This window comes from Pseudorca crassidens, chromosome 6 (genome assembly GCF_039906515.1).
Source record: "Pseudorca crassidens isolate mPseCra1 chromosome 6, mPseCra1.hap1, whole genome shotgun sequence".
Taxonomy (NCBI): domain Eukaryota; kingdom Metazoa; phylum Chordata; class Mammalia; order Artiodactyla; family Delphinidae; genus Pseudorca; species Pseudorca crassidens.
In genome coordinates, this window is record NC_090301.1 from 61,333,277 (window position 1) to 61,403,241 (window position 69,965).

Below are 69,965 nucleotides of genomic sequence, written 5' to 3' on the forward strand. Positions count from 1 at the left end.
ATAAGCATTCTTCGGGTTAAGCAAGTGAAATTGAGAGGTTTATCTGTTACAGCAGTTAGCGTTACCCTACCACAGTGCAAATCTGTACATCAGGGTCCCCCTTCCTGACTATGGATTGGCTGCCTGTGGTAGACTATATCACTGTTTAGCAATATCTGGTTTCCTTCCCTAAGGAAGGATTATACTTCCCACCCTCTTGATTCCAGGCTTGGCCATGTGACCTGCTTTGGTCAATGAAATGTGAATAGAACTGATATGCTTAATATCCAGATGGAAACCTTTTTAAGCGTCAAAGCATGATTCATCACCAGAAAGGAAAAGATTAGCAGCTGGCCTGCAACCCATTCTCTTTCTCCTGGGGATACCAACAGGTAGTAGGGGGGATTCAAAGACAGAAACTATTCCTTGTAAATGTGCTAAGCACACCTCCTGATGGCAGATAATGGAGCGTCTTTCCCTATAGAATGTTATTAGCAGGAGGGACTTGGTCTGCTTGGTTGCTTATGGTCAACAAATCGGGAATTTATGCATTCACGGGGCGTGGCCCACTGGGAAACTCTCAGTCAGCTATGTCATGACTAGAGTACAAACTGGAGATATTTCCTAGCTGAAAGCCTCCCTTTTTCCAAGTGATGCCCTTCTTAAAACCTAGATTTAGATTTTAAATCTAAACAAGAATATTTTCTAATCCAGAAAGAAAGGGAGAAATGCAGTGACAGTCCCAAATTTCTCCATGTTCACTTGTAACTTGGAATTGCCTATATCTATTTCTTTTTGAATTTTAGAATTTTATTTTATTTATTTTTTATACAGCAGCTTCTTATTAGTTACCTATTTTACACATATTAGTGTATATATGTCAATCCCAATCTCCCAGTTCATCACACCACCACACCCCGCACCACTTTCCCCCCTTGGTGTCCATACGTTTGGTCTCTACATCTGTGTCTCAATTTCTACCCTGCAAACTGGTTCATCTGTACCAGTTTTCTAGGTTCCACACATATGTGTTAATATACGATACTTGCTTTTCTCTTTCTGACTTACTTCACTCTGTATGACAGTCTCTAGATCCATCCACATCTCTACAAATGACCCAATTTCATTCCTATTTATGGCTGAGTAATATTCCATTGTATATATATACCACATCTTCTTTATCCATTCATCCGTGGATGGGTATTTAGGTTGCTTCCGTGACCTGGCTATTGTAAACAGTGCTGCAATGAACATTGGGGTGCATGTGTCTTTTTGAATTATGGTTTGCGGTACACGGGCCTCTCACTGCTGTGGCCTCTCCCACCGTGGAGCACAGGCTCCAGATGCGCAGGCTCAGTGGCCATGGCTCACGGGCCTAGTCGCTCCGCGGCATGTGGGATCTTCCCGGACCGGGGCACGAACCCATGTCCCCTGCATCGGCAGGCGGACTCTCAACCACTGTGCCACCAGGGAAGCCCTGTTGGAAGATTTTTAATCACAGTTTCTATTTCATTACTTGTGATTGGTCTGTTCATATTTTCTATTTCTTCCTGGTTCAGTCTTGGAAGGTTATACCTTTCTAAGAATTTGTCCATTTCTTCCAGGCTGTCCATTTTATTGGCATAGAGTTGCTTGTAGTAGTCTCTTAGGATGCTTTGTATTTCTGTGGTGTCCGTTGTAACTTCTCCTTTTTCATTTCTAATTTTATTGATTTGAGTCCTCTTCCTCTTTTTCTTGATGAGTCTGGCTAAAGGTTTATCAGTTTTGTTTATCTTCTCAAAGAACCAGCTTTTAGTTTTATTGATCTTTGATATTCTTTTCTTTGTTTCTATTTCATTTATTTCTGCTGTGATCTTTATGATTTCTTTCTTTTACTAACTTTGGGTTTTGTTTGTTCTTCTTTCTCCAGTTTCTTTAGGTGTAAGGTTAGATTGTTTGAGATTTTTCTTGTTTCTTGAGGTAGCTTGTATTGCTATAAAGTTCCCTCTTAGAACTGCTTTTGCTGCATCCCATAGGTTTTGGATCATCGTGTTTTCGTTGTAATTTGTCTCTAGGTATTTTTTGATTTCCTCTTTGATTTCTTCAGTGGTCTCTTGGTTATTTAGTAACGTATTGTTTAGCCTCCATATGTTTGTGTTTTTTATGTGTTTTTTCCCTGTAATTGATTTCTAATCTCATACCACTGTGGTTGGAAAAGATGCTTGATATGATTTCAATTTTCTTAAATTTACTGAGGCTTGATTTGTGACCCAAGATGTGATCTATCCTGCAGAATGTTCTGTGTGCACTTGAGAAGAAAGTATAATCTGCTGTTTTCGGATGGAATGTCCTATAAGTATCAACTAAACCTATCTGGCCTATTGTGTCATTTAGAGCTTGTGTATCCCTATTAATTTTCTGTCTGGATGATCTGTCCATTGGTGTAAGTGAGGTCTTAAAGTCCCCCACTATTATTGTGTTACTGTCGATTTCCTCTTTTACAGCTGTTAGCAGTTGCCTTATGTATTCAGGTGCTCCTATGTTGGGTGCATATATATTTATAATTATTATACCTTCTTCTTGGATTGATCCCTTGATCATTATGTAGTGTCCTTCCTTGTCTCTTGTAACATTCTTTATTTTAAAGTCGATTTTATCTGATATGAGTATTGCTACTCCAGCTTTGATTTCCATTTGCATGGAATTTCTTTTTCCATCCCCTCACTTTCAGTCTCTGTGTGTACCTAGGTCTGAAGTAGGTCTCTTGTAGACAGCATATATATATGTCTTGTTTTTGTATCCATTCAGCGAGCCTGTGTCTTTTGGTTGGAGCATTTAATCCATTCACGTTTAAGGTAATTATTGATATGTGTGTTCCTATTACCATTTTCTTAATTGTTATGGGGTTTTTTTTGTAGGTCCTTTTCTTCTCTTGTGTTTCCCACTTAGAGAAGTGCCTTTAGCATTTGTTGTAGAGCTGGTTTGGTGGTGCTGAATTCTCTTAGCTTTTGCTTATCTGTAAAGCTTTTGATTTCTCTGTCAAATCTGAATGAGATCCTTGCCCGGTAGAGTAATCTTGGTTGTAGGTTCTTCCCTTTCATCACTTTAAATATATCATGCCACTCCCTTCTGGCTTGTAGAGTTTCTGCTGAGAAATCAGCTGTTAATGTTATGGGAGTTCCCTTGTATGTTATTTTTCCCTTGTTGCTTTCAGTAATTTTTGTCTTTAACTTTTGTCAGTTTGATTACTATGTGTCTCAGCGTGTTTCTCCTTGGGTTTATCCTGCCTGGGACTCTCTGCGTTTCCTGGACTTGGGTGGCTGTTTCCTTTCCCATGTTAGGGAAGTTTTCAACTATAATCTCTTCAAATATTTTCTTGGGTCCTGTCTCTCCCTCTTCTCCTTCTGGGAGCCCTATAATACAAATGTTGTTGCGTTTAATGTTGCCCCAGAGGTCTCTTAGGCTGTCTTCATTTCTTTTCATTCTTTTTTCTTTATTCTGTTCTGTGGCGGTGAATTCCACCATTCTGTCTTCCAGGTCACTTATCCGGTCTTCTGCCTCAGTTTTTCGGCTATTGATTCCTTCTACTGTATTTTTCATTTCAGTTATTGTATTGTTCATCTGTTTGTTTGTTCTTTAATTCTTCTAGTTGTTCATTCTTTAATTCTTCTAGGTCTTTGTTAAACATTTCTTGCATCTTCTCGATCTTTGCCTCCATTCCTTTTCCGAGGTCCTGGATCATCTTCACTATCATTATTCTGAATTCTTTTTCTGGAAGGTTGCCTATCTCCACTTCATTTAGTTGTTTTTCTCGGGTTTTATTTTGTTCCTTCATCTGGTACATTGCCCTCTGCCTTTTCATCTTGTCTTTCTGTGAATGTGATTTTTGTTCCACAGGTTGCAGGATTGTAGTTCTTGCTTCTGCTGTCTACCCTCTGGATGAGGCTATCTAAGCGGCTTGTGTAAGCTTCCTGATGGGAGGGACTGGTGGTGGGTAGAGCTGGGTGTTGCTCTGATGGGCAGAGCTCAGTAAGACTTTAATCCGCTTGTCTGCTGATGGGTGGGGCTGGGTTCCCTCCCTGTTGATTGTTTTGCCTGAGGCGACGCAGCACTGGATCCTACCCAGCTCTTTGGTGGGGCTAATGGCGGACTCTGGGAAGGCTCACGCCAGGGAGTACTTCCCAGAACTTCTGCTGCCAGTGTCCTTGCCCCCACGGTGAGCCACAGCCACCCACTGCCTCTGCAGGAGACCCTCCAACACTAGCAGGTAGGCCTGGTTCAGTCTCCTATGGGGTCACTGCTCCTTCCCCCTGAGTCCCGATGTGCACACTACTTTGTATGTGCCCTCCAAGAGTGGATTCTCTGTTTCCCCCAGTCCTGTCAAAGTCCTACAGTCAAATCTCGCTAGCCTTCAAAGTCTGATTCTCTAAGAATTCCTCCTCCCTTTGCCAGACCCCCAGGTTGGGAAGCCTGATGTGGGGCTCAGAACCTTCACTCCAGTGGGTGGACTTCTGTGGTATAAGTGTTCTCCAGATTGTGAATCACCCACCCAGCAGTTACAGGATTTGATTTTATTGTGATTGCGCCCCTCCTACCATCTCACTGTGGCTTCTCCTTTGTCTTTGGACGTGGGGTATCTTTTTTGTTGAGTTCCAGTGTCTTCCTGTTGATGACTGTTCAGCAGTTAGTTGTAATTCCAGTGCTCTCGCAAGAGGGAGTGAGGGCACGTCCTTCTACTCTGCCATCTTGAACCCATCTTGGAATTGCCTATATCTTTTGAATTATTAATACATTTTAGTACCAGGTAGGATCTATAATCCCTGCGTGTTTGGTCTGACAATTCAACCCCTTGTATTATCTCAGCCATTTTCTTGTTTTTGTTTTTTTGGTTTTTGTTTTGTAGTGACCAGCAATGCTCCAGTAGGTGGCTGTCCCTTCAACCTCTCCTGGATTGAGGACAATCTGGAGAGGAACCCCCACCTGACATGTTATGGGCAGGGAGTATGATCCGGAAATAAGCCTATATTCTTCTCCCGTCCCATGTTCTTTTAAGCCACTAATAACATGGGTGTTGTTTCTTAAGGTAGCATAACCTAAACTATCTAGACTGTCCTGGCGTCAAGCACCTGCCCCTGGCCAAGTGCTGGGTTGGAATAACATGCTTAGGCCCATACCTTCATCAAGATTGTCTAGGCAGGACAGTCCCAGAGAAGGGGATGTGGGCAGGTAAGTATAGGTCATGTTTACTGCCTTACTGCCACTTTATTTCTGACCACTGGCACTCTCCAAAGTCTTCTCCAATAGGACTGAGCAGATGTATTAGTCAGAATTTTTTTGATTGTGAGTGTCATAAATTCAATTCAAATGAAACTGGACCACTATCTTACACCATACACAAAAATTAACTCAAAATGGATTAAATACTAATACATTAAATAATGTAAGAAACCATAAAACTCCTGGATGAAAATATGGGTGGTAAGCTCACTGACATTGGTCTTGATGAGGATTTTTCGTATCTGACACCAAAAGCAAAGGCAACAAAAGCAAACATAAACAAATGGGACTATATCAAACTAAAAAGCTTCTGCACAGCAAAGGAAACCATCAACAAAATGAAAAAGCACCCTACTGAGTGGGAGAAAATATTTGCAAATCGTGTATCTGATAGGGAATTAATATCCAAAGAAGTATAAAGAAGGTGTACAACTCAACAGCAGAAAAGCAAGCAATTTGATTAAAAAATGGACAGAAGATCTGAATAGACATTTTTCCAAAGAAGATACACAGATGACTAACAGACACATGAAAAGATGCTCAACAACACTCTTCGTCAGGGAAATGCAAATCAAAACCACAATGAGATATCACCTCATACCTGTGAGAACAGCTTTCATCAAAAAGATAAGAAGTAACAAGTGTTGGTGAGGATATGGCAAAAAGGGAACCTTTGTGCACTGTTGGTGGGAATGTAAATAGGTGCAGTCACTGTGGAGAGCAGTATGGAGGTTCCTCAAAAATTTAAAAATACAACTACCGTATGATCCAGCAATTCCACTTCTGGGTACTTATCTGAAGAAAAGAAAACTAACTCAGAAAGATAAATACTCCCCCATGTTCACTGCAGCATTACAATAGTCAAGACATGGAAGCAACTTATACGTCCACTGATGGATGAATGGATAAAGAAAATGTGATATATATATGACTATTATTTAGCAATAAGAAGGAAGGAAATCTTTACATTTGCAACAAGGATGGACATTATGCAACATGAGGGCATTATGCTAAGTGAAATCAGCCAGAGATAAGTCAGAGAAAGACAAATGCCACAGTATCTCACTTATATGTGGAGTCTCAAAAACAAAAACAAAAAAATCCCTAAGCTCATAGATGCAGAGGACAGATTGGGGGTTGCCAGAGCTGGGGGTTGGGGAGTGGGAAAAATGGGGAAAGGGGGTCAAATGTACAAACTTCTAAAATAAATAAGTCATGTGGATGTAATGTACAACATGGCAACTATAGTTAATACTACTGTATTGCCTATTGGCAAGTTGCTAAGAGAGTAGACCTTAAAAGTCCTCATCACAAGAAAAAACATTTTTTTGTAACTACATATGGTGATGCATGTTAACTAAACTTATTGCACTGATCATTTCACAATATATCCAAATATGGCATCATTACGTCGTACACCTGAAACTAATATGTCAACGATACCTCAGGAAAAAAACACCTCAATTCACACCAGCTGAAACATTCCTTATACCCACACTCCTATGGGCCCCAGAAGTTTTGGCCAGGCCCAGAATGTGCATGCAGTGTATAAAATACAGAACGGGTGAGAGGACTGATGGTCCCTGGCTAGAATGAATATACTGTATTTCTGCTGGCCGGTGCCACTGCCTTGAATACTAATGACCTTCTAAATGTCAGATCTCTGTCTTGAGGACCAATGAGTTCCAACCTGCCTCATCAGGCACCCCAGATTCCAGACCCTCAGCTTGTTGCTGACCACAGCTACGTGTAAGCCCCCGTCAGCCCGCAGCTTCTCTGGTTCCCAGCTCCTGCCCTGAGTCCGGCAGCCGCGGAGTCCCCTTTGTTTACCCCAGCTCTCGGGGCTCTCTGGCTCTCCTGGGCCACTTTCTGCCAGCCCGAATCATCTGCTGCCTCCACTGCAATGTGAGGGGCAGCTTTTGAGAGGCTGAAACACCGTTTACACCCCTGCGTCTGGTAGGTGAAGCAAGGAAATAGGAGATCAAACCTGGGCTGGCCACGGAAGCCGGCTGAGTGTGAGTCCGCCGTTTGCCCACTAGGTGACGTCTATTGAGCCTGAGGAGAGAAGGAGAGCTTTTCTGTTAAAACAGCACAAAGGAAGTGTTCTGCTGCTTTTCTTTTTCTTTTCTATTTTTTTCCACCCACCACCATCGCCACCGCCACCACCTCCAACCCTAAAAATAACATGAAAACAAGGCACCTTTCTACTTCTCCCTCCCGGGAGGATTCCAGCTTCTCTGACTGCCCGGACTAAAGTTAAGGCAAGAAGGCTGTTCTTTTCATCAAGTCCGAAACGACGGCCCAGTGAGTTTCGTGTGCTGTTAGGTTGTAATTGGAGCCCGCTGAGAACCTGTAACCCTCACCCCATTCCATTCCTTCCTTTCACCTGATTTTCTCCAAGGCCCACAACTAAGTTTAGCCACAGGTGTTATTTTTCTTTTCTCTCTTCTCTCCTCTCCGCTCCCCTCCCCACCTCCCCTTCCACTCCTCTTTCTTCTCGTCCCTTCTCTCCAGGTGTTTTGTATTTTGTTGTTTTCCTTCTAGGAAAGGGTAGGGCAGCTTGCCTACTATCAGGAGAAAATAAGATTCTTGGTGCTTATTCTGCCATTACTGTAAATTCGTTGTAAAGATTTCTAATAACCCTAACTCTGGGGGGGGTAAAACATGAACCTGTTCTATTCGTCTTCCAATCTGTAGCCCCAGATGTTGAAACTTTCTTTCTCACTGTGTAGGGGGTCCCTTGGCAATAGCTTAGATTCCATAACTTACTTTTCACTCTTGATTATTAAAAGACAGTCCAGCTTTTCAAAGCTGTCCACTCCCCTATCCGTACAGGCTGGCGGCTCACCGACCTGACTGGGAGGGGCAGGGCCGCGAACTGCTGATCCTTCTTCCTTCTGCCCTCACCTCATCAGGGAAGGGCTTGTATCTCCTCTGGGATGCCGCCCGCCCTTCAACCTCCAGGCTCCAGCTGCTCCAGGGTGTTGGGTCTCAGCTCACAACCCTGACAAATCCCTTCTCTCCTGTCTGGAAAGGTGGTGGGCTTGGAGGGCTGGTCAGCAGCTACGGCTGCTGTTAGAAGGACCAGTTCTACCACCTACCAGTAAGCTCTGGGCAAGGTGAGCGACCTGGCGGTGGTTTAGCAGGTGAAGTACTTACGGCTTTTTATCTCTCCAGTTGGATCCTAAGTACCAATTTTGGGGCAAAGAGAAAAATCCCACTTGTTAACCTGCCACAAAGTACAGAACCATCCTTCACACCCGCTTCCCTCCCCCTTCCACATGCCACGAGGACCAGCAACACAGGCGGACTCTGAAACAGCTCACCAAGCCACATCCTCCTGCCATTTGTTCACGCCCGCTGGAGTGGCCTGAGTAGCGCAATGATGGCCAGGTTGTCCTGGTGTTGGAGCAGAAGCATCCGGAGCCCTGGCAGCAGGATACCTTTGTCCTTTTTCAGCCTTTTCTCGGAGGCCTATGAAATGTACGTATGAGTGGGGAAAGTACCCTCAAAAGTTAACCACTCTGAAGCCATGTCATGGGAGTCTTTGCTCTAGCCAAACTTCATCCAGTAACTTGAGGTCCAGGCAGAAGGCATAGCCCTTCCCACAGAGCCACTGGACTCTAGTCCCCAAACACCCCCATGGGGGTTCCACTCTGTTATGTGGCTCCACAGCTATGCCAGCTTGTGTTCTAAATTTCTCAGTTTGTAGTGAAATGAATTCTTTTCTTACCACCTCCTCTTCACAGATTTCTGGTATCAGTTCTTAGGAATAACGCAAGGTCTCCCTCTCCGAAAAACTAATCTCAGTAAGACATTCCCTGATGAACTTAACAGATTCCTTGTCGCACCAACTCATTGTCCTTGGACCATTAGCTGTCTCTTTTCCTCAGATGAGGATTTTGTCGGGAGGTACCTTGGCCCCAGTGTACATTTAACTCATGGTGGATCTTACCCATAGGCCCCCCCCCAAATCTTCACATCCTTATCCCTGGAATCTATGAATGTGTTACATGGTAAAAGGGAGTTTACAGGTGTGATTAAGTTATGGATCTTACAATAGGGAGATTCCCTTGGATTTTTTAAGTGGTCCCAATATATTCACAAGGGTCCTTATCATGGAAGGAGGGAGGCAGGTGAGTCAAAGACGGAGATGTGAAGTAGAGTCATGAGCCGAGGAACTCAGACAGCCTCTAGAAACTAGAAAAGGCAAGGGAACAGCTTTTCCCCTAGAGCCCCCAGAAAGAATGCAGCTCTACCTTCAGAACTGCAAAAACATTAATTTATGTTGTTTTTTAAGTCACTAAATTTGTGTTAATTAATTACAGTACCAATAGGAAACTAATACAGCCCTCCAGACAAGTTCAGCCATTATTAAAGAATCTTGGATAAACCTAGTCTAGGCTTTCAAGATGGGGCCTCTGTTCCATCTGTTGTGTCAAGGCCAAGATTGCTAAGGCTTCTCCCATGTTGCTTTGCTCATTAAGTCCTTATTGACTAGGGCTTCATCACCTCACCTGTCAGCCTGTCCAGGGTCAAGAGTTCATCCCTGCAGCCCAGGGGATGGAATACCCTGATTGGCCACACTTGAGTCAGATGACCAGCTCTGGAATCAGAGGGTGGGCTCATTCCTCCCATTACATGGAGCAAGAATGAAGAAAGGATATCCTCTCAAAGGCAAATTAGAGTGCTACGATCAGAAAAAAAGAGAATAGATGTCGGGCAGGCATAACACACAGATGTCCACTATGGAGACTGAGGGAATCAGGAGACGGAGTTTTGAAGTGGCTTTACTGGAATATTCAAGCAACCTTGTATTATGAAAAATTCCATTCTTCAACCCAAAATAAAGTGAGATTCCCTTTATTAAACTGCTTTACATCATTTGGTCAGATTAAAGGATTTTAAGATTCTTGCAGGTAAATTTGATGCATGTATCTAGTTTCTTTTATCTGTAACAGATAACAGGATCCTCATAAAGCTTAGAAGCAGGGCCCCTTGATGTGACTGGAACATTTTCTCTTTAACAAAGTCTGCCTTATCTAAGAGTTACCTTTTCCAGCTTGAAGGCAGCAAATCGCCTGACTCCCTATGCTTTCAAACCAGCCTCACAAACGATGCCCAGGAAGCAGTGTTAGAGAGCCCATCCTCAGAGAGGGGTTATTAATAAGCTTCAATAGAGAAAAGTTCAAACACATGCAGATCAAGGAAAAAGAAAATGACCCAAATGGAAGGTCTGAGATGTAAAAAGGAATCATGTACAAGGGAGTGGTAAATATGTGGGTATATCTAAGCAATAATCAATTGAATAAAACTACTAATAATGTATAAATTATAGGGTTAAAAAAGAGATACCTGAAATACTGGATAACAACGGCGTATATATTGGGAGGAGGATGATCAAAGCAAAAGAATTCTAAGGTTCTTTTGTGATTCATGAGGAGAGTAAAATTACCTTTTTTTTGTTTTTTTGCATTACGCGGGCCTCTCACTGTTGTGGCCTCTCCCGTTGCGGAGCACAGGCTCCGGACACGCAGGCTCAGCGGCGATGGCTCACGGGGTCAGCCGCTCCGCGGCATGTGGGATCTTCCCAGACCGGGGCACGAACCCGTGTCCCCTGCATCGGCAGGCGGACTCTCAACCACTGCGCCACCAGGGAAGCCCTAAAATTAACTTTTGAAATGGTAAAGTATTCACGCTAATATCTTTAGGGTAGACATAAAGAGTATCATTTATCAGCAATTATACCCTCATAAGTTAAAACTGAAAAGCAAGAGAAACAAAACACAAACCTCAATTAATCCAGATCTTTTACAAGAAAGAAGGAAAAAAAGAACAGAAAAGGTGGAACAAATGGATAGCACAAAATAAGATGGTAGAATTAAATCCAAATATATCAGTAATCACAATAAACGAAATTCTTCAGTTAAAATACAAAGATGGTGAGACGGAAAAGATGATAAAATCCAGTTATTTATATGTGACACACCTAAAGCATAAGGATACAGAAACATTATAGTTCAAGGAAGAGAAAATATATATTAGGCAAATTATATTTGCCTGTCAGACAAAATAGACAAGAAGGCAAAAAAATGTGGGTCACCACATAATGATAAAAGTTTTAGATCACCAGAAAAATATGACAATTATAAGCTTGTTTATACCCAATAAAGAGCAAAAATTAAACTACAAGGAAAAATGGACAAACATCATATTTAGAATTGAATGATAATAAATTATTGTGTGTCAAAACTTGTAATATACAGCTAAAGGAATGCTTGTAGGGAAATATATATCCTTAGATGCTTCCATTAGAAAAGAAGATAAGTTCAAAATTAATGACCTAAGCACAGAACTTGAGAAGTTAGAAAAAGGATTAGCAGGTAAGCCTCAAAAAATTAGAAGGAAATAATAAACATAGAAGCAGAACTTAATTAGGTAAAAAGCAATCATATGATTGAGATTATTGACCAAGACAAATATTTTCTGAACAGCTTAATGAAACTGACAAACTTCTGCTAAGGTTAATCAATAAAAAAAGAAAGAAGACACAAATTACCTCTATTAGGGGAAAAATGGAGAATATAAGTACAGATGCAACAGATTAAAAAAAAAGAAGATATTGTGGACAACTTCATAATAACCTGAAAACTTCAAAATATGTATACATTCCTGGAAAAGTGCAACTTGCAAAAACAGACTCAAGAAGACATGGAAAACTTAAATTGTTTATGTATAATACAACATTAATTAAACATTCATATATTAGAGACACTCTTAGCAAACTAGGAATAAAAGGAAACTTCTTTAACTCAATAAAGTGTATCTACAAAAAAAAACAAAACCTAAAGGAAACATAAAACTTCATGGTGTCTGGTGAAAACATTCCCTCTAACATCAGAAATAAGGCAAGATGCCTACTACCAACACTTCATTTCCTCATCATACTGGTTATCCTGGCCAGTGCAGTATATCAAGGAAAAGGGGAAAAAAGGTATAAGGAGCACGGAGCAACTAAGCCCGTGCGCCACAACTACTGAGCCCGTGTGCCACAACTACTGAAGCCTGTGGGCCTAGAGCCTGTGCTCTGCAACAAAAGAAGCCACCGCAATGAGAAGCCTGCACTGTAACGAAGAGTAGCCCCTGCTTGCCTCAACTAGAGAACGCCCGCGTGCAGCAACGAAGACCCAACGCTGCCAAAAATAAATAAATAAATCAAATAAATCAATAAATAATAATAAAAATAAAGAGGAAAACAAAACACACACACACACACACACACAGGTATAAGGATCAGAAAGGAATAAACAAAGCTGTCATTATCCATAGACGGTATATTTCTCTATTTGGAAAACACTGAAGAACCGAAATTATTTGAGTTTTAGCAAGTTTTCAGGATACAAAATCATTACTGAAGGAAGGCAGTTACATTTCTATTTATCAGCAACCATCAGTTAGAAAATTTAATTTTAAAAAGATGTCATTTAAAATAACAACAATATAAAGCACATAGGAATAAGTCTATCAAAAGCTGTGCATGTCCATTATGGAACTTTACTGAAAGACATTAAAGATGACCCAGTTAAATGGAGATATAAACTTTGTTTAAGGTTATGATATTCAATATTGAAAATGTTAATATTCTTCAGATTGTTTCACAGATTCAGTGAAACTCCAATAAAAATTCCAACAGGATCTTTTGGTGGAACTTGATGAGTTAATTCTAAAATTTATATGGAAGACTAAAGGGCTAATAATAGCCCTTTCATTCTTGAAGAAGGACCAAACAGAAACATCAATTCCAGGTGGATTAAGGACTTACATGTCAAAGGTATAAAACCATAAAACTTAGAAGCCAATATGAATATGAGAATATCTTTATGACTTTGGGATAGGGAAGAATTTCTTAAAGAAGGCACACAAAAACCCAAAAACTGTAAAGAAATATGTTGATAAATTCTATTACATTAAATTTAAGAAATTATATTTTCACAAAAAGACCATTAGTTAAATGTAAAGTCAAGCCCCAAATTAGGAGAAGATATTTATCAAACATACACTCAAAAGGAATTTGTACTTGGAATATATAGAGAACTTCTAAAAACTATAAAAAGGCAAACAACTAAGTTTAAAATTGGACAAAGGGTATGAATTAGGCGTTTCAAAGAAGAGAGAAAACAAATGGTTCATAAAATGTGAAAAGATACTCAATCTCATTTGTAATCAGGGAAAGACAAATTAAAACCACAAGGAGATACTCTTTTGTACCCCCCAGAGTGGCAAAAATTTGGGGCCAAGTGATGGTGAGGTTATGGAAAACGTGCATTGCTGGTTGATGTGCAACTTGGTTTGACCACTGTGCTTTACTCAGTCAAGTTCAACAAGTACTCTAAGACCCAGCAATTTCACTTCTAAGTATTAAACCTTAGAAAAACTTTTGCACATGAGCACCAGGAAACAAGTGCAAAGAATGCTCATAGTGGAAAACAGTATGGAGGGTCCTCAAAAAACTAAAAATAGAGTTGCCATATGATCTTGCAATCCCACTCCTGGGCATATATATGGAGGAAACTATAATTCAAAAAGATACATGCACCCCAATGTTCATAGCAGCACTATTCACAATAGCCAAGACATGGAAACAACCTCAATGTCCATTGATAGATGAATGGATAAAGATGTGGTATATATATACAACGGAATGCTACTCAGCCACAAAAAGGAATGAAATAATGCCATTTGCAGCAACATGGATGGACCTAGAGGTTATCATAGTAAGCAAAGAAAGTCAGACAAACACCATATGATATCACTTATATGTGGGATCTAAAATATGAATGAACTTCAAATATGAACTTCAAATATGAATGACACAAATGAACTTATCTCCGAAACAGAAACAGACTCACAGATGTAGAGAACAGACTTGTGGTCGCCAAGGGGGAGGGGGTTGAGAGAGGGATGGAGTGGGAGTTTGGGGTTAGCAGATGCAAACTATTATATATAGAATGGGTAAATAACAAGGTCCTTCTGTATAGCACAGGGAACTATATTCAATATCCTGTGATTAAACCATAATGAAAAATATGAAAAAGTATGTATATATATGTATAACTGAATCACTTTGCTATACAGTAGAAATTAACACATTGTAAATCAACTATACTTCAATAAATTTTTTAAAAAACCTAAAAAATCAAAAAAAAAGAAAGAAGAATGCTCATAGCAACATTGTCCCTAAAGGCAAAAACTGGGGAAAAAAATCATATATCCACCTTCATAGAAGGAATAAACCAACTTAAGTATATTCATACCAATGAATAGCATCAAAGCCATAAAAATGAATGCATTACAGCATAATCAAAGATGAATCTCAAAAACATGAGGCTGTCACATAAGGCTGTGCCTGCAAGTTATGGGAGTGGGCTCAGTAGGTGCTAGAATCTACTACATGCTCCACATGCCAAGCTGAACACACTGGCACAGGGATGCCTATCCCTGAAGGAAGCGGTGCCTTTAAAAATTTTTTTAACTGTCCAAAGGCTCTTTATGGGTTAGCTCTGGCCCTACAAAATCATGTTGAAAGACAAGTCAGAAGTGTATATATTCTGTAATATTCCATGTATACAGAGTGCAAAACCAAATAAAACTAAACCATAATGATTCATATACGTGTGTTAAAACTATATAGAAAAACAAGAGAGTGTTTAACACAGAATTCAGAATAGTGATCATTTCTTGGGGAAAGGAGAGCAACCAATTACGGAAGAGTTCCTGATGGGGGTGGAGAGCTCTTAAGGTACTGATGATGCTCTAGTCCTTTGGCTTAGCAGTGGGTAGTCAAGTATTCTGTTATCGTCATTCTTTATCCTGTACACGTATATTTTAAAAGCCCTCCTTATGTAATCCACATAATTGATTTTAAATAAAAGAGATTCCACCCAGGAGTACTGCCTGGAGAAGGGGTATCAACATAAGGGCTGGACAGGGTATATTGCTAGGGGCCCAGAGCTGAGAGTCTGAGTCCTAAGTGGTCACAGGAGGAGAGACTTTGATGTCTCATGTGCGATGAGGTGGGAGGACTCCAATGGGATCCTTCGAAAATGCTCCATGAAAAAGCAAATTAAAACCACAGCAAGACACCACTATTAGAGTAAAAACAATACAAAACAAAATGTCAATACAAAAACTTGTACACAAATATTCATAGGAGGTAGTGTTATTTATAATAGTCAAAAAGTGGAAACAACCCCAATGTCCATTAACTGATGAATGGATAAATAAAATGTATATCCATACAATAGAATATTATTCAGCAATAAAAGCAATGAAGTACTGATAAATGCTATATCATGGATGAACCTTGAAAACATCCTAAGTCACATGTGGTTACAAAAGACCACATATTGTGTGATTTCATTTATATGACATGTCTAGAATAGGCAAATCTATAGACAGAAAGCAGAGTAGTGGCTTCCAAAGGCTGGAGAGGATGTGTGTGTGGGAATAAGAAGTGTTTGCTGATGGGTATGAGGTTTCTTTGTGGGATGATTAAAATGTTCTAAAGTTGATTGTGGTGATGGCTGTAGAGCTATATGAATAGTCTACAAGCCAGGGAACTGTACACTTTAAATGGATGAATTACATGGCAAGTGAATTATATTTCAATAAAGCTGTAACAACAAAAAGAATGGCTAAAATTTTTAAAAATTGACAATACCAAATGTCAGCAAAAATACAGAGCAACTGGAAGATTTGTACATTGCTAGTGAGAATGCAAAATGGTACAGCCACTTCAGAACTAGTTTCTTATAAAGTTTAACATACTCTTACAATATGATCAAGCAATCTTATACCTAGTTAATTACCCGTTAAATGATAACCTATATTCACACAAAAAATCTGTTCACTAATGTTCATAGTGGCTTTATTTTAATTGCCCCAAACTGCAAACAACCCAAATTTCCTTCTATGAGGGAATGGATAAACAAACTGGTACATTCATACAAATGGAATACTACACAGTAATAAAAGGAACAAACAAATGATACAGACAACAACATGGATAAATTCCAAACGCCCTGTGTTAAGTGAAAGAAGATAGACTCGAAAGGTTACATATTATATGATTCTATTACCAAAATGGGAAAAGCAAAACTCTAGAAACAGACAAATCAGAGGTTGCCAGGTACGGGGGGCTCGGGGAAGGTGCTACACACAAAGGATACGGGGGATTTATTGGTGTGATGGAACTCTTCCAAGTATTGTGGTGGTTACATGACTGAACGGGTTGGTCAAGACTCACAGAACACTATACACGGTACACTATAAAGAGTGACTCTTACTGTACCTTAATTATATCTTAATAAAAAAAATAAACCATTCCCCTCAAAATATTGTCCCATGAGAAGAAAATCTCAGACCAGGGGCGCGGATGTCAGATGCCAATTTAACAGTTACCTAAAATTGCGTCTTTGCTACTTTGACCCCTTCTCCCCCTAGACCCGACCCTAGATGGGAAAATACAGTAGCTAGGGAGTAGAAATGAGGCTGAAAGAGGAAAAAAAGCAGCTGACTTTACCCCACCACCAGCCTGGCACCCGCCCCCCCACCCCTCGCGCCAGGAATTGCAGCCTGAAAGGTACCAGAGGGAGGAAGGGGAGGAACTCTATATTGTATACAAATTTGAGGTCTTGCTTATTACACTGACCTGGACATTTAGTTGCTAAAATGAGACTGTTCTTGCGACTGAGAGGCCAGGAAAGCTACGGGATCGGCCTGAATTCAAATGGACGCGTGGAAACAATCAGCCCACAAGGGGATTTGAAGGAACAGTAAGAGAAAGAACAAAGTGACTTTATCATCACCTCCTTATGGAGCCCAGTTTGTTTAATACAATGGTTACTTGTACAATCAGTATGTTAATTACAAATGACTCATTTAATCCCTACAAGTGCCAGATAGGGAACTACTTGTATTCCAAATGAGTAAGATAGTATTATCATAGCTTAATAGAATATTGTAGAAAATGGACCCTATTTCATAATGATCCAGCACCAAAATATGTTTCCTGAGGAAGTGAACTGGGCCCACTGTACAAGCATAAACAGCAGGAAGGTACAATTCTGTGCTCTCAGACGTATTCAGATACCACAGACACCAAGTGATGGAAGAGCCCCACGAGAAGGAAAATTTGTCTGCCATGCACACCTCTGCAACCCTACCTAGTGCTAGAACACTGCCTGCTATAGAGGAAGAAAACATTTGTTGAGTAACTGAATGAATGGAACTCCAAGATGCAGATAGGAAAATGAAAAACAGGAATGGCTTTTCTTTTTCCAGGTGTGAATTGCAAATTTTATTTAATTAGAATCCCAATGATTTTTAGACAAGGGGCTTGGGAACCTAAGACTGTGGGTTGAGTTGCAACTTAATAAAGGTACTGAGCATCACCTAAAGTCAGCTAGTGGAGAGTGATCCCCGTAACTGTGGTGATCCCCGTAACTATAACTGGAAACCTCTCTTTCTGCATGAAACAGATACTAAAAGAAAATTTTTTTCAAATTCTCCATGGAGAATATTTTTATTTGTTTATATTCTTCTTGCATACTCTAAAACGCACAGTGTGAATTTCCTTTCTTCAAAAACAGTTGTGAGCCTGGTCAGTTTATCCGACTTCAGAAGGTCTTCGGAAACATTGCCTTAGGTTTGTGCTAAGCAAGTCACAGAGATTGGTCATGAGCTACTACAAAATTACAGGGGATCTAGTTATTACGCAACAGTTACTAGAAAAGCGTAGAGAACACCAGACATATAGCCAGACAGAGAGGGTAACAGAAGAGCAGATGCTATGTAAGTAACAGGATTTCCATATATACGTTATGTACAGTATCAGAGTTCTCTTACAGACAGTAAACTTATGCTTAAATCATTATTTTAAGGGCACTCTAATATAAATACAAGTCTCACTAATTTTAATCTTTTCTCTTTGGCTCACAAGTGCACGAAAATACCATAATCAGTTTTTAGAACTTACTGCATTAATATATAAATAAGATACATTACAAATGGGAAGAAAATACAAGACGCCTCTTTAACATGGTAAATCTCTGAATATAAATAAGCAAATATTTCATATACCTACTATTAAACAGTCAATGAAATCATTACATGTGTTCTTCCACTCCGCCCCAAGGTCAGACAACAGAAATATCCACAATCTATACAACTTAATCTCTAAAAATACAGCAATAGTACACCTGAAACAATCAATGACTCTGCTGCTGTTTTCCCCTCACAGGATACTAATGGGAAGGGCGGGACTCTTGTCAGCCAGTGGTGCTTTTTCTCATCCATCATCACTTCAGGCGGGAGAAATACCGACAATGAAGTCAACTCCTGCCAACAGCATTTCCCTTGGTCCCCGACACCTGGCATTTTGAAAAACATCTTTCCTGGGGTTGTTGCGCGAGCTGGTTTGCAGCATGTTTGGCCCTCAGTAACTGCTGAAGGTAAAGTGAATTCTCTTGGAGTGGGAGACATGCTGTGATCTATTACTAAGCCACACTCACTATACAGACATATATTTATAGAGAGAGGTATATATAGCTGTACATATATACTGTGCTCCTAATGTGCAACTTTTGAAAAAGAACATCATTTCCTGCTAACTCTAACAAGCTTAAGTAAGGTTTTAACAGTATTCTTCAAGATATTATGTTTTCCCTCAATGAAATGGCCTATGTGTTTCAGCAACATATAGAGTTTGTCCTAGAATACCAGAGGGGAAAGGGAAGTCCCAGAAACTCATGTTCTATGGACGGCAATTACAGATCCTGGCCCAGCCTCTCTATTTCCTCAATGAGGAAGTCGATATCAGACTGGGTAGCGGCTGGGTTGGAGACGACCATCCGGAAGAAGTTGGCCTTGTCCCCCTGAGGCTGGTAGCCAACCATGGTCGTGCCAGACTCCATCATCAGGGCTTTGATTTTCGGGGCCACCTTGTGAGGGAAAACACAAAACAAAACTCAAGACTGATATACCATGCTCTTTTTCAAAATGCAACCCATTTCTTAGTTGGAAAAAAGAGCAATCTTCTTTTTATTACTTGTACAAGTTTCTTCCTTGGCTAATATCTAGTGACTAATTTTTTAAATTGACATGTAGTTGATTTACAACATTGTGATAGTTTCAGATGGACAGCAAAGTGATTCAGTTGTACACACATATATATATATATATATTCTTTTTCAGATTCTTTTCCATTATAGGTTATTACAGGATATTGAATGTAGTTCCCTGTGCTATATGGTAAGAACTTGTTGTTTATCTATTTTATATGAAGTAGTCTGTATCTGCTAATCCCAAACTCCTAATTTATCCCTCTCCCATCCCCTTTCCCCTTTGGTAACCATAAATTTATTTTCTATGTCTGTGAAGTCTGTTTCTGTTTTGTAAGTTCATTTATATCATTTTTTTAGATTCCACATTCACATTCCATGTGATATTTATCTTTTTCTGTCTGATTTACTTAGTACGATAATCTCTAGGTCCATCCATGTTGCTGCAAATGGCATTATTTCATTCTTTTTTATGGCTGAGTAATATTCCATTGTATATATGTACCACAACTTCTTTATCCATTCCTCTGTCTATGGACATTTAGGTTGTCTCCGTGTCTCGGCTATTGTAAATACTACTGCTATGAACATTGGGGTGCACGTATCTTTTCAAATTAGAATTTTCTCTGGATATATGCTCAGGAGTGGGATTGCTGGATCATATAGTAACCCTATTTTTAGTTTTTTTAAGCAACCTCCATAGTAGCTGCACCAGTTTACATTCCCACAAACAGTGTAGGAAGGTTCCCTTTTCTCCACACCTTCTCCAGCATTTATTATTTGTAGGCTTTTTGATGATGGCCTCTAATGACTATTTAAGTCTACCCAATCACATATTCCTACAGAAAGCACTGCGCAACTGAATTTTGAAAGTCGGACATAGGACAATGATAATAAATTCAAAATCAAAACCAAAAAATTCACATGGGCAACAACACAAATTAGGGCTTCTGTATAATCCAGTGCCTAGGATACTGTCTGGCACATGGACTCTGCTCAACAAATATTTGCTGAATGGTTAGATGAATGAAATAATATATAAATTAAATACAATACAAACAACTATAAGTAATATATAAACTAGATATAGAAACCGACAACTAGAATGAATCAGCATTAGAACAGCCTTGAACTTAGTAAAAGATATTTTAACAGACATAGTTTAATACGAAAGTTCCTAGGAATATGTATATTATTCAACTGCGCTGCATATGACCCCTCTAATGACGAACACCAACCTAAGGCAGGGATGCGTCCTCCAGAGGTTCCCACTGATCTGAGCCGCAGTGAGGGGACAATTCAGACCCAAGAAGACTATAACAAGATGTCTCCCTACCACCCCAAGCCTTTAGCTTTTATTTCTCCTCCGTTAGAAAGACACATCAGAGTGAGGATCTTCTGACTAGCCAGAGAAATTGCAGAGAGTTAGATGAGACAAGGAGTGATTCCATACCTTGTGTAGTTTTTCCCGGCGCTCAGGGCTATCCAGAACGCCCCTGAGGCTTTGTGGAATATACCAGAAACAGACATTCGTGTGCTCAGGCTGTGGAGATTTTCACAGACAAGCATGCGTACAAACAAAACAGAAAAATTATGAGAACCTGAGAGAAAGCTGTCCCAAAACCCCTATGGACCCTTGGCGGAAGTCTCTCAGACAAAAAAAAAAAGGCTTCATGTTACTTCTATACTTGGGAGAACAACGCCTGGTTAATCCCATCATATCTGACAAGAGAACTGTTTCCCATAACCCATTTTCTAGATGACTAAAGTTACCCACCTTTCAACACTGAAATGTTAAAAAAATTACATTTGGGTCATTTTAAAAAAGGGTATTATCCATCTTGCCATTTTGTAGTGCCTCATGTATAGAAGATGCTCAAAACATAGTTAATTTTATTGGTACTGAATATTCTGAGTTTACTCTATCAATACTGAACCTTCTCTGAAGACTCAGGATTATCATAATGAAAATTAAAACTGGTTCTAATCTATAAGACAGGGCGTATTGAGATGCTTAGAACTGTTTGTGTTCCTGCCCTAAAGACTCATGCTTTTTAAGTCCTTCTGTATTCTTGCTATAGTTTTTCAGTTTCCTTCCTAGTTGCTGTCTGCCATCACTGTGCCTGCCTCTCATGGTCTAGAGACATTACATTTGTTTTAACCTGCTAGTAGAATGTTTAAATTAGTGTAAATGATGAGAGTGAGGTCCCAGAGGTGAAACGCATGAGCACTGTATGATTGATTTGAACTGCTCAGGGCTCTTTTGCTCAGTTGGTGGCTCTCCGGTGTGTTCCTAGTAGTTTAGGTGCCTGATAAATAGACTGAATTGAATGCAGGTGGTGTTTTATTACACTGAATTATGAGTGGATGTCCTTTTGTGCAGCACTGGCTCCTATTCCAACTTTCTTTTTTTTTTTTTTTGCAGTACGCGGGCCTCTTACTGTTGTGGCCTCTCCCGTCGCGGAGCACAGGCTCCGGACGCGCAGGCTCAGCAGCCATGGCTCACGGGTCCAGCCGCTCTGCGGCATGTGGGATCTTCCCGGACCAGGGCACGAACCCGTGTCCCCTGCATCAGCAGGTGGACTCTCAACCACTGCGCCACCAAGGAAGCCCCCAACTTTCTTTATTCAACTGCGAGCTCCAATAGGGCAGAGACGGTACGGTACCTGTTTTGGTCACTACACTATAATCCAGCTCCTGGCCTGGGGCAAGGCACACCGCAGGCACTCAGCCAACACTGGTATGACAAGTACCTTACTGTGTGCAATACGGATCTGAACTCAGGGCAGAGACAACTGTATCTTGCTCTCTTCATAATGAATCTATTGTAAAGTAGAACTTCATTTTAGAACCAGTCTTGGAAGACAAGGATATACCCATCCTATAAGCTTCTTGGAACTGAGGAACACTTTATCATGGAGGTACAACACCATAATAAGACCCCAGAATTATACAGGATTCAGACCTGCCAAGGAAACACCTCTTGCCTACGAAGGGCCGGCTGAGAACTATATCTTTTCTAGAGGAGGTGAAGGGGAAAAGTCATCCCAATGCTACCAGAAGAAACATTCATGGACACAGAGGGAAGTAAATGAAGAGTGCTAGAATGAAAATTCAGAAGCAGCTTCTGGCAACGTGGGAGACACTACAGCTTCAGGAGCTTCCCTCAAGAGATTTTCCAGAAATGCTATACATCTAGTCCAGGATGATAACTTACCTCACCATCAAAAACCATCTCAAATTCCTCTCTGTTTTTAATCTTGGCATAGAGGTATTCTGCCAGCTCCAAGCATTTGTTGATCTGATTTTCAAAGCCCACTGTGCCCTGTTTTAAAAAAAGGAAAAGTCATGTTTGTTGGTGACAGGCTGAATTTCCCTGTGATGGCATTGAGAGGGCTATGCTGTCTTTGTCTATCGGAAATATATGTAAGAGTATTCTTGGAGATGGTTAGCAAGAACCATCTCACTAAATATGTATGGCTTTCTCATAGCTCTGCATGCGATAAAGTGTGCCTCGTCTCTTTTGAAGGCACTCTAGTCTCTGGGCAGTTATTCTCAACAGGGCTTTTAGCTTCTTGCTAGTAATTCACAGTCTGAAGCCCATTTCTGGTTTGCTTTAGGATAATGCCACCCAAACTGTTGTCTATGGACTGAGGCCAGTCCACAAAATGTAACCAGTCCATGATAAGATGAGTCCAAAAATTGAGATTAAGTAATAAGGGACTTTTATGGTCACTTGACAGAGTAATTTTATGCCTACTGAACTGCATTTTTAAAACCGGTGTTCATACTTAGTATGGCTTTTTATTTCACCTTTCTAGCAATTCATTTATTGTAGTGTACAATAAATGAATTAAGTGAAGACCAATTTATCGTACTGGTCTATGAGAGGTTAAAAACACCCCAGCCGGTTCTTCACCACAGATAGTTGGAGAAATACTACTTTAGAACCCACCTTCCGCAGCAGGAAGTCCTGGCCAAACACGTCCCCCTCACTCCCAGGCAGGCTACCTTCCATGGAACACGGTATTACCCCTTTCTAGTGAGAGGCAGGCAGGCAGATGGGGAAGCACTGGTCTCAGGATGTGCCCTGAGATGGCAGTAGCTCCATCTATTGACAAACTGATTGAGCATGAGTTTCCAAAGCCAGCATGGCTGATTAGTAACAGCAGCATGGGGGGGGGTTGAGTGGGTCGGTGTTAACAAGGAGAGCAGATGCACGAGGCCTGTGGGTTGCTAATGTGTCTGGGCCAAGCCCAACACTGGCAAAGCAGCAGCTGCCGCCGAGCAGTGCTCGGGCCAGTCCACTTTCTTCTTGGGAAGGAAGCCCGCACCAGGTCCCACGTCGGTAACCAATAAATACTCTTTGAGCTAAACTTCCAGCAGACTGTTCAAAGCGGTTATTGTCAGGCAAAACCAAGGCACAAATTACTGAGACAGGCCATGTGGTTATCATATTTCTGAATGATAGGGCTCTTTCTCTTGTTGCAATTTATGACTATTTATATGCTTAAAATACCTATGATTACTCTGTGGTAGAAATCAAATTCAGACTGTTTCTATATTAAGACAAAATAACTTAATGAGGAAAAAAACTAATAATCCATCAAATTCTTCTTACAGAAAAAACATTGGACTAGATGTTTGGCTGGAAACCCTTTTTTGTTTTGGTATCAGGTGACCCGATCTTATATATGGAAATTTATTTAAATTACTTTAACAGTAGAAAAATAAAACGATGGCTGCAATATAAAGCTGTGAAATAAAAATTGCCCTTACTTGATTGCATACAAATACTTTTGAAATAAACAGTCCCATGGTATTCCTCTCCCTCACCCCCACTGGGGGAAGTTCCAGTAGTTTGCTTTTTTTTCTAGACACAGAAATGCATCCTGAAAGACTGATGAATGCAGACATAGCATGCCTCAGTCTAGGATTTCTTAGAATAAAGTATGCATTTTCTAGAAGAGAGTATAGAAGTACACATAATGGGAAAGCCATTATTTAAAGAGAACTTAAAACTGTCATATATATCCCATGATTTGAGGCCATATAAAGGAACTCAGGGTTCTGCACAGAATAATGTAGTAATTTTATCTTTATCTCTTTCTCTACATCTGCACTAAACAATTTCAGCATCCCTAAGGACTGCTGTGGAAGTCCTTATCTTGACAAAATTTTTAGTGCTTATAAGAGAAAGTGATAAGAAAAGTCATGCTAATTCAAATTGAGGAGACTGCATGGAAGGAGAGAGAATTTGACATAAGGGATAAAGTGATTTCATTTGCAAAGAAAATACAGTTAACTCAATTATCTAGATATTGATTTCGTACATAATGGATTATCTGGGATATATCTTTGCCTCACTTTTGCCAGCTAGCCTGTGCAAATTACATTTCTGCTCTATTTCCTGTAATGCCCTCCTTCGTACCTTTGCTTTCCACATCAGCCAGAACTTGAAGATGTCCACATGGCGGCCACACTGAATGGCTTTATCCCCAGTGTCGTAGGAGACGTCATACTGCTTGTCTGGCTGGAAGAGGTACCCTGCACACATCTGGTTGCATCCTTGGAGGATACCCTGTAATGGAAATCAAGACAGGCATGCATCTGTATTCACAGGGCAGAGGTGTGGATGGTTTTGAAACGGGGCAGGCCGGACTTAGGGTCACATACAATCTTTCTTCTAACGTCTCATGAGGCCGTGCACTTGTTCTGATGTCCTTCTCCAAAACCACCCTTGGAAAACCCTTCGCCCTTTCTCCTCTATCACTCTGATTGGAAAACGATCTTTTGTCTCAGATGCCAACAACAAGAGCCCACCCTACTGTCCCTCTAAGGAGCATCTGGAAATGTCCATGGGTGTTTTCGGTTATTTCACAGACTGGAAGTGCTAGGGCATTCAGTCAGCAGGGGTTGGAGATATAAACTTCCTGTAGAGGGTGGGACAGTTTCATGCGTAGAAGAATTTTCCTCCGCCAAAGCACCCCCTAAAAAGTGTTCCAATCCTTTCCGGGAGCTCCTATGAAGTTAACAGGCGCTCTACTTAGGAGTGGAGTAAAAAGCTTGTACAGGTACTGGCCCCCACGGGTTGGTGACAGGCTTTTGAAGACGCCTCAGTGTGCAACAGTTTTACTGGAGGAACAAGGTCCTCCACGGCAGGGCCCTATTAGATTCTTAGGAAGAGAATATACTACCTATTGTTCTAAGTGCCTTACCGGCATTTTGTCAGTGCGGTGACATGGTTAAGAGCTCAAGCTTTGGAGCCAGAGTACCCAAGTCTGAAATCCGGCTGACGTTTGCTAATTTGGGCAAGTTATACAACTATTGTCATTTACAGAAGCTTTTTGGTCAACATTCCTTGTTGCCCTAAGTTGACATTTGTAGTTGTGGTTCCAAATAAGTTGTTTCAGCTCTTGGGACCACAAACTCAAATAATGCCCTTGTAGTTTCTATCACTGGCAGGGCCCTGGGGGCTGAACAAGGAAGAAGGACAGTTCAGAGCAAGGGCCAACAGGATATGCTGGGTTAGCCAAAGGCTAACATGCGCAGGTGGGAAAGAACAGCCATGGCAGGCCCAGTGGGGCTGTCAATCTTGTGAGTTCCTCAGCCAGTACTGTAAAAAAAAAAAAAAAAAAAAAAAAAAAAAACCCATGCTTTTCTCTTTTTGTGCCTTCTAAAGGGTGTGCAGGCCACCAGCTCATCTTTGGGGGAAGGGCAGACCTTTTCCTTGACCAGGATGGCGGAGCACTGCAACAGCACGCCCATCATCTTGTGAGGATTCCAGGTGACTGAGTTGGCCCTGAAAGAAACACATGATGCTCTGAGGAGGAGGTGCAGGAGTCGGCAAGAGGCAACCGTCCTCCTGAGGAAAACATCACCCACCGCAACTCAAGTCAAGACAAGTTTTCGACACCTCGTCCCCTAAATTGACTAATCAAGTGGTAAACAAATATTTTGCAGGCAGTCTCAGAGCACTAAGTGGCAGACTGCCTCTTCTAAATAACTGTATTAATACTACCTAACATTTATGAACATCATTTATTATGTATCCTATTGTTCTAAGAGTGTTACAGGCATTTATCAGTGCAGTGTCATGGTTGAGGGCTCAAGCTTTGGAGCCAGAGTACCCAAGTCCGAAACCTGGCTCTGACATTTGCTAGTTTGGGCAAGTTACATAACTCCTTTGAGCCTCAGTTTTCCTGTCCGTAAAGTGGGGAGAACAGTATCTGCCTCAAGGAATTGAATAAAATGAGTTAGTAAATATATAATGCTAATAACCATGCTTGAATACTTAATTCTCACAACAATCCTATCATATAGGGACTATTATCACCCCTATTTTAGATAGAGAGACTGAGGCACAAAAGGGTTCAATACATCACCCAAAGTCACACAGCTGGGAAGCGCTGGAGCCAAGATTCAAGTTCAGGGAGTCTAACTGTCGAGCCAGTGTTCATATCCTCTCCACTAGACTGCCTCCCTCTAGGCTACAGACTCAGCTTCTTTCTGCCTTCCCATTCTTACTAATGGATTGGACTGGTGACGCTGACCTACCTGCTTATAAGGTAGTATGAAGACTGACACATAAAAGCAAGGATCAGTTGGACAATTCTAGACTTTGGCTACTTAGCAGCATTGTTTAAATGCTAAATAAACATAATCTTGCCTGTTTAGGCTGCAATGATAGCTTAACAAGCATGGTCTCCTAGCAACCACAACACTCCGTCAGACACAATTAAATGGTTAAGGAGCACACTAGCTAGGACATTAGGGAAACAACTGTAATGTATGATGATTAAAGCTTAGGTAGCTCCTTTCCAATGGCCTAGCCCACAGCTGGGCTCTATGAAAACATCCTGTGAAGGATGTTTTCCCCAGACATAGCAATTGGCTCGGAATTATACTGCCTCTGCTCTCCCTGGAGCTAAATTCCTGCTGTGAATTTTTAACCTCTTCATCTTGCTTAGGTGCATAAGAGGGAAAATAGTTTAGTGTATACATGACCACAGGCGCACGCTGTATCTCAAGGAGAAGAAAGAAAGGCCTGATGTACTTTCCCCCATGTGCATAATAAAAACCTTTATGAAAGAGACTGTGAAAAGTTGTAAGAAAAGTTGACTAAATGTTTATTTCATTAAAAAACATCAGTGTCGGACTTCCCTGGTGGCGCAGTGATTAAGAATTTGCCTGCCAATGCAGGGGACACGAGTTCAATCCCTGGTCCAGGAAGATCCCACATGCTGCAGAGCAACTAAGCCTGTGTGCCACAACTACTGAGCTTGCGCTCTAGAGCCTGCGAGCCACAACTACTGAAGCCTGCGCGCCTAGAGCCTGTGCTCCACAGCAAGAGAAGCCACTGTGATGAGAAGCCCGCGCATGGCAACAAAGACCCAGCACAGCCAAAAATAAATAAATTTATTAAAAAAAAAATCAGTCAAGCCTTATTTAGAAGGTAGTGAATTTAATCCATTTTCTCATTGCTATCATTCACTGAATCATTAAACAATTACACATAGGGACTTCCCTGGTGCAGCAATGGTTAAGAATCTGCCTGCCAATGCAAGGGACACAGGTTCAAGCCCTGGTCCGGGAAGATCCCACATGCCGCGGAGCAACTAAGCCCGTGTGCCACAACTACTGAGTCTGTGGTCTAGAGCCTGTGAGCCACAACTACTGAGCCTGCGTGCCACAGCTACTGAAGCCCGCGCGCTTAGAGTCCGTGCTCCGCAACAAGAGAAGCCACTTCAATGAGAAGCCCGCACACCGCAACGAAGACCCAACGCAGACCAAAACATTAAATAAATAAATAAATAAGTTTAAAAAAACCAGTTATACATAGATCTCACAAAATGTCTTAAAAGTTTTTTGAATGTCCTAAAGGTCTGAAGTAAATGATTCTTTGGTGCTACAGGTGGAAAGTAATAAGACATGACGTGGATTCAATGTCCTTCAGAAGACATATGTACTTTAAAATGTTAGAAAAGAAAAAGTCTAGTGCAAAATTTTTCAAGTTTTTCTTGACTCAAAGATGGAAAATGGAAATTGCCTGAGAAATCTAAAGTACAGCTGGACTGGCTTATCTACATTTAAGATCTTGTCCTCCAAGTTAAGGGTCATATAACTATGCTTCAACGAGTCAGTCTCACTCGCTTCAATACTGGCCTTTCAAAACTGAAATGCGGGCTTCCCTGGTGGCGCAGTGGTTGAGAGTCCGCCTGCCGATGCAGGGGACACGGGTTCGTGCCCCGATCTGGGAAGATCCCACATGCCGCGGAGCGGCTGGGCCCGTGAGCCATGGCCGCTGAGCCTGCGCGTCCGGAGCCTGTGCCCCGCAAAGGGAGAGGCCACAACAGTGAGAGGCCCGCGTACCGCACACAAAAACAAAAACAAAACAAAAAATACACAAAAAACTGAAATGCAAGGGAAGAGGCACAGGAGAGGTAACAAACACTGAAGCCACTGGAGTGCTTTCCCTGACACCTGCTCTCCGTCCACTTCTCCACCCTTGGTCTGCTCTCACTGCTCTCACTTTGCTCCAGCCACAATGGTCTCAGTGACAGTCCTTCCTCCAACTTGCCAAGAACAGTCCTACCTCAGGGTCTTTGCATTTGCCCTTCCCACTGCCTGGAACACTCTTCCTTGTATTCATGCTTCCTCTCTCCCTTTATCCCAGTATCTGCTGAACCGCCTCCTCCTCAGAAAGGCCTCCAACTACACTGTCTAAAATAGCATGGCTTGGCAGATGAAATATCTTTGTTCATGAGACAAGTTAGGTAAGCTGAGTGTCTTACCCTTTTCCCAGCTTAATGGGAAACGTAAGCTTAGTGAGAATAAAGAATGAAATAAGTCAGCACCCCTTTCTGTGCCCTTGACAAACTCCCATTTAGCCTCCAAATCCCCACACTGGTAAGTCTCTCTTCTCTCCTACCCGGGCACCTTGCAATCACATCTATTGTTGAGCATATCACATGGTGTGGTAACTATCTGCATACTTGTTTTTTTCTCTTTCCAAATCGTGAATTGAGGCGAGAACTCATTTGACCGGGAAATCCATCATCTTTAATTTCCCAGTGCCTGGCATACAGTAAGTGCTCAATAAGTGCCTACTGAACAAAAGTGAGCTTAGAGTGAATAAGACGTTGGGAATCAGGGCAGGGACATTAGGGACTCAGCGGCACAGCGTGTTGCATGGCCTGAACGGAGGGGGGCCCTGTGCTCAGCCCTTACCTTTCTATGCCGCTGAGTTTATGGCGGTGCTTCTGAGACATGAGCAGCCCGCCACCCCAGGCAGCCTGTGAGGACAGAGAAAAAGAGAGGGAGAGGGAGGTGGCGCTGAGGAGTCCACGCCCGGTCACTTCACATCTCTAGCGAAACATGAGCGAGAATGTAAACAGCGAAAAGCGTAAGCTTCTCTGACAAATGGAACCCACGCTGACTGTTCCACCAGGGGCAGTTGTGCTTATTCATCGTTTATCACTTCTTCAAAAGTTCCTCCTGGTTAACGTCAGAGTCGCAGTGCAAGTGATACAGGTATATAGGGGCTGAGTCTGTGGTGCTGAGACCCAAGGCCCAAAGTGCTCTGGAAAGCCAGGGACACTTGAGGAGACAAGGGGCGGAGCTCCGGGAGCGACACAAAGGACTAGGGACTGCTGTCTGATTCTGCCCAGAGCAGAATTCTAAGGGCTCCTGAAAAACTCACAAGGCAGCAGCCCTGGTGGGCTTGGAGGTCCCACAACCACTCCTGCAATAGCAAGACATTTTTATGCATCCTCTGATGCATGGGGATCGAATATCTTGGGACACCATGTGACACAGGAACAGCCTTTGTTATCATTTGTCCAATAGCAGGGCAGATCACCCCACTGTCTAGTTGTGAGAAGTTAAACCCATAAGAGAATGGAGAGAGAAAAAGGAAAAAACACATCCAGTCACACATGTGAAAATGTACCTCTTATGTTCCTAGGAAAATTTGGAACTAAATCTCTTAATTGATAACACCTTCCATATGCTGCCTTATTTTTCCTACATGTACCAGATATGCATTTCTTTCTTTCTTCTTTTCTTCCTTTCTCCTTCCTTCCTTTTTTTTTTTTTTTGGAAGAAAAGTGTCATAGATGGCTGGACTGAAGGCAGATAGCTGAGTGCCCAGATTCAGACTCATGGCCACTTTCTATACGTTGTATCTTACATCTTTTCCCTCTGAAATCAGTTGTCCTTCACTCTTAGACATTTGTTCAGACAAAAGCTTTCCGGGAAAGTGACAGAGATGAAATTCTAGGATGAATCACAGATGACAGCAATTGGCCAGTAAGGGCTGGGTGAGCCCCAGAGGATGGACAGACGTGTGGTGTGCACCTGTCATGAATGGCCTGCTAGGGGCCAGAGAAATGTAGTAGGGAGAGAGGCAATGGGAGAAGCTGGAGGCAAATTATAAAGCAGAGCTGCTTCCACCCCCCCCGACGGGACCAGGCCACTCTGAGTTACAGCGCTTACATCGACATGCAGCCAGAGGTTGTATTTCTCACATATATCTGCAATCTCCTGTATGGGATCAAAAGCGCCATAAACAGTCGTGCCGGCAGTTGCATTGACATACAGAGGAATGTATCCCTATAAGGTAAGAGGGACAAGCTGATTAGTCTTTCTAACCTCCCTCCTTTCCACATGAAGGAGAAGAATTACTGTAGCATTTATTTCCAGCGGAGATCAGCTAAGCTGGTGTGTTATCAGATACTATATCTGGGACTATTCTCTGTTAGCTCATTCACTCATTCCTTCATTTATTCAACAAATATTTTTGAAGACTTTCATGTGCCAGGCCCTGTTGTGGATGCTGGGAATACAGCAGTGAGCACAAAAGACGAATATTTCTGTCCTTATGGAGTTTGCATTCTCGTCGGGAGTGACTGACAGTCAACAAAATTAAATAAGCAAAATAAATAGCATGTTTAGTAGTGATAAGTTCTATGGCAAACAATAAAGCAGGAAAGAGTAATAAGTGGAGTGATGGGCAGGTATCTGAGTGTCATTTGGACATTCTACATTTTAGAAGCTGTGCTGTTCTAAGTGTATTGAGGTAATAATAATACTGAAGCATTGTTTGGTTATTGAAAACAGGTCTATACACTGTTTCCTTAAGAGTAGATACAGTAAAATTTTGGTGTGAACAAGAAATAAATGAGAAAGTGAAGCAATAGAGCTCAGACAGGGTTGGGGAAGTCTATGAGTTCTAGGAGTTCCTCCTCTGCCCCTTGCTCAGTCCTAGCGACATTTCTGTCTCCTCTGCTGAGACCCGGCAAACAACCATAGTTAGAGAAGGAGTTACAAGAATGTAACCAAAACAACAATGAGTTGGTAAATGGCCTGACAGCTACTTGGCAGTGCCTCGTGCATATATCTGTTCTATGCGATTTTTCTGTTTAAGAGAATTTATTGAGGCTGGATTCACCAAGTATCATGGGCCAACTGCCAGGGCATGCAAGCAGTTTGCTAAATAGAATCCTAACCTTAAATGATACTTGTTAAAATGAGATTATACTTAACAAGTAGCAAGTGAAAACCTCAATTAGGCTGCATCTTCATGAGACGCGGATAGTGGATTTACTGAAGTACATCAAACTAGTCATTTGGCACAGTGAAGACAGAACAAGTGGTTTAATGACTGAATTTTCCACTTTTCAAAAAAAATTGATATTGTGTAGACACAGCTTTAAAGCCATGTCATCACACAAGTTGAAAATAAGCAAACATCTGAGAAAAGAATTTTAGAAACACAATAAAATTATCTCTTATATTATCAAACACTTTTATTGTCTAGGGCAGAAAGAAGGTATTTTAAAAAATCGATATTCACCAGAGTTTAGATGCACTGTAGAGTACATACCTTTTGCTTGGCTTCAAGAATTTTTGCCTCTAAATCAGCTGGAATTATCTTCCCCCTGTAATTATTGTAAAAGGAGAGAAATTAAAATGAACAATCAGTGAGATTGCACATGGAAAAAAACTTCAACAGCAGCAAAAAGTAATTTAATCAGATATTTTCAACAGACCATTAGCAGCTTGGCACACTGTACTGAGTCAGTCCTTAAGCACAATAAAACAAATTTAACAGATGAGCACATTTAATACATCAAGAACCTAATATTCACTCTCCCCTGCCTACCTTTCATTGCACTTTATCAAAATCACATTGTCGGTTCCAAAGCCAAGTGCAGCCCCAGCTTTCTTTATGGAATAGTGACTCTGCAACAGAGGATGGAGGTTAGATGTTAGACAGTCCCTTGGAAAACACCACAATCCATGTGCAAGAGCACCCAACTCACGTGTTCTGAGGTGAAGAGGACCAGCTTGGGTACGGCTGCCATGCCCTTTGTCTTAACTTCCGGGAAGTACTTGTAGCGAGCCGCCATGATGCTGTACATGTTGGATATGGCTCCCCCTATCGGCAAGCAGACACATTGGGAGCTGTTGGGACTTCCTCATTACTGTTTCTAACAAAAAAGGCTGACGTGGTGTCTCAAGAGACAAGGGAGGTCAGAAAGGGGAAGGACAATATCGTGATAGGTTTTGCTGGCTTCCCTGTTGCCAGGGCTTCCCTCTGGTCCCTTTGCCCTGGAGATACAGATAATCACACTTATTACCAAAGCCATTTAGGCAATTTGGCTGGAGGTGATTCACATACTCTGGTGCCTGTCCCACCTCGAAGCCTAGACAGGAATATAAGGGGTGGCAGAAGCAGCGGCTGCAAAGAGATAGGTGAGTTACAACCCTCCTGCTTCCATTTTCTGCTCAATCTATTTACTGAACAAAGATGAATCTTTTCTCTGAGTCAGAAAGACAGAGGAAGAGAGAGTAATAGAGCCTATGGAAGGAAACAGTGACATTGCCTGGATACTCTCCTCAAAGAACAGCCCAACTGAGTTATTGAGTCATTTAGAAGAACTCCAAGTGTATTAAAATAAAACCAAACTCGTGTTTACTTAAATCAAGATGCAAGGAGAACTGAGGTAACCAGGTACGTCTGGCCAACACAAACAAGTCATGTTTGCATCAGTTACCTGACAAACAGGTAAATTCATGGACTGATTCAATTGCCTGAACAATTGCAATTTTTATTTTTTCTCTTCCCTTCGTACACAGTCACACTGTCTCTGACACCACTCCAAACTCCCTCCTTTCTACAAGATTATCTGTCCTTGTTTTAAAGATTCTTATTGTATCTATATTGAACTAGAGATTTAAAGTAGATATGCTATTTTGGCCAAAACTGATCTGTCCACTGATAATCTTGATTCTCTGATCCCCAGCTTAATCAAACTGCTATCGACAGACCAGAATTGTTTAGCATGATTTAGACACAGCCTTTGCCAGTGAGTACAGGTTTAGGCACAGCCTTTGTTGGTTAGTACATATAGAATGTAGCATGCTTGCTAGCCTTCACTCTGACAAAGGTAAGAAGGCAGGACTATTGAAAAAATTGTTATTCTTCTACAAACTCACTTTGTGTTTAGTGTTCTCATGGACCCCAAGGACCCATACTGCAAACCTTGAGGAGAGCCGGGGAAAGAGAACAGAAACCTACCAGGAGAAAATATCCCATCACCATCTTTACTTGACCATCCAATTATCTCTCTCATCTTCTTAAGTGTTATTTGCTCCATGAGGACAAACACTGGTGCAATTTCATATGTAAACCTGGAAAGGCGGTGAGAAAAAGAATGAAAATAAAGAAGTCAAACCACTTATTTGGGGAACACAGATAACTGGTTTAGCATTTGGACTTGGGTTCGAATAAAAGATGTTTAAAACCACTAAAACAATTAATTTCCTGGAAATGCACTGTCATCAATCATAAAATGTCAGAAACCAGCCTGGGTTACCGAGAGAGGATGTGGAAGTACCTGCTCTGTGATTCTTCACCAACAAAACAGACTTTCATCTCAACGGAATGTCTTAGGTGTGGTCCACCCAGAGAAACAGAAGGAAAGAAAATGACTTTTCTGGGTCCCTTTCACCTCTAAGATTATAGGGTGATGCAAATGCTAATTGAAAAAATGTATTCTAAATTCTATATAAATGGTTTGCAACATTTTAAAAAAAACCTGATTGCCAACTTCACACTTGCAGAATTTATAAAACCCAGAGCCAAAGTCTGTATTTTAATTTTTTTTGGCCGAGGTAGGTGGCTTGCAGGATCTTAGTTCCCCGACCAGGGATTGAGCCCGCGCCCTCAGCAGTGAAAGCACGGAGTCCTAACCACTGGACCATCAGGGAATTCCCAAAAAGTCTATCTTTTAAAAACAATGTAAATACCTGAAAGCTAACCATGAAGATAATTGGAAGTATTGACCTAGGTTTTAAAGATCTCAATATAATTATCTACATGGTTTTTCTACTGATAATCCCTAAGGACAGCAATGCTTCTATAATTCTCTGAAGTCGATATCTGTCAAGAATAATTGTAAGTGACGATTTTCTAATTATCAATTACAAAAAAACAAGAAGAATGTCAACTGGCATACACAGCTAACTGTGGGCATCAAGATATTCTGGTAGGTTAGCTTTGTCTTCTAATTAACTGACTTAAAAGTAGCAAGCCATGCTCTTCTCAAAGCCATTCAAAACACAGTCTGGTGACTAATCATTGAAACAAAATCATGGTACCAAGGCAAAGGGCTTAAGAGAAATCAAAGAAGGTCCATCCACAGAAAATTAAACCAGAAAACAAAAAGATATTTACTGACTATGAGACTTTGTCTTTCTTCTTTTTGCTTGGCCTTCTTAAGCATTAGAGATTGTGGGCTCGGCTCAGACAATGCTCGCCGAAGGGAGATTCCTAGATTGACTCAGCCAAGTGATACGGGGAGACTTCATCCCTGGTTAGGGTGTTTAGGCTGAAATGCCAATGCTGGGAATTAATGGGAATTTTTGCTGGCTTCATGATTTAGAAAAGCTATTTGCAAGGATGAAATAACAATTGTTGTACAAAGACCCAGGTGAAGGTACTAAATTTTAATCATGGAGAAAAATAATCAAATTAATCACATGGTGGTAAAAGAGGACAAAAAGATCCTGAAGGATCCTCAGGGTATATCTCCTCATAGAAGAATTTTGTTTGCAAAAAGAATATGTCCATTTTCCTTGGGAGGAACCTTGAAATTTAGGAGGAAGACCCTTGGAAATCATGTGTTCAGTTACCATCACCTCTGGAGGTCACAATCATGCTTTGGTTCTGCTCTGAGCCCCATCACCGTAGCAACCAACACTCCCTCATGTCTGATGGCCTGATAAAGGAAGAAGAAGAGAAGGGTTCCTGGTTTAGCCTGTGCTGCTGAGTGTACCAAGGGGCAAACTCATGATGTGGTTCTAACCATTCTTGAACAAATGCGTTATCAACAGTGCCACTGATTGTTGGAAATGTTGGAATGGCAAAAATGTTTGCATGGTGAAGAGGTACTGGTGGCAGTGTGTGTGTTTAAGTCTCACAGTACCAAATGAGAAGGCTCTCTAGGGTAAGGCAAGGAACCAATGGAATCATACACCATAATATCAGAACCTTATCAAGGATTGGATGAAAGCTGGACCAGAGTCAAGTCAGTGCAGGAACCACATGGGGAAGGGAGAAAGGATGGGGTTGAAGGCCAGAGGGTTTGTCCACTTCAGGATTTGAATCAATTTAGGGCCCCGGTTTGCATGAATTAGTCTTCTTACCAGGAATATGGCTATTACTCTCAGGATCAGGAGGAAGAGTCTAGAGAGTTTGATCGTGAGATTATCTGATCTCATCTATCTCAGGTTCCTTACTTATGCCAGGTTCCTGATTCTGAAACCTTTCTTTCAGTTCTGTTCAACAAATATTTAATGAATGACTATTTTCTTCCAAATGGCTTTTTACGTACTGCGGAGACAAAGATGTCATAAGACACGATTCCCAACCCTGAGGAGGAAGCTTACTAGGATGAATCCAGCATCTTGGCCTTAGCTGCATCCTATTTGACAGTCCCTGCCTGGGTCTGAAGGATCAGTTACCCCACAGCTAACACCAAGCTTATTCCGATTCGTGACCTTAGTCCTGACACTCTCTCCTGGAAGCTGGTAGATTGCCCCACGGCTGTTGATCCTCAGCCAGACCTGTCACAGGGGCTAACGTGGTGCCCCCATTCCTGACACTTCCTCTGAACCTGCCTTCTCATCCTCGGCCGTGTTTACAACTGGGAGTCTGCCTGCATCCAGAGCCTTAGAGAAGACCTTGAAGTTCACCCTAGAGCAGTGGTTCTTAACTTAATTGAGATCACAGACACTTTTGGGACTCCTAGGAAAGCTATGGTCCCTCTCTCCAGGAAGAAAATGAGGATGTGCACATCATTTTGTATACACTTGTAGGAGAGTCTCCTCTTGCAACTGGGACTCCAGGTTTGGTACCCCTTCCATAAATGACAGATGAAAGTGGATAAAGGCAAGAGATGAAAGGTCAAATATGGATTCAGAAGAAGCTAGTTTGATGCTAAAGTCATAGTACAAGATGACATTTCAGAATCGGAGGATAAGAAACTAAACCTGCTAAAAGCTCTAGGTTGAAGCATAAGGACATGGGATTGAAAGTAAGGGTTTAAAAACAGTATGATTGTGACATTCAGGGAGTGACACTAAAGGAGAGTTTTTATATTCTGAGTAGGGTAGTGAGTCAGCCCTGTTTTTGTAGTTCAACTCACCTTCCCAGTGGGATTAACGGAGGCAAATTGATTGTTAAGCTGATTTTCTCTGATGGCAGAATCTGCTGGTTGCTAACCAGTATCAAAATTTCCCTTCCTTCATTCAATTTTATTTGGAGTTGCAGTTCATCCAGATCAAAGACTGTATTTTCTAGCCTCCCTAGGTGTGGCCATTGGATTAAGTTCTAGCTAAAGAGATGCTATGAGAAATGTCTTGTGGAGCTTCTGAGAAGGTTTCTTAGAAGGAAAGAGTGTGTTTCCCTTTTGCCCTTCCTCCTTCCCTCTTTTCTTTCTTTCCTTCCTTCCTCCTTCCTCCCTCTGCCTGCATTCCTTCCTGAGATCTGGAACACATAAATGATGGCTGGAACTCCAGCAGCTAGTTTGCACCATGAAGTAACTTTGAAGATGAGAGCCACATGCCTCAGTATGAACCAGGAAGGCACAAGGATCCTGCATCCCTGATGACTGCCAAACCAGGAACTTCTTTAACGAGAGGAAGAAATAATTTTCTATGTTGATTCTCTAACTTGACACTCCTCTTAGATTTTATCCTCCTTATGGATGTGGTGGGTGGCCCATCTCTACCTTAAAAGATAACACACCTGAGGGGGAGCTTAGTGAGCCCCTTTGGTGTCCAGAGATGATGAGAGACAGAAACAAAAGAGCTGGGAAGTTGAAGGGAGGGGTTGCAAATGGCAACAGTGACCTATGGGTTGGCTGCCTTTCCTGGGTGTGTGCATTGTACCTTGTATACACTGGGCACTTAAGACTGGTGTCTGTTTTAGTCTTCAGAATCACTATGTAAGGTGGATACAATTATTCTTCATTTTTCTGAAGAAGAAACTGGGGTTCAGAGAAATTCAGTGAGTTGTTTCAAGACCTCACATGTAGGATGTTTCCAAGCTGGAACTCCATGTCCTTTACATCACAGCTGCTTTTCTATGACAAATGAGAACTACTTACTGCAGGCTCCTCTGTAACGACCTGCCTACTAGTGTAAAATGACTGATAACCCCCATACAAAATTTCTCCTGTGTAATTTCTATGAAAATAAAGTGCTAGATACTTGAAATCATAACCTCCTAACAAAGGGCTGTGATAGCTCTTGCCACTAGGGTTATGTATTATCGTCAGGTGCTTGAGGGTAGGCTGTTGTTTACACCTGCTCGGTGCCCGTGTTTTGGAAGAAAAGAGCTGTACATGCCATGGCCAACTACACATTGGTGACGTTTTCTTTGCATCTTCACTGAGTCCTAGCTTGGAAGAATATATCTCAAAGCTGAATGCACAGGTGGGTGTGAAAGCATGGGCATAAATGTTCCTTCTATTCTAACCATCAGATACCTTACACTTTGCCACTTGGATTAAAATACTGGATAGTTCTTTTAGGGAGAGTATACTGAGGAATGTAGTTATTATTCTCTATTACCAGTGCCATCCAAACTCAATGAAGTACAGGTCCAAAAAATGAGTGTATCACTAATTAAATCCTACTCTGCCAAAAAAGATCCTTTTGCCATTCTTTCCCAGGCCTATTATGAACACTGTTCCCAGCTGGAGAAGGACTTGTCACAAGGGAGCAAATTTCTGCATAACCTCCTGACAGTGCTGCCACATTTCATGATCTTCCAGGGGAACTGGCTTAGAACAATTTCTAGATAATAGTTATTACTTCTTCAGACAATGCCTTGTCTCTAGAACTGACAGAAACTATTTCAGTATTTTAAATAACCTTTGCTATCGATCTGTTGGAATCGGATCATATTTTATAAATATCCACTGTTCAGTACAGCTGCAATTACTATGTGCCATTTAGTTGGACTGACCTTGACCTCAGATGGTTGGACAATATTTTAGCGCTTCATATGGCTGAGCTGAGGTAAGGGAAGAGTAAGGGACTTTCATTTTATGAACACATACAAAAAAAAAAAAAGGAGAATTTGTGAGATTTCCCTGGTTAAGGAAAAGTCTTTTAGGAGAATATGTGGTCATAAATGGTTCAACGGGGTGAATTCCTTTTATTTACCTTGAGACTGAGCTATATATATTAGGAAATAACAGCTGAGAGGCCTACAGAATACACACTTAAAGACACTGGGTGAATTTGGTGCCTATATGAATAAGGGTACTTGGGCCTTAATGGGTATGTACCTTTTACTCTATTTTTCTCATTTATTTTCTAAATAGTTAAGTTTTTTTTTAAAAGCTGTACTTTCTAATTAAAATCATTCCTTAGTGTGAGATGTTTCAGTTAAACATTACTGTCTTTTTTCAAGTTATAATTAATATATTATGTCTATGCTTGCTGATATATTTTTATCTCACAAACCATAAACATAAAGCCTGCAAAGGGGAGTTTTTTGTTTAGGAGATCATACAGGTGATTGTGTCTTTGACCTGAATTCCTCCCAGCCCTTCAGAGCCTCAGTGATCCAACATGAACATTCTGTGAAGTTAACCTTGACTTGCAAGTAGGGAGCAGGAAAACCATTTGACTTCAATCAATTTAATCTTTTATGCCTTTTGGCACTAATGGTTTCACTTGTCACATTTGCTTTTTAAATGTTGTTGTTGTTTTAAATTAGCAAACAAAGCAGGAGGCCTTAATTAATAGAAACTTTTCTGAATGTAGTTAAGTATTTTGAGTCACAGCATTAAACAGCTTTGGAACACACACAAATCAATATATAAGTTTAAAATGCCCTTTCAGGTTCTGTGGCTGGTAGTAGTTTAAGAAAAATAGAATACCTTGAACTTTAATAACTTACGTTCTATCTTGACGTCAAATGGAATTTCTCATTTTAAATAATACCACCCTTTCACCTAAATTCATTTTTCAAATCTACTTTACCATGAACTAAAAAGTGTACGGTTATTTTCCAAATATTTCCACAGTGACTAAAACCCATATAATTCTTATGTAGTTATTTTTAACTTATTGCGATAACCTTGTTTTATTATTTCCCTCTGGACACTTTCATAGAATGTGGTACCACTGTCTGGATACATAGAGAGTGGTAAAACATAATCTTAGCGTTGAAAGAAGAGACAGTACTTAGTAGGCTATGATGCCCCTCCATCAACTTGTAACCTGTCCTTGTCTCCAAAGATGGCACGTTGTGTGTAGAAGAAACTGTGGGGTGATTACCAGAAGACTACCCAGGTATTACTTGCACACACAACCCTCCTACCGCCAGGACCTTAGAGACAGTTTCAAATAAATTTACAAGAACTTAGAAACAAACAAAGGCTTTGCCTACTCAAGTATGAAAAAAATTTCACATTCAGAAAAACAGTTATTTTGAAAGGGATATATAATTCCTTTCAAAGGGATATCACTACATGAATTGTTTTAGAATTTTTAGTTGAACAATAGGCTGATCAAATTGGTTTGTGGCTTTATGGCCTCTTTAATTATGAAGAAAATATGACCTAAATGATAAGGAGCAATATGCTTGGGTGGGAAAATGGACCAAGATTATATCCCAGAACATGATCTCTTTAAATATATCATTAAGAAATATGGAGTCTTTTAACATGAAGTTTCACACTAAATTTTGAAAGCTAGAGTCATGACTTCTTATGACCATGCTCTTATTAAACTGCATTATTCAATTAAAAAATAGTTTATCAAGTATCTACCTTTAACTCAGAACTGTGATAAACCTAAAAGATTTTAAGAGAAAAGATGACTAGGGCAAACTGTAATAAAATTATTATAGAACCATTGGAATTGGACTTTTAATACAACAAGCCATACTCAGACATCATGTTTGCTTACGTGGAAATAATATGTGGGACTTACATATTGGTATTGGCAGTTGATGTCAGCCATTCGCCAGCTAAACCAATGATATCCAATCCAGTGGAGAGCTGGTTGAAAAATCGAGGATGACCTAAGGAGGTAAGTAACAGACAAGCATCAAGGCAAATCCAGAGTTTTCAAGCTGTCTTCAAATCAGAAGGTCCACTCCACTAGGCCACAGTGATGGGACCTCTATCCCAATGGTCTAATAGGGCTGCCCAAGAATACTGAAGGAAGGGCACTTTGACCCACCCTATACCAACCTTTAACATTGAAGATGTCTCCCAAACTTACATGTTTCTAAAGCATAATGCTTTTCAAGTAAAAGAAATCCAATGTCATAAAACAAGTAATCTGTCCAGTATTGTTGATTTCCAGATGAGCTCCTCTGTTGTATTTTTTAAAATACAAATCTGGATGTGGTGGTCCTCTTTTTCTCCATAAATATTTCAATTTTTAACTTAACACCTCAAGCTTTTATTCTCCAAATCAAGGTATGCTGAGGGAGGAGGAGGGGCTGCAGGCCTCAGAAGGGGTCAGTGGCTCTGTGAACCGAACCAAGCCCAGGGTAAGTGCCAGCTCTGAGGCTGATGCCGAGGCAGCCATCACTCCCTGGGCCTCTGTGTCAGTCAAATACAACGCCAAGCATTGGTGTGTTTTGCCCACATATAGTCAGGTGACTGTTAAACTAGATGTATTGCTGAGATGACCTGGCATCTGCTCTGTGAAACAGGGGCAGACACAGCCTCATTCACTCATTGAGTTGTTGATAGAATAATTTTTATTATTATGTAACTCAAAAGTCCTTTTCAACCTACTCTATGCTTTATCAGGCTTTGTTCTCAGCAAATTCAGGATTATTGCCAAATTTTGGCCAACTTGGCGTTCACAGAAAAACTCAACCCCATACAGCAGGCTTGGCCTGGCTGACACGAAGGCGCCAACGCAATAGATTATCTAGGGGTGTGTGACAGAGAACTGGTGTTAGAAAGATGTGCTGACTGCTGTGTTTCCAGAGGAAATTGCTTTTGCCTCTGAAATAACTGTCAGAGAGCTAATGTTGGAATGTTCCTGGTCTAAGTCCCCTCTCTGAGGAAGTATATCCTTCCCTCCTTGCGATGAGGACTCATTCAGAACATCTAGACTAGGACTTCTTATAGCAGGATATACAGATCCCCGCACCTCAAGAGTCCTCGAAAAATAATACTGATCTTTAGAAAGAATAAAAGAAGCATAAACAGTAAGCTCGGTGTAAATTCAAGGCCAGATTCCAGACATTCATGTAGATTACTCTAAATAGCTTAAACTCGTCCATTTTGCTCTACTCGGCTCAGTGCCAACAAAATCTATGAGATCTCCTACAACGTAACTAATTTTGTTGAAGTCCATGTAAATATAAATATGTATGTACATATATATACACACACACACAATACCCATTTGAAAACTTTTAACAACATTTCATTTTAAGACAAGATTGAATGATAAATAAATGCAATCACACCATTTGACAATGTATCAAAAGCACATCGCATAGCAGAGACAAAAGATGGACACGGACAGACAGACAGACTGATACAAATACCCTCAAACAAAAGCGAAACAGTATCTCATGGTCTATTAAAATATAAAAGGACACAAAGTCCCCCCAAACCTTACTTTCCTCTTATGGCTATAGCTTAATGTCCCCAAAATCTCATACCAGAATTTCTATCAAGCAACAAAATGACCTAGTTTAAATTTCAATTTCAACTGTCTATAGTCAACAAAAATACTAACAGGTGATAGACGTGGTACTGAGCAGCACATGGCTTAGAGTCAGGTTGGAGAGAAAGAAAGAGTAATTTTTTAAAGTAAAATTTTTGAACAAATAAGCTTCAAAAAAAAAAAGAGATGCAGGAAGAAATTTATTGATTAAGAGACATATTAAGCAATTGCAGTGTGGGGGACTTTTGTGGATCTTGACTCAAACTGTAACAAAATAAAACTTTATGACATTCATGAGACAACTGGAAATTTGAACACTGACTATGTGATATTAAAAAATTATAAATTTTTCTGGATGTACCAATGATAATGTGTTTTTTTTTTGAGTCCTTGAGAATAAAAAATATTTATTTATGAATGAAATAATATTATGCTGGAGATTTGCTTCCATATAGTATAGAAGAGAGGGGAGTGGGTGGGGTGTCAGGTGAAACAACACCGGCAAGAGCTACTAATAGCTGAAGCTGGGTGTTGGGTATACAGGGTTCATTACACTGTTTTATTTTTGTATAAGTTTAAAATTTCCATGATAAAAAGTTCAAAAAAGGAAAACTAAGGAAGTCAGCATGTCTACTGTGACTGAGGGCTGACTAGCGTTTCTCCCAGTTCTTGGAGAATGTATATACATTGGTTCCTTTTTCAGAAGTCTTTGTTAATTTGTAGGGAAATTTCCAAAGGCCATCATCATCCCTCCACAGACGCTTCCCAGATCAGTATGTTTTCATTCTAAAACCCTATTCATTATTCTGGCTGTGCATTAATACTCTTAAGAAATATCTTCCACTTCCATTGCAGAATACCTGTGGGTTTACTCTATTGCTCCAGTAACTACATCTAAACTACAGACCAGCAACTAGGAAATGTGTTTTCCCATGAAAGCAACAGTACACTTTGCCAGGGTCAACACCCTGTGATGCAGGTTTCACATTGCCTGAAGACTATGAACTCTACCAATGCAAATATCTGCTTCTAGAAGCTGCTCTGAAGAACAGGGATGAATGGCTCCAGGCTAAGTATCTAATTGGATTCACACACTAGACTCTAGTAAGAGTCCATGCTTCTCTGACCACGTGATACTTCAGTTTTGTAGGCGATATGAGTTGCTATTATGACAAATCCATGTATTTTTCTTTGAGGGGCAACACTACTCTGAGCTTCGTGATAAACGTACATGGTCTCATCTCTCTGATAAAGTGTTTGTGGCGTGAACTGACAAAATAAAAATAGTGAACCAAAGCTAGTCAAGCTAAAACATACACAGAGAACTCTGTTTTTTTTTCCTAGCCAAATAACAACTTGATCTCCACCAGGAACAGATTAGTCATCAGACCAAGGTGAGATGTAACTAAATTGATGAGCATGTTTTTCTTTAAAAATCAAACACAGACTTTGTAATATAATTGAGTCTTGTCCATCCTGCAGTTATTCAAGAAAGCTACACCTATACCAGTGGTGTTGGCAGACTTTAAAAGCTGTTTGGGATTAATTATTTAAAAATGCCTCTTTGGCCAGCCTCATTATTTCATTATAACCCTTGTTTTTGACATCCTATAGCCTTACTCAGTCCTATTACGACACCCTCCCCAGTCATATCTTCAAATGACTAGGAAGAGTGAGCAGGATAATAAAGGAGAGAGAGAGAAAGAAAAAAGAACAAGAGGCTACCAGGCATGGCGTCAGGGGCTCCTCTGTGGGGACAACCATGCTATGGACTGCCAATTCCTGTACATCAGTCTGCTCAAGGGCTCAGGAGAGCCAGGCTGCAGTGGGGAAAGACGGTAGGGAGAAGAAATCACTGCTTGATTCCTAGGCTTAGAAAGAGCCAGACAGAGATCCCAAAAGTCCTTGAACTTGAGGCAACTGGAGAGTAACCACTTGGCCAGGATTGCTGAGTAGAGAGAGTTCCTATGACATGGAAAGGAGGCAAGAGGGCGTCCTCCAGGGCTCCCTGCTGGAGATAGGATTTGGTGCCTCAGGATACCTGAACTCCAGAGGATGGAGTAGAATGCAAAGGGTGTGTGAGTGTGTGGCTTTGGGGCCTAGCAAATAGAGGGTGTGGGGGGTTGAATTGTGTCCTGTAAGAGATATGTTCAAGTGTTCACCCCTGATTCCTGTGACTTTCTTTGGAAATAGGGTCTTTGTGGATGTAAACAAGTTAAGATGAGGCCATACTGGATTAGGGTAGGCACTAATCCAAAGAGGAGAGAAACCCGGACACAGACTCTTGGAAAATGTCACGTGAAGATGAAGGCAAAGATTGGAGGGATGCATCTACAAGCCAAGGAATGCCAAGGAATTCCCACAACCATCAGAAGCTGGAAGCAGCAAGGATGGCTCCTTCCCAAGAGTCTTCAGAGAGAGCATGGCCCTGCAGACACCTTGATTTTGAACTTTTAGCCTCCAGAACTGTGAGATAATAAATTTCTGTTGTCTTAAGTCACCCAGTTTGTGGTAATCGGTTGTGGCAGCCCTAGGAAACTAGTACAGAAAGAAAAGGAAATGGGCCCAATTCTCCCCAGTTTCAGGGACAGGCAAGGGTCAGATTTATCAGAATGAAGCAGGCGTGAAAATGGAAGCGGGAGAAGAAGTAGAGAATGGATCATTCTGCTCTCTTTAGGTTGTGAATAGCCTCAAACCAAGAATTAAAACTCTTTATACAGAACTTGACACAGCACCATGTATCTGTATCTTTTAAATCTATTTTTACAACAATAAATAATGATGGGATTTTGTCACTGAGTCTGGTGGTTCTGAGGTCATGGAGCGCTTTGCTGCCTTCCTTCACCCGGGTTTGTGTTTCTCCTTCAAAATGACTTTGACATCCTGGCAATTGGCAAAGGTCTGACGCAGGCCGAGGTTGCCACTGCGTGTCCACCTGGCTCTCACCCTTACCTGTGCGGACGCCATATTTCAGGGTGTCTCTGCAGTCAACCAGGATCTGCTCCAGGGACTCAGGGTGGTCAGAGAGTTCCAGGTTGAAGCCCTCCATGCCTTCCAGCAGCTGGTGGGGGTGGTGGAAGTCCAGCACCTTGGTGGAGCGATCGAATGTCTTGCGGACGTAGTTGAGAAGTATGTCTACCACCTCCAGCAGGAACTGCACAGTTTGCTCCTCCCCATTCTTAGCTGGAAGCAGATCTGGTGGGGGGAAGCCCATGAGGGGTTATCACCTGACTCTTACCCGGATTTCCTCAGTCAGCTTAGAAAGCACTAACATCCGTATCTTTATAGGACTGATTTTCTTCCAGGATATGCATGCATTGAGAATGTGATGTACCATTTCCCCAGGACAATGTACATCGGCGTATACACAGAAGCGCTGCATATATTCTCTGGGGGTTCACAGAGTTTCTGATAGTTAGGCTGCTCTTAATTGAAACGCTTTGAGAAGTCACGAGCAGCCTCCCCTGCAGTTATCCATTTGGGCACCTGTCAGGCGTGTGATGGACGGGGCATCTGTCTTGCTCCCCTAGTACCAGGTGTGTCTCTGTACATCTGGCTCAGATACTGGGTTTTCGGTTTGGTGTTATGATGTGCTTGATCTGTTGCTGGTGGCGGGTGAGGCTTCTGTGGGTAGAGGCTGAGGTCACACCGAAGAGGATGGTTCTTTATGTTGTCCTTGGACAGAAAACTAGAACTGGAAAGTGGGGCTCAGGAAGGTGGGAGAGGGAACTCCTGCCCCTCTCTTGACCTTACCTTTTAGGGCTTGGCCTCTGGGATGCCAGAAGGTGACTCTGGGTTCCGGCCTGTGTTAGGTAGAGTCGGGCTGGGGGGTAGCCAGGGGGGAAAGCTGTAGGGGGCCCCAACTGAAGTTGTCAGCCATAGCTCAAGAACAGACTGGCTGTATATAATGCTCTGTGTCTATTCTTTGGATTCTCTCTCCAAGGTTTAGTGAATCTTGTTTTCTGTTCTGGTTTGGCCTCCATGGCTTGTGGGGAGTTCATGGAAGGGGGAAGGGGGAGGGGGGTGGGTTTACCTTTGAGCTGGTAATGAAAGACTGGGAAAGCAACTCCTGAGACTGTTGTTGTAGGGGCAGCGGTAATGAGTGAAAGATCTTCAAAAGGAAAATGACCTTCAGGACAGCAGTTGGTCATGAGGCCCAGCTACACAGCTTCCTACAGGGTGCTTTTGTTGTTGTGGACACCACCCTTGGAGGATAAATGCTATGGAGGGAATCGCTGGATTTTCTTATATGAAAGATTTCTTTGGATTCTGAGATTCTATGACTGTGTATTCGTCCCTGCAAGTATCTTTAGAGTTGGCTGTTTTACAGATTGCCCTCATCCAGCTTTCAAATGATGGAGACCTAGGCAACAGGGAAGGAGGGAGTATATTATATTCAAATGTTGGGAAAGCAGTTTCATGATGGTTCAGAGAGAATGGCTTTTTTTTGTAAAAGAAGCAAGGTTTCAGGAAAAAGTAAAGAAACTCCAATAAGCAACCTCCTGGATAGCACTAGGGCTGGGGGTGGGGACTACCTCGAGCAAACAGGTTGGAGAAGTCGGTCTCTGTGCGCTGGAAGCGGCCATCCCTGTCGCTGTTTTCACAGGAAAGCAGATTCTTGGAGGACTGCCTCTCCTTGAAGGCGCTCACAAGCCTGCTCTTCTCTTCCAGGCTGTTGGTCCTTTGCAAGAAGCCTGTAGCACAAGAAGCTGGGTCAGAGGAAGGGCACCAAACTCCCAGGCTCGGAGGGTCTGCTGCTGGCCCAGGTCGACTCTCCAAGCAGGGTTCTCACTTTTCCCGAACAGAAGCCGAGTGTCTGTTTTATATGTAAGGGCTCTGGCACTGCTCGCCTCCAGGCAGGGAGGGGGCAGTACCAAGTGTCATCAGTGGCGCAGACCCAGTCATGCAAGAGAGAAAAACAGTAAGTGAAGCCCATTCTCCTCTCTGAACATGACAGTGAACGCAGAATTAAGTCAATTGGACAGCTTCCACTCCAGTAACCAGCCCCAGGATGGGGTTTTAAGGGAAGGGACACAAACGGAGAGGATGCTGCCAGCTCTGGGTTTATGGGCTGTGCAACCAGAGGGAGGAGGGGGTGAGACCAGCACTGAGGATTGGGGAAGATGCTTTCCTTGGACTCCAGGTAAATGTTACCAGGGTTGAATGTAAGTTTAATTTTTCTCACCCAAAACTGAAGGGCAGCTTTCCCTGTACCACCCCCTCTCCTTAAATAAAGGTATTGGAGAAAGAGACAAGAAAGCCTAAAATCTTATGTGTGGTGACATTTAATTCTATAAATACTTATTGAGCACCTATTGCGGAAAAGGACTTTACTAAGCATTTAGGACCAGGGACAGGTAAAGATAAATGAGACAGAGCCCCTCTTCTCCAGGAGCTTGCAGACTGGCAGACGGTGACCAATAACGTAATAAAGCTAGACAGCCATCCAAGAACTCCACAGAGATGAGCTCTGAGCCCAGGGTGGGAGTCAAAGCACCTCCTCCCTGCCCCTCAGAAGGAGCGGAAATCTCTCCTGCCTGAGGTGAGCAGTGCAAACACTACCAGTGGCAAACCCAGAAGCAGGCTGGGCTGAAAGGGCTGAGGCTCTGCCAACCAGGAGCACACTTCCTCTCTCAGTACCTCCACCTGTCCCTTCTGGGGCTCGGGACCTGCGGACCCACTCCTTCCCTCAGCATCTCCTCCAATTCGGCCTCAATCTTAGTCTGAAATGCAACACCCTGAAAAGAGGAAGGAAGTTCTAAGCTTCTTGGTGACCCCAAAGCTGTATTTGTAGATACCAAGATCCTTGGGGAGTCACATACGTCACAAGGCAGGCTTGGAGGAAAGTCCCGGGAGGTTCCACGAGAGGCAAGTTAATCTGGGGAATTCAGCTTTACTTCCCCAGGACTGCAATTCAGTGTTGAGGGGTGGAGGAAGGAGGGGTGCAGGGGGAAAGTTGCAGTGATTAGAATCCTCCCACACACAGAAGCAGGGTCTATTTTTGGAGGGAAGAATAGGAAGGCAGAGGCACCAGGCCTTTCATTGTTCTCAGCACCTTTAAAACTTATCACTAAAGCTCTAAAGGACATCAGAAGGGGGGAAATACACTATAATAGAGCTCCACACTTGGATATAAAGATGGGGGGTGCATCCTCCCCTTCACCTCTGCTCCTACTTTCTGAATTCCTCCTCCAAATCCCCAGAGTCCAAAATGAGAAGCTAGCACTCATTTGCCAGAGGGATGCAGTATCACCTGGCTTCTGAGTGAGACCGCCCCCCTCCACCCAAACAGGCAGCAGTGGAATTTGTTTCAGACAGGCTGAAAAGACCAAGTCCACATGCCCTAATGGAGGTGAGGTCTTGCCTAGCTGAACTCCTGCTCTTTAGGTCTCTGACCTCTGGTCGGTTTTGACTCACTCCCTGGGAAAGTCTCTGCCTTGAAACCCCTTAGCAACTCCTTTCCTAGGTGGCAAAGGACCTAGGACCTGCATTTGGGCTTTGGATATTATCTCCAAAGGAGTTCTTCTCACAGGCATTCCCAGAGGTGTCCTGATAGGAATGAAAGATGCCAATTGCGACACTTTAAACCTGCATCCCATTCCTGGACCATACTTCCTGGAGTGCACAAGGAATTAGTGTTTTCTATACATCTTATAACTATCCTATGCAAAGCACACTTACATTGCATTATAATTTGCTAATATTAATTTGCTAATATAAACACTTAATGGATATTATTTTTGGAATATCACCTTTCTGGAAGGTAGTTGTTTTCTAAAATATTGGGAGCCTCAAAAATAAGGTCAAGGAGCCAGGCCTCTCTGGGCTCTGAGAGGCTCTGGAAGTTCGTATGCTTCTCCAAGGATAATGAGGCGGTGGATGACATTGAGGTCAGTGCTTTGATGACCTCCCTGGCTAGCAAGGGGTCCTGGAAGCAGAGGTCCCTGAGACTAAAGCAGACTGTACTCCCTTTTGCTCTATACCTCAGCTATAAGGATCTAGTTTAAGGTAACTTAGCTGAACATTCTTAAGAGGCGAAGAGGCAAGCGGAGGGGAGCTGAAGCTGCGCTGAGCTTTGGCCCGGTCGTAGCACCCTCGCTAGCTTCCACCTATGAGCCGAGGGGCGATCCTGCGGCTGGTCCTCACAGCTGCCCCCAAACTCAAAGGCCTAATCAGCCCTTTGAGGGGGGGGAGGTGCGAGGAACTAGAGCACCTGGTTCAAGCTGGTTGTTTCCAAGTGGGGTTTCAAACTGAGCCTAGCATAAGGGCACCTGGCCAAGGGGGCAAGTGAGGCTTGAAGCCCAACCCCCTTGCTGTCTCTCACCAAGCTGTAGCATGGAGTTGCATCTCCCTAGAGGACGGGGCTCTTTCCCTGATTTTTCTGGGCTATAAGTACCCTGCCAGATCTCTCCCCCACCTCAAACTTTTTGTTTTTAATTTCAAGAGAAGCCATAATAAATACAGAATATTTGAAATGTATACTTAAAAGTTGGTGGCTGACACAAAATTAAACACACACACAAACACACACACTGCATGGGCTAAATAAAACAGCTCAGGGGCTGTAACTGGTAGCCAGTCTGGGACCTCTGAATACAGAAGTGATTGAGGCCCAAGGACACACTGGGAAGTTAGCAGAGCCCAGAGCCAGCACTTAGGGCTCCCTGCATCTCCTTCGATTTAGGTCATGCTATCATGCCTGTAGCCACCCGGCTCTCTACCTCTTGGCAAGACCCTGGGTGTCTTCTGGCTGACTGCTTTCCCACGGGATTCTGCCTCCGGAGCTAAGGGTTACACTGGTGAGACCAGGGGCAATGGATCTGGAAGTGAGAAGATGACCATTAGTCCCTCAACTCTCTTAAGGTGAAAGGTCAAACCAACCTGGAGAGTGTCAGGTCAAGAGGGCACCTTTCAAGCCCGTGAAGGTCTGGGATGAAGGGAGTGGGGGAATCTATGTGTGGAGGAGGGGAGGGGTCTGTGGATTCAAGTCAAAACCAAAGGCTGCACTTTGCCTCTGGTAACTAGACTAAAATGGAAAGCCAGAGTTGGCGCAAAGTATGAAAAACAAATCCTCCTGTTGTTTTGTTTCCTTTCAGAATCAAACCTATTGTAAATCCTCCTAACCTGTGGCCCCCAAAGCATGTGTATTAGCAGAAGGCAATTTCCCCTCAACACACTACCAGCCCTCTCCTGTCACAGGTGTTTCTGCTTTCCTGAAATTAATGTTGGGGAGGTGGGTAAAAACAGAGAAGAAACTCCCTGAGGATGGTAGCCCCCAAATGCCCAAGAGCTCTCCCTCAGGGGAAGCTGATGCAAACCTCTGTTCCCCAATTCCCGTACCCCTGTGCCTGGACATCTATTCCCGGACCCAGGGATGCTACTGCCCCTTTACCTTTTCGGGTCACTTCGGGTGTGTCACCGAAGCGGCGTTTAGACCTTCTCTTCTCCCCCGACCCTGAGGGTCTGCAGTCGGGGCAGCAGGGGGCACCGCCCAGGGCCGAGGCCGGGAAGCGGGGATGGGGATGGATGAAGGCCGCTGGCTAGGCAGGCCTAGGACCGCGAGGAAAGCAGCCCTCACCCCAAGCCTCCCCCCACCCTGTCCTCGACCGTGGCGGGCGCCCAGGGCTCGCTCAGTTCTGCTTGCCCGGCTGCATGACAATGACGGCTGCTGAAGCCGAGCGCCGCGGCCGCCGAAGGGACCTGGCGCGAAACGGGCCATTAAGCCGGGAATGGCGGCTGGGAGAAGGGGGCTATTTATAGAACAAAGCTCGGCTGCCGCCAGCTGCCCCCGCGCGGGGACGCGGCCCAGGCCTCGCCCCGCGGGCCTCGCGTGCTGGGGAGAGGGCCAAACCCCGGGGCCTCCCCGCCGCAGGGCTGGGCTTTCCCTGCAAAACGGCTAGGTCCTGGAGTCGAGCAGCCCTTCCTCACCGTAAAGCTGCTTCTGGGATCAAGGGGACAGAGCCCCAGAAACGCAGGGAGGGCGCCGCGCCGCAAGGCGGGGAAGGGAGCGTGACTCCCCAAAGCTGCCAAGTAACTCCTCTCGCTCCGGCCACAAACTCTCGCCTCCCTGGGGCCCCGGGATGCAGGGCAGCTGGGAAGATCAGGCCCGGAGGCCACCGGCTCGCCGGCCCACTCTCGGGCGCTCCCGGGGCTGGGCGGGCGTGCCTACGCCTGCGCCGCCACTATCTCCAGCGCGCAGCAGCTGACGGAGGGCCTTTTAATAAGCCCCTCGTTAATCTTACCCCGCCTCTCCACCCCCTGACCGGGGACGTCCGTATTTTCTGGCCCGATAAGGCTAGAAATTTTAGACGGTGAAATGTAGCAAGGAAAGCAAGTTCTCATTGTTCAGTCGGAGCCACTCAGCTGTGTCCCTTCGAACAAATCTCCCTTTTTCCTTAAAAAAAAAAAATTACAGCCCTTGGGCGTTTTCATTTTAGATCCTTACGTCTCCGGAGAGCAGTTCTTTCTCCCGTCCAGCTCCCAGATCTATTTTCCTTCCTCTCTAGCAAATCGTGCCCGATACCCACTCTCCGTCTTGCGGCCCCACGCCCCCTCTGCCCCCTTTCCCTTCCCTCCTCTCCTTCAAGGGCAAGCTCCTCAAACCCTCTAGCTTGCACCGCCCGCACCTCCTCCAGGTAGGCCACCGAGGGCTGCAGGCAATCCATTCTCTTGACCTCCAAGGCCTCAAAGAACGAAATTTGAATCCGTTTTGACATCTCGGGCAAAAATATCCAGCCGAGGAAGCCACTTTCAACGCGCGATGGTGGAGAGGGAAGGAATACGACGCGCCAGCTACCGTCTAAGGCGGATGTCTCCCCTTGGGCCTGCTCTCCAGTAAACCCGGACCCTTTTTATGCCGCCTTCGCGTCGCGTAGGCAGAGCGCCTGGGTCAGAACAGCCAAAGCGCCGGGCAAGATGAGCGGGGCTGTCGCGCGGGGGCGCTGTGCTCGCGCCCAGCTAGGGGAGCCCCGAGGTCTCAAGTAGCCCAGGGCCCCCCATCGGAAAAGGTCCCTCGGGGGCACGTCAGGAGAGGGCAGAGGAAGGTCAAGGCCAGTAGAGGAGCGTCTCTGCCGGGCGTAGGGGCTGTAGACACTAGAAAACAGACCCAAGAGCCAGGATTCCCTTCCGCGTACGTCCCACTCTCCCAAACCCGCAAAGCCCGCTCGCCTCGCAGCCCCTTTGGGGCCCCAGCCGGCCCTTTCACTTACCACAGATCTTCAGCCCCAGTTTTCTGGTGCATCCATGGGCCACGCCGCACCAGGTGTCATACGCTAGAAACCAAGAGACGTGCGATCAGTGAGGCTCGACAGTCCGGCACCCGGTCGAGGGCAAAGGTTTTCTGGGGAGGGTAGGGGCAGGTCTTCGCCAGTGCGCCTCATTAAAAAGCTCTTTCCCGAAAGGAGCTAAGAGCCAGATCTTTGGGCCGATGGGGAGACTCGTGCCCCCCGAGACCCCATCACAGTCCCTTCCTGCTCCGACCTGAGGTACAGAACAGTGTCTCTGAGAGGCCACGCACCCAGCGCCCCACCCGCGGCTCCCAGCGACCACGATGGGGTAGCCGCCCAGGCGGGGTCGGAGTGGAACAGGGCTGACCACAGGTGCAAAGGGCCAGGCCCGGCTCCTCGACTTGCCCAACACCCACCCGCAGGCCCTGTCCCTTGGTTTCCGTCCCGCAGACTCGAAGGGCAACCACAGCGGCTGGGAAAGGGAACACAGAGACATCTGGGACCAACACATCTCATAATTTCTTGGCGGGTCTCCAGCTGAGTGACAGCTTAAAATAAACTGGCATGAAATGGGGTCGCGGAAGAGTTCAGGAATTAATTGGGTGAAAAATAGTATTTGACTAGATGGTCGGGCTGGCATGGCCGCTCTTCAGTGGGACCGGGGAGTCGGCAAGACAATAGTGCGCCTCGGGTCTCACCCCCTGCCCCCTCTTCCCAACATGCCCCTCATTAACCCTTCCCTCGGACGTCTCGGATCTGGAGCAGGCGAAGGCGAAGGGAATCAGACACTTTTTCTCCAGGTCTGAATCGCAGATTCAGGCGCTGCCGTGTTCTCAAACTCCTCAGCGTCTATCCTGCCCTCGGGGTTCAACTTCCAGCCAGGAGCACGGCGGTGCCTGCAGAGCCTGTATGCGAGCCGGTGTAGTGGGCCTAGCCTGAAATTCCCCTCGGATTCCTCATAGCAAGGCGCCTCCAATCACTCCCATCCCCCACCCCATCCAGGCGGGTGCCTTCAGCCGGGCGCGAGTGTTTGCTGCGATAAGGAGAGTGACATCCATTAAACCCGAGGCACAACAGAGCCCCAGCGGGGAGAAGAACTAGCCCGACGTCAATGAGAGAGCGTGTCACAGATGGAGTTCCTGCAACAGACAGTAGTAAATCGGGGCGAAAGCTAAACCCTAATAAAAATGCCTGGCAGGTAAAGAGCTATTTTCATCCGATAGAGTGCTTTCATTTTAAAGGCCATCTCACCTAATCCTCATAACCCTAGGAAAAAAGAGGAGTGTTAATCTAAGACTCACTTTACAAATAAAAACACTGAAGCTCAGAGAGGCTAGGAGAGTTTTCCAAGGTCACTCAGCTGTGGCGTTGGAGTTCAGACCCATGGCACTGCCTTTTAGAGTTGGGGATTGCAGTGAAAGAAAGGGAAAGAGAGATGGGAAGAGGAAGTGAGAGAGATCCTTTGACGTAGCCAGAGTAGGGAAGACCGAGTGGCTGAGAACAAGGAGGAGGCGTCGCCGGAGCAAGAGGTCGAGTAAGGTTGTGCGAATTGAGCAACGCCACCTCCCAGGAGACCCTGGCGGGGCAGAGAAGCAGAGCCAGCTGGGCGGGCGAGGATGTGTCTGCAAGGGAGGGCAAGGATGGGTGGAGAGCCAGGCGTGCGCGCACAGCCTAGAATGCTCACGGCGGCTGGGCTGTCGGGGCCGACGGCGGCGTTCTCAGGACAGGTGCTGCAGGCTTTTCCTGGGTCCAGCTCTCGGCTATCTTCCCTCCGCCCTGGCAAATTCCGGGCGCGCCCGGCCATGAGCGAACTCGGGTCAGCTCCTCTACTGGGTCTGGGACCCGCGGTTAGGCACATGGGCTCCGCTGCTGGCTGCCTCTGGAAAGTAGGGGCGCAGTAGGGGTTCAGGACTCGAGGGTGGGTGAACACAACGGCCGCCCACCCCTGCCAGACAGCAAAGAAAGGGGCAGGAAATGTGGAGAGAACTGGAAAAGAAATCCATCAGGGCCAGAGCAACAGACAAAGGCGCGCAGGCCTCCCGTTTCTCTTGGCCTGGTCCGACCAGCTCTGGTAGCCAGTGCCCGGCTCTCACGCCACCAAGGCTGGCGGCTCTCCTGAGCCCCTCTTCGTTGTGTGGGTAATTGTAGCTTGCCTGGGGGGCTGGGGGAGGGAGCTGCAAAGGGAACTGGAACGCCGCCTAAGAATTTAAGAGAAGGCCTCCAGCCGGGAAGCCAAGGGCAGCACCTAGGGGTTGGATAGAGGGCTTACCTGATACCCCCCTACGCCAACCTTCGTTGATGGGAACAATTGATGTTTTCTCAAGCTTATAGAAAGTGCTACAAAAGCGAAGCAATGAGCTCTCCTTCTAACCACAATGCCATCCCTAAGCCCTTTTGTATAGAAATTCTGGGGCCGTTACTATCCGGAGCTCATGGATTTGGAGGGAGCGCATTTCTATCCAAAGTGGAAAAAGGAAAACAATTCCCTCATCTCCACATCTCTACAAAGATGCTGGAAATCAATCCGAATTAAAGACAGATTCTGGAAATGGGTTGAGTCGCCGCATGGAGCTAGGGGTGGGGAAGCATACATTTCCCCACCCGCTTTTATCTGGTTCCCCTTTTCTTCCTCTCTCTTCCAGAGGTGTTCATTGCTGACAGGTCTCCTGCCCTGGAGAAAAGAGAGGGCTGCTCTCTCCTACCGCCCTGGCAAACCTTCTGGATTCTTCCTGGTTCCCCACTTCTTGCCACTCAGGATGATGCCCGCTTTTTTTTTTTTTTTTTTTTTTGTCTCTGAAATGTAATTGTCTAAAATGTCGAGGCTTAATCTCAAACCATTTTATGCTCCTTTCTCGCTCCTGGCTTCTTCCTCACTCGTCAATAGCTCGACGCAAATTTGGAGCAATTAGGGACCCCGAGTTTTCTAAAAGCTGCAATTAACGTCGAAATTTCCGCTGATTATAGAGTTCGAGCACAATGCAGGGGTAAAGGAGGGGGGGAGGGGTCAGATCTCGGCTCAACGAAAGCCGAAGACAGAAGACTCTATTCCCGCTGAGACTCCCAGCTCCTCACACCGCCCCTTGCGCTGACCCCCGTCGTCCCACCTAGCAAAGAAACCACACACAACACAACAAAAACAACACTCTCGCCGCGCGTCCTTCCCCCGCAGCGAAGCCTCCAAGGATCGCCACCGCTCCGACCCTGCGTGGTTCCCACTGCGTTAGCGCCCTGGAATCGCCTAGCATCCCTGGCAGTCGAACGACCTTTGGTCGGGACCTGGGTCAGGGCCCCACTTCTTTCTAGCCTCCATCATCTCCGCGCTCCCCCTTCCCTTTCTGCCAGCGCAGCCTCCTCACGTCCCAGCGCCCCCATCTTCCCCGCAGTCCATTTGATAGGAAACTGGAGCAGGACCTACTTGTGGGGCGCAGGTTGGTAGTATTGGGGTCCGCTCCCGCGTTCGAGGAGGTTGCGGACGAAGAAGGGGTCGAAGACGCCATCTGCTCGGTTGTCCCCGGTCCTCTGCTGTCCGGGGTCCTCGGCCGGCCGGGCTTAGGAACAGGCTGCAAAGAGAAGCGAGAGCTGCACGGGGAGGGATTCAGGGGTCCGGCGCGCGGGAGGCGATTGAGCGGTCGGGGGCGCGGACGCTCCCGCTTAAGTCCGGGCTCAGGAGAGAGAGGCTAGAGGAACGGCAGCCAGCGGGCTGGGTCGGGGTGCGCCGGGCTGGGGACGGGGGGAGGAAGAGACGTGCACGCGAGCTGGGGACTCGGGCGCCCGCAACGTAGCCCGGGGCGGCTCTCCAGTCTGGCGGCGGGGCGACCTGGAGCGCAGCGCTGAGACTAGAGGAGCCCAAGGCCAGTGCAGGTCGCGCGGGTGCGGGGGACTGGGCTAGGAGGGCTAGGGAGGCTCAGTGCGCGGTTTTCCAGCCTAGCCGCGACAAGCACTATTGGGCTCTCAGCAGCCGGCGGGCGGGCGGGCTGGCGGGTGTTGGGGGGGAGGAGGGCGCACGGGGCGGGCACGTCTGGTTCGGTGTCTGGTTCCCCTTGTTGTGTCTGGCTGATTCCCTGGAAAGAAGGAGGCTAACTGCTCCGGGGACCGGGGACTTTGGTGAGACAAGGTGAGAGGGAAAAAAAGGTCCACGTCTTTACGTTCTCCCTCGGACTTGGCTGGGGTAGAAATACAGTCACCTTGTAGTCCAGACAGCCGGAAAGCAGCGAGTCGGAACCTCGCTTGTCTCCCTCTTGCCCCACCCGCTTTGAGTCATCTCGAAGCCAAGAACGGGGCTCTATCCTTGGTTCTGTATTTCCTCTCCACCCAACTCTCTGAGGTCCCCGGATTTCTAGCTGTACAGACCCGGAGAGGGTGAGAGGCAAGAAAGGGGAACGTCACCGGGGAAACGAACTTGCGCCCAGCGCGCGGGAGGTGGCAGACAAGGATAGGTGCGCGGCGCCCCTGCTCCGCGCTCGGCGCTGGTGCGATGGCTTCCGAAGGCCAGGGGACAGAGAGTGCGGGCGAATCTGGGTACATCTAAGAGCCTGCAGAGTAGCGCCCGCCGGCCACGGCCTCCAGACCCTGCATAGGACTCCGCATCTAGCTCCGCGCGCGCACTCGCCCAGCAGAGCAGGCAGCGGGGAGCCCGGGGCTTCTGGGGAAGTAACAGGTTACCGCTCTGAGTCGCGCCTTCGGCTGCTGCTGGCCAGGAGCCCATTGGTGAGACCGGCGCTCGCAGCCGGGAGGCGGAGGGGAAAATCGCTCTCGCTCCACTCCTGCGCGAGCCTCAGCCTCTGTGCGTCCCCGGGGCATGAATCTCGCTGATGGGGATAGGATGATTGCGAAGGCTGAGGTCTCTGCGCCGCGCAGGAACGGAGAGTCAGGACTGGGGTGGGTGGGACGCACTCAGCTCGGGAGGGTAGATGGCAGACACTGGGGTGGGGATTGGTCAAGAAACCGCGGGTGAAGAGGACCCAGCTAACAGTCGCGGCTGGGTACTGGGAATGTACGGGCGGCCGCGCGCTTACCCACCTAGGTTGGGAGACAGCAAGCCGTGCGCTCCGGTCGCTCTTCTGCGTAGCGCCCAGCAATCCGCCCGGCTCGGCCCGGCTCTGCCACAGGCGTAATCTGCCCGGCGTCACCTCCAGCTGCCGCCTCTGTTTCGCTAGCACCGTCCCGCACGGGAGCTCCAGGAAGAGAAAAGAGCAATCCGAAGAGGCGGCTTCTTGGCTTCGGGGGAGGCGGAGGCGGAGTGGGGAGGCGGGGACCGGCTCAGCAGGGGAATCACGAGGCCGCTGCTTGCGGGGGCAGCTCGGCAGAGCGGTGGGGCTCCTTGCAGGTGCCTGACCGCCTCTGGAGCTTTGTAGGGCGATTATAAATCCAGATCACGGGTTTGCGCCCGGAAAAAAAAAAAAAAAAAAAGGAAGAAAGAGAAAGAAAGCAAGAAAGAAAGAGAAAGAAAGAAAAAGAAAGAGCCCTATGAGTAATCCAGACCGTACGCAACACGCTCTATTTTTTGAAATAGGCAGAGTGTCGGGTAAGGCGAGGCAAGAGAGAATTTCTATGAAGAATTCTTCCTCGCTGAGCGCTTCTCCCTCCCTTTCTTCTCCCCCACTACCATATCTTCGAGAAGACAAGAGCAGTATCTTTGCCTCAATTACTCTCCCCGCGGTTCCTCCAGCTCTACGACCCCACGATGCCTCCTTGAGCGAAACCGCGTTCTGGGTCGTGTCCTTGCTGGCTCTCTACTGAGCCAGGATTGTCGTGAAAGCAAAGGAGGCAGAGACGAGGGGGGAACACTCAGACCCTAGAGGATTCCATCTCCTTTTCATTTCAGTTTCCTCATCCAGCTCAGAGCCTCCCCAAGTATTTCATCTGAGTTCAGCTACCCACTGCCTCCGCAGAGAAAAGGGTCCGCTTTCCAACCGACTGTACGCTCCCTCCTAGCTTTGGTTCCCTTGGTGATGGGGAAAGGAGTCCTCCTGATTGATCATATCTGAAGGTTAATAACACGCACGAGTGCCGCTCCACACACAAGGGGAACCCGAGCATAGAGGTGTCCTGGGGGTGGGGTGGGGGGAGCGGACCGGCCCTCTATGCCTAGGCCCACTCCCCTCCACTCCCCCTTCGATTTCATGCTTTTTAAGGATTCTCCTTTTGCAATATTTAAACGTATTTAACGAACTGCCTGGTTCGGAAAGCCCCTCACGGTAAAAAGACGTTCACGGAAAAATTTCCACCAGATGGCGCTAGGCGGCCAGAGACCGAGAGGCCCTACGCTGGCCGGGTCTTTCCTCGTGCGCCAGAGCCAACAACTAGACTGGCTGGCGGGGCTGTTTATTCTCTGGCCTTTTCAAGCCATCCCTCAGGCACCCTCGTCTCTAATTTTTGTTCTCCTCTTTCCTCTACCTCAGTTTCTTTTTCTTGAGGGCAAAACAAAGTTGATCTTTGGGTCTGGGTGACACCGTGTAACCAGTGATTCCTTTACTCGTTTTCGCAGTGAGTTTTTTTTTTTTCCTTTCCCTGTTGCGGTGCAGCAGGCAGGGGTTATATATGGACACGTCTGCGGCCTTGCTGGCCCACCGGAGTCCCGACCCTTCTCTCTGAATATCTTATTGCCTTTCACCATGACACAGTGGGGATGCCGAAAATCTTACAAAGCACTGAATATTCCATAAGGGAGATCGAAGATTCAGCCCTGAGAAGACGGAGTTCGATTAGTACGAGGGATCTCGTTGTGAGGTTTGAAATAACCGCGTTGCCCTTGATACTAAAGGAAATACTGTTGCCCTCTCTTCAATCTTACAGTAAGAACTCGGGCACTTTTTAAGGACGGAAAAGCATCCCGAACGGCGGGCGTGGGTAACAGCAGCACCGGGCGCCAGAGCTCAGGACTGGGCAGGGTGGGCGTGCCCACTCCGCGCAGGAAACAACCCTTCAAACCGCGCACCGCGCAGCTTCTCTGCCACGCTTGGAATGCGCGGTTTACTACGAGACTAGGCTCGGAATTCCACCCACGCCCCTTCCTCGAGCCTTCCTAAAAGAAATGGTTGCACCAATCAGGGAGCCCGGTGCTAGGGCTCGATCATTCAAGACGCCCTGGGGCAAGGAGGCCGGCGGGAGGAGGCAACAAATCCCCGCTCCTCTCAGGGTGTGCCGTACCAGGAAGACGCCCGCTCACCTTGTCTCCTCTGCCTTCTCCTAAGATCCGAGATTCCCCAGAAAGGAAGATTCGTTTACCTTAACCTGTGGCATCAGACTGAGAAATTTCCACCCACTCCCTCTTCTGACCCCGGTGTCCAAAACGCTCACCCCTAACGTTTTAGCCAATAAAATAATCTCGCCGGAGAAAGAAATCTCCTACAAGACTGTGTGTCTCAAATTAAAGCTGAGTCCGTCCAGCTGCAAGGACATGCCTCCCTTTCTCCTTTATGTAGGGGGAAAGGGAGGAATGAAGGCTCTTGCTCGTCCTTAATTTTAAAATGTTTAATATTAGTAATTAATTAAACGGATGTTTATTAATCACCTACTTTGTGCCAGGCGCTGTTCTCATGGAGCTTACACTGTCCAGCAATTTATATTATCCCTGCACTCATGAACATTCCAGTTAGGCGGGAAGAGTAACAGAGTTGGGGACTTCATGGCTTTGATTTAGTTTCCAATTATCTCTCATTCCAACCCAGACTCTTGGGCTCAGCGGAGATGGTAAAGAACCGAGGGCCTGGAATTCCAGTTTCAGCACAGCGAGTTCGGACTTAGGGCACGGCTCTTTCAGCACCAAGGACAGAGCCCACGGTTTGGTCGCTTAAGCCTCCGGTTAGTCCGCTTAGGCCTCCAGCATCTAGGAAACCCGCCCAGCTCTCCCCATCCGCCTCCCCGCAGTAACTGCTGGGTTTTGTTTCCCTTGTTGGGGCGCGGTGGTGGTGGAGTATGTCGCCCCATTCTTGCCTCTCCGGTAAGAATTTGCAAGGAGGGTCGTTGTGGTTGTCTTTCGGCTCTTCAGAATATTTGGGGATCTATATTTTTGTCTGTATTTTTCCACTCTTCTTTTTATCTTTTATGACTCCCGGGGGAAGATGCTTTGGATATTGGGGGTGGGAAAAAGATATCCTCTCTGGGGACTCTTCCCGGTGGTGAGGGGTGGCCCGGAAGGGAGTAGTATCCGCCCAGATGTTTCGTTTGCATTTGATCGAAGGTTTAGCGCTTTGAAGAAATGGGAACAAGATGTCCAGAGGCAGAAGGAGGGGGCGAGGGCGACCCCTCTGGTCTCTCTCTGCCGGGCGTGGAGGTTTTGCCAGCCTGCAACCCAGGCTACTCGATTATGTCTTCCGAGGACAACCTTCCTTTAGGTCAAGGATGGTTGGGACTTGGGAATACGACCCTCCGCCCACAATGCCCTTTCCCCGGGAGGTTTTAAGATATTCCAAGTGGATTTGGATTTGGAGACGAGCCTTTCGTCAAAGGAAAAAAAGCGAGTGGGTGGAGTAAGGAGTGGAAGGGGCACCCAAATGGGCTGCGGGGGAGATTTTTTGTGCGTAAAATATGGTCCGCGTCAAGGTGAGTAAATATGAAACGTCAATCTTTTTTTTTTTTTTTTTTTTAACGCATTTAGCATTTTTAGCCTCCAGGAAAGGTAATTTAGAGCCACAGTGTTGGTTCATTTCAGCCTGCTCGTTAAGGTCTATTTTAAGCATCTAATTTACGACCAAAAAAGAGGGGGAAAAAATGGCAGTGTTCACCTTTTAAACGTCTGTCTCCCGAGACGAGGGCTGTGGGCAGCGTTAACCGTACACTCGGCTTTTCGTAAGTGGGAGCGAAGGTCTATTCGGTGTGTTTGTGTACTTTAAAGATAGTTCCCCAAATCATTCTGGACTTTCTTTGGGAACCATAGCTAAATCAACACCCCTACCCACAACAGACGACGTCACACTCACTCCTGGAAGATGGGAAAGGGTTAAAAGTGTGGCGAGAGAGGGAGAATTCCAGCCAGAACGCCGCCAGAGAGGACTCCGGAAATTACAACCTTTTCTTCTAAAGAACAGCGCTGAGTTCCTCAGATAATCGTCATATGCTCCTTTCCCCCTTGCTATTCAGAAGATGAAAATATTCTAATATTAAAGAAATTAATCAAAGAGGACAGAGTAATTTGTATTGGGGCACATCTTAAGACGCCCAGTTCTCGCTATTTCAAACACGACGACGGAGGGACCGCCAGGTGGCGATAGATTACAATTTCTGAGGGAACAACGGGTTCCACAAGGGAGCAGTTCTTGAAGGAAAACTGCTGGCAGGCCCTTTCCAGTTCACACTCATACTCTGCCATATTTCACAAAGCAGGGCCTTTTTTTTTTTTTTTTAAATGCCGAGAGATGCTGCCGGAAGCGGCTGGAAACACTCAGAATCTCTGTCCCTTTGGTGAAAGAGGAGGGGATGCAGAGTATCCAACTCTTTCCCACAGAGCTGCTCTTTAAAGGTAGCCTCAGGACAGGAACTCTGGTATTAATTAGGCAAGGTGTTCCACTGCGAAACTGGACACCAGGGAAATAACAGGTCTGGATTGCAATTCTGACAGCTTCTAAGATGTATCTATGTTTTCAGTTCTCTCAACAAAAACTAAGGCAAAATCAATCCTTTCCCAAAAGAGTGGAATGAAGAAAGATGATTTCCCAAATGAGATGCTTTTTAGTGAAACAGAGTATGGAATAGCGATACAGTTGAGCCTTGAACAACCTCCGGGGGTTAGGGGAGCCAGCCCTCACCACAGTGGGAAATCCACGTATAACTTAGAGTCGGCCCTCCATGTACAGAGTTCCTCAACATCCACGGTTCCTTTGTATCTTAGATTCTGCATCCACACTTTCAACCAACCTGAAATCATGTAGTACTGTAGTATTTACTATGGAAAAAAGTCCGCATCTAAATGGACCCTCACAGTTCAAATCTGTGTAGTACAAGGGTCAACTGTATTTTATCTATTTTTTTTTTCAGTGTAAAAGCTCTTGAACTATTTAGAATAACAGGTATTTAGCCCTTGCTTTCAGATGTAGGTGCCTAGGACTGCTGTGTATGAGAGGTTCTGGAAGGTTCTGACTTAGTTGTGTAGAATCTGATAAATTTCTATTCCTGATCAGATTCCTTCCCTATCTGGCCTAATCCTTGGCCAGTTACTCGGGAGAAAACAGAAGCTTAACAGGTGGGATTCATCATTGCTGTTCTAGCTTAGTTTCTTTCTTGTCAAGAACTAACAAGTAAGAGGTCACTGGAATTTATTCACACCCAAGGTTCTCACCTGTGTCAGCTGCAAATCAGTGCCTTGGGTTTTCCCAATTAGTTACCTGGAGCTCGTTCTTTCTTACTTTCAGGTGCAAGGCTGAGGTCTTGTTTTCTCTGCCTTTGGATGAGTCAAGGATCCTTTAGAACTGCAACAACTTGAAATCTCAGGAAGTCCCTAAATATGCAGATTAAATGATAGTCAATATCTTTTCACTGGGTCACATTGTCTCAACTACATAGCTAGGGATAAACCACAGACATGCACTGAAGCACAGGAAGACTTGAACTGGTAAAACTTTTGTTTACTTCCCTGAATCAGAACCGTATACTCTCCCCGCCGTCACCACTGCCCGCCCCCCACCGCCACACACACACACCAACCTTGATATTGGACTTGGCCATGCGATTTGCTTTGGACACAGGAATAGAGCTGAACTGCAAATCCATGAGTTTTGAGGTAATGTGTGATGCATCATTTCTGTGGCAGTAGCTGACGAGTACAGCCTCTCACACCAAGGCTGCCAGGGAGAACCAAGGTGGAACTCAGAGAAAGGTCTTGGCGTTGGCTGCCCAGGATTGCTTACTGTGGGTGGGCCCAGTCTGGCCTAATAGCGGTGGTGGAGGGGGTGGGGCACGTTAGCGACCTCTGACGTCTCTGTCTCTCTCCTTCTCTGTGCCTGTCTCTCACTTTAGAATCATGACTACAGAAATAGTTATAGAGGTGAAAAATAAATCTCCTGGAAATTATGCGGTGTGTTTATTGTCTGAATTCTCATTTAAGCATCACCTGAGATCGTCTGCTTTGCAAAGAAACTGAAGTCCAGAGAAGTTTCAGGATTTCCCAGAGCACACACTTAGTGAGAATCAGGCTGGAAACTCTTCTCCCTTCCATCTCAGTGCCCTGTGCACTGCTCAGTGAGGCCTCCCAGTTCTGCCACATAATAATCATTTGGCCTTGGAAAATCACTTAATCTCTCTGGACTCCCATAATGGCAGGGTTAGGGTATCAGATGAGACCAGATAAGGCTTCATTCATCTAAAATAATTAATTAGTAGTGTTTCATGACTCTTCTCACAGGGCAATGTTCTCCTGTTGTGAATGCTATGGATTCAAGGACCTCTTGAGGTCTTCAAGGCAGCTTGTTACAGGAAGAAAATCAATAACTTTAGTCAGACTTGAGTTCAAATCTCAATTCTACTTATCAGCTATTATTTAAATGCTCTCAGTCTAAATTTTCTCATCAATAAAATGGGAGCTAACATTAGCTTTGTGGGCTGTCTTATTTGATGTCCATAAAACCCATGTTCACAAGTTCAGTGATGCCTGGTTTATGAATTTCAATGTATGTCAACTCCGGCTCCTGTTCTTCCCCCTTAGTTCAACAGTGATTTTGATCCATTTAAATGTTTTCTCCTTGGATGTATAAGCTAAACCTAATATGTGTTTTATTTTGTTGCCCATTTCAGTAGAGCTTCATCATCCCTTGACACGGACTTGAAGGCTTTCTCTTCAGCGATTTAGAGGCCTTTTAATCTACAGAGAGTTTTGATTCCTAGAGGAGAAAATTTTCTGATGGAACATTCAGACTCAGCTGAGAAGGGGTGAAAGGGAGCCAGTTTTGTGCCGATGTCTTCACTCTGCCCCAATGACACTGACCTTCTTGTTGTTTCTTAAACATTCTTGGCATGTTCCCATCTCAGGGACTTGGCAATAAATATTCCTCTGCTTGGAAAGCTCTTCCCTCACATATCCATAGGATTTGTTCCTTCTCATTCTGGTTTTTGCTCAAATGTTATTTTCTCAATGACCTTCCTTTATCCATTTAAAATTACAAATCTCCCCCGGTCATAGAAATCCCTATTCCACCCTATTTTTTTCCTCTAACACTTTCTTTTTTTCTTTACCACTTGACATATTGTATATTTTACTTATTTATTGCTTCTTTCTTCTCACTAAAATGTAAGCTCCATGAGGGCGGGGATTTCTTTTTAAACAAATGTATCCCCAGCACAGAATGGTTCCTGGAGCACTATAACCACCCACTACATATTTGGCTGGTTTTTATTTTGTGCATCTGAATAGACAATATATTCCTAAGATCTTCAGGTGGCCATCTGGAAGGCACCTAGTGCCTGCAGAATGACTATGGGCAGTCGTTTTGCATCACTTTCTTTTCTTCATCTGGATTCAGATAAGGAGGTGAGAAGAAAAAGTAGACAAGGAAGAAATAAGTCCCCCAAAGTCAGAACCACCTAGGAGACCTCAACTAGCCTATGAAGGAGCAGCCAGTTACATTAGTATTCAAACCCCTGCCTTAACAGGTGGCAAAAGATCTCAGTTTTGCAAGTTTGTTTTGAGACAAGTTTCTCAAAAGTATTCTTTTAATTCCATTTAGTACGTAGGATTTTTTAATATTTTTCCTCTTATTTTCTTTCATTGGTGGGATGTGAGCTAAGGGAAGGTGGCTGTAGGATGACGATGTTGTCTGCTGATTTAAGTATTCTGCCCCACCTTTGGCTCAGTTCTTCAGATGCCAACAGGATGAAACTGAATTTGGTGCCTAGTATGATGGGAAAGAGATTTTCTTCCTAACACAATATCCAGTGGTAGACAAGGAACTGTGAAATGCATCATCTTAACAGGATGATTGTTTTCAAGTAATCCTTTTCATGGAAAGACATTCAGAATAATTTTTCTTTGAGGCAAAGATACATTTAGAGACCTGGGGGCATGAAACGCCAAAAGTCTTGTTACAGAGTAGAAGAGGGGGCAAGCTAAAGTGTTTGAAAGGCAGGGGAAGGAGCTCAGGAAAGTTAACCAACTATTAAACTTTTTTTGGATACAGTTCTGCAACAATAGGAACTATTGGGTTGGCCAAAAAGTTCGTTCGGAAGAGGTTATGGCAAAACCTGAACGAACTTTTTGGCCAACCCAACACATAATCAATTCTAAAATAACAAGGTCTTTTGGAGGCTATAGGTGATGATTTGCAATTGTTTCTACTTAATTTATCCAACTGGGCATAAGAGTAAGCAAGTTTGTGAGTGTACTAACTGGTTAAGATTCTATGAAGATCAGCATTTCTGTCTCAGACATTTCTTTTCTGAACTTAATGACCTATTTATTTACTTATTAGTATTGATCCTCATCAGAAGCTTCCAGCACACCAAAAAGTGTACTAAGGCCTGCTAATATGCCTCACGTACAATAGGCAATTCGTGAATGTTGCGCTATATCCTCCCTTCCTTGTGTAAACTTTTCTGTTCCTAAGGTCAGTTTTACTTTAACTTTTTTTTTAGTCTTTTTTTAAATTGAAGTATAGTTGATTTATAATGTTGTGCCAGTCTCTGCTGTACAGCAAAGTGACTCCGTTATACACATGTATACATTCTTTTTTTAATATTCTTTTCCATTATGGTTTTCCATTATGGTTTATCCCAGAAGATTAGTTATAGTTCACTGTGCTATACAGTAACACCTTGTTGTTTATCCTTTCTTTTTAAGTTTCTTTCTTTTTTTTAAAAAAGTACATTTCTTCCTTTAAATTAATATATGATTGTTAAAGTCTGTGACTTTATAATGAACTAAAATGAAATAACCTCATCACCCATACACAACCATAGTGAACATTTTCATTAATTTTTCCCCCAGATTTCATCCTGCCCTATTAGAGGCTTAATTTAAAAGTTTTTAGTATTGAACAGTTATTTGTACACACATGTTCACAGCAACATTATTCTCAATAGCCAAATGGTGGAAGCAATCTATCTGCCCATCAATGGATGAATGGATACACAAAGTGAGATATACATACACAATGGAATATTATTTAGCCATAAGAAGGGATGAGGTATTGAAACATGCTAGGGCATAGATGAACCTTGAAGACATTATGCTGAGTAAAATACTCCAGTCACAAAAGGATAAATACTGGAGGATTCCACTTACTTGTGGTACCTAGGTCAAATTCATAGGCAGAAAGTAGAACAGTGGTTGCCAAGGACTGAGGGTAGAGGGAAATGGGAAGTTATTGTTTAATGGGTACGAAGTTTTGGTTTGAGAAAATGGAAGAAGTTCTTGAGGTGGATGGTGGTGATGATTTCACAATATGAATGTGCTAAGTGTTACTGAACTGTGTGCTTAAAAATGGTTAAATGGTAAATTGTATATTTTAGCACAATAAAAAGCTTTTAGTTATAAAAGTGACACATGCCTATGATAAAAAAAAATTAAAATGCATACATTGAAAAGTAAAGCTTTTCTTACCTACCTCCCCTCCTCACTTGCACAACCCAGAGATAAACATTCTAGCCAGTTTCATATTTCTACTTTTGACATACCTGCACCTGTAACTGGCACAAGGATCCGCCAATTCCTCTTCCTTGGCTTTGAGTGGCCATGACCCTTGGGGACCTGACGGTACCCTAAAGAGTCCAGTTAGGCTTACAGTCTTAGAGGATGTTATTGGTGTCATTATGCTTGCTATGCTGTGGCAGATACATACAGTAGGATGCTCTCAGCTGCAAAGTAATAGAAAATCAGAAACAAACTGGCTTAAACAGTAAGAAAATTTATTGTCTTACGTAGGATATTCAGAGGTAGGGCAGGCACTAAACCAGAGATGACTGTCAATAAAAATGTCATCAAGGACCAGGTTCTTCTTTTCTCTCCTCCGCTGTCCTTAGCATTGGCTTCAGCATAAAGCTTCCCATGGTTCTAAGATGCTGCAAGTACGCATGAGGGCTCTATGCTTTCTTGTCTCATGTTTTATTAGCTGAGACTGGCTGAGTTCTGTCCATGTCTAGTAATAACTAGTAGTAAAGGCATATTGGTCTAAGGGTACAAAGTTTCAATTATGTAAGGTGAATAAGCTCTGGAGATCTAAGGTACAGTATGGTAACGATAGTTAACATACTTATTGTATACACAAGCCTACCTCATTTTTATTGCATTTCACAGATACTGCGTTTTTTTACAAATTGGAGGTTTGTGGCAACCCTGGGTCAAGCAAGTCTATTGGGGTCATTTTTCCAATAGCATTTGCTCACTTTTGTCTCTGTGTCACATTTTGATAATTTTTGCAATATTTCGAACTCCACCAGCTAAAAGATTATGACTTGCTGAAGGCTCAGATGATGGTTAGCATTTTTTAGCAATAAAGTATTTTAAATTAAGGTATGCATATTATTTTTTTAGACATAATGTTACTGCACATTTAATAGATTACAATATAGTGTAAACATAACTTTCATATGCACTGGGAAACCAAAAACTTCATGTGCCTCACTTTAATGTGATACTAGCTTTATTGTGGTGGTCTGGAACTGAACCCGAAATATCTCTGAGGTATGCCTGTACTTGAAATTTGCTAAGAGGATAGATCTTAAATCTTCTCAACACACACACACAGGTCACTATGTAGAGGTGATGGATATGTTAATTCGCTTGATTGTGGTGGTCATTTCACAATGTATATGTGTATCAAGTTGTTCACCCTAAATATATATAAAAATATAATTTTTATGTCAATGACATTTCAAAGCTGTTACAAACAAACAAACTAGTAGCAAGTGGGATGGGAGTACCGTGATTAGCTTAGACTTATCACCTAGGTTGAAAAGGCTGGAGGGGGAATCGACCAGTGTCTGCTATAGGCTGTCTCCTGGTTCAGAAGGGTGCATTATGAACAAGGCTATGCAAGTCCATCTCATCTCCCAGTGCTTTACTTAACAAGCCTCTCCAACTTCTGCACACACACAGCCCCACCCCGCACTGTAACATACCCCAAGTCAGCTGGGTAGTTTATTAGGAAAGCCAATCAGAGAGACCTTTGTCCTCCTTAGCGTGGCCTTGGAGGCTACATCTTACTTGCCTCTTGTGAAGTCTCAATACTGCACAATATAGGACACTTGCCCAGAACTGCAAAACATTTCCAGTGGATCCAGGCTTTCCTTCACATCTGGCACATGAGCTCTGGTCAAGTGCTTCCCACCCACCTCTCCTGCTTGTCCAACATCAATATTCCAGGCAAAATATCAAAATTACATATACCTTGCATGTAATTAACCAAGGGTATAGTTAAAGGGAAAAAACACACCTCGATTAAAGAGAATGTAGGTTATCACCTTGCTTAATATACAGTTGACCCTTGAACATCATGGGGGTTAGTGGTGCTAATCCTCCGTGCCGTTGAAAATCTGAGTATAGCTTATAGTTGGCCCTCAGTAACCGCCGTTCGGCATCTGTGGTTTGGCATCCGTGAATTCAACCAACTGTGGACCGTAGAGTACTGTAGTATTTACTACTGAGAAAAGTTCACGTATAGTGGGCCCGCACAGTTCAAATCTGCGTTGTTCAAGGGTCAACCATATAAAGAAATGAAGGGTAACTGAAGGCTATATGAGGAGCACAAAAGAGAGGCAATTCTGATTCCACGTTTGGACTGCTGGAGCGTGGTCCAGATGGAACCAACTGCCACTCACTGAGGTTATGTTATATACATTCTCTAAGGTATTAGATGGTCTTTACTTAATAAATCACTCCCCTTTCTTCAATCTGCTCCTCTCTACTGGAACCTTAGGGAGGGAAGTACAGTGAAGGGTAGGGCATTAGAGTAAAATGATCTGGATTTGGAATACCTTATGCTCTTCCTTTCTAACCCGGGCCCTGTGAACGGCTCTGAAAGAAGCGTGGTGAGAAGGACAAGGGCCGTTCTGCCAACAATAAGGTAGCGACCAGAGAATACACCATCTCCATTCACAAGCACATCCATGGAGTGGGTTTTGAGAAACACACCCCTTGGGCACTCATAGAGATTCGGAAATTTGCCACGGAGGAGATGCGAATTCCAGATATGCTCATTGACGCCAGGCTCAGCAAAGCTGTCTGGGCTGAAGG

General features: G+C 44.2%; 1 protein-coding gene and 1 pseudogene across 3 annotated transcripts; one reads left to right on the top strand and one right to left on the bottom strand.

Moving 5' to 3' along the window:
• Positions 1-17,831: 17,831 nt before the first annotated feature.
• GAD1 (glutamate decarboxylase 1) lies at positions 17,832-58,717 on the bottom strand. Of its 3 annotated transcripts, XM_067741570.1 has the most exons (17): positions 57,827-58,717; positions 56,223-56,367; positions 52,790-52,852; positions 47,117-47,275; positions 45,534-45,776; positions 40,875-40,965; positions 33,940-34,052; positions 32,681-32,796; positions 32,521-32,600; positions 32,242-32,296; positions 30,852-30,968; positions 29,586-29,650; positions 26,079-26,157; positions 24,787-24,936; positions 22,573-22,680; positions 20,809-20,898; positions 17,832-19,235 (listed from the first exon to the last, which is right to left on the bottom strand). In XM_067741570.1, the coding sequence occupies exons 2-17, from the start codon at positions 56,302-56,304 to the stop codon at positions 19,062-19,064; spliced, it is 1,785 nt and encodes a 594-aa protein (XP_067597671.1). In that variant the 5' UTR covers positions 56,305-56,367; positions 57,827-58,717; the 3' UTR covers positions 17,832-19,061. The 3 variants fall into 3 exon arrangements, with proteins under 3 accessions (XP_067597671.1, XP_067597669.1, XP_067597672.1); XM_067741568.1 differs by lacking the exons at positions 56,223-56,367; positions 57,827-58,717 and adding an exon at positions 53,224-53,338; XM_067741571.1 differs by lacking the exons at positions 17,832-19,235; positions 20,809-20,898; positions 22,573-22,680; ... (1 more) ...; positions 26,079-26,157; positions 57,827-58,717 and adding an exon at positions 57,470-57,489 and having other exon boundaries at positions 29,582-29,650.
• An 8,749-nt stretch (positions 58,718-67,466) lies between these two features.
• LOC137226815 (large ribosomal subunit protein eL31-like) overlaps positions 67,467-69,965 on the top strand; it is a 2,650-nt pseudogene continuing 151 nt past the window's right edge.

What these genes read in the sequence shown, in the direction of transcription:
- GAD1 (XM_067741568.1), bottom strand. Translation starts at nt 53,323, where the DNA reads ATGAGATGTGTTGGTCCCAGATGTCTCTGTGTTCCCTTTCCCAGCCGC. An exon ending in CTCCAACCTGTTTGCTCGAG is followed by an intron (nt 45,777 to 47,116) that starts GTAGTCCCCACC and finishes TCCCCCCACCAG; the next exon opens with ATCTGCTTCCAGCTAAGAAT. An exon ending in CCATCCTGGTCAAGGAAAAG is followed by an intron (nt 24,937 to 26,078) that starts GTCTGCCCTTCC and finishes TTTCCATTACAG; the next exon opens with GGTATCCTCCAAGGATGCAA.